Source organism: Nelumbo nucifera, chromosome 1 (assembly GCF_055504915.1).
Source record: "Nelumbo nucifera cultivar China Antique chromosome 1, China Antique-T2T, whole genome shotgun sequence".
In the NCBI taxonomy this organism is placed as follows: Eukaryota; Viridiplantae; Streptophyta; class Magnoliopsida; order Proteales; family Nelumbonaceae; genus Nelumbo; species Nelumbo nucifera.
In genome coordinates this window covers 106,392,472-106,464,560 of record NC_142649.1, presented here as the reverse complement: position 1 = coordinate 106,464,560, position 72,089 = coordinate 106,392,472, and the positions used below count along the sequence as shown (strand labels likewise).

The following is a 72,089-nucleotide window of genomic DNA, read 5'->3' as shown; positions in this document are numbered from 1 at the left end:
TAGGTCAGTACCACTACACATAAGGCATGCAACATAGACCTACCTAAGATCGCATTGTAGGGGGATGGAGTCGTGACCACCAAGAACATGTGCTCGAAGTGCACTAAGTTGGGCCATGTCCCTGTTACAACTGGTACTGTGACTCGACCAGAGGGTCTAACCACCTCGTCGTTGAACCCCACCAGGGGTGAATCTACTGGCTTTATGTTGCTCTGCTTCAACTGCAACTTGTCAAATTCTTCCTTGAACAGGATGTCGGCCGAACTCCCTGAATCCACCAGTATCCTTTTGACCTCAAAGTCGTTAATTACAAGCTTGACGACGAGGGCGTCATCGTGCAGATACTAGATCCCACACACATCATCCTCAATGAAGTAGATTGGCTTCTCCACCCGAGGTTGCTTCGATGGGTTCTTTGCTTCTTGCTCTAACTCTCAGACCGAGGTCTTCCCTGTTGCTGTGGTACACCCTGCAACAATGGACCCGTCGGTGATCATGTTGATCACCCCACGGATTGGTTTGCCTTCAGGTGGCTGTTGTTGCTAGGGTGGCTGATCATTTCGCTTACTCGACTCTAGAGCTTCTCTTCTCTGGTCGACTTGATGGTCTACTGATTCTCTTCCTTCATGAAAGATGTACGTTTTCAGATATTCGTAGCAGATGAGCTATTCAATCTCGTCACGGAGGTTCCAATAGTTCTCAGTGTTGTGCCCAGTGTCGGGATGAAAGTGACAATAGAAATTTGGGTTCCTGGTCGCCGGATCTCCCCGCAACTTGGGTGGACACTTGACAAAAGAAGAATCCTTGATTGCCATTAGGATTTCACCTCGCTTTGCATTGAGCGGGTGTAGGACGTTCTTTCAACAAGAGGGGTCCTGGATCACCGATCTGACCTAGAACCCCGAGATGGTGACTTACTTCTCTGACGGGGAGACTTGCTTTTCTTTCACCTGTACTTATTCCTGCTTGCTCATTCATCCTTTCTCTTCCTCTTCTTGCCTTGTTGGACCTCTGCCTTTGGGCTAAGAGCTTCTCTAGTGCTCATGAACCTCTCAGCATAGTTGAGGAACTCCGTAATCGTCCTTGGGCGATGTACTCCGAGGTACCATGCGAACTCCTTGTGCTTAACTCCCTTTCATGCCGTAGTGAGGCGCATAGCCGGATCAAGGTCGGGGATAAGCAAACACTCTTCGTTGAAGTGCTTGATGCAACTCCGAATTGATTCATTCTCCCTCTGGACCACGTTCAAAAGGCTCTCTTGTGATTTCAGACACTTCTTACAAGTGACAAAGTGGGCAGTGAACATATCGGCGAACTAAGCCCAACTTTTGATCGAGCCTGATGCAATGTTTCTGTACCACTGCCTAGATAATCCTCTGAAGGTGGTAAAAAAGGCCATGCACATACACGCCTCATCTACTTTGGCAAGGTGCATTTGAGAGTGAAATGCATCGACGTGTTCATTGGGGGTCAAACTTTCCACCATACGTCTCTAAGGTAGGTGTCTTGAAGTCCTTTGGCCTCGGGGCCGCTAGTATCTCAGGTGACTGGGGGAGGGCCGGCTGTGCAGCTACCGATCTCACTTCCTCTCTCACCTTGCTTTGTTCTAGTGGCTGACTACTTCTTGGTGGTGGATCGTTCCTGGAGGAATATTGGCGCGTCTTGCGGTGTCGTCGCTACTTCTTTGCTACTTCCACATTTGTGCTATTGACCTCGGTGTTATCAGGTACTTCGACCCTGGTTCGTTCTCGCTCCCAGACACTATCGTGAGGTGGGAGTGAGTTCCTACCTCTAGTATCTTCTTGATCGCGAACTTGCTGTTGACTATTATGGGGAGCCAAGGGGTCTCGTCATGAGTCCATGCCTCGTGCTCCGAGCTGGTGGTCATTTACCTACGACTTGTGATTCTCAGGCCGCGAGTGTTATTGTTGATTAGTCCTTGTATGCTAGCTGACTTCAGGCCTGTCTTTAGGATTTCCTCTCTGAGAAGGTTAGGGTGTACACTGATCGTCAACCTCTACCCCGAGGTGGGGTCCGGTCCCGGGGAGGAACCGGGACCTGTAAGTTTCCCACACTCCGAGGAGGAGATCGGCGTACACCTTGTTGTTCCTACTGATTATGGGCCCAATGCTGGTTCTGGTTTTGGTTCTGATTCTGGTTTTGAGGCTAATGTTGATTCAACTGTAGTGGTGAAAACCACTGCTAGTACTATTGGTAGAGGTAGAATTGTTGGAACTGGTGGATTTGTTGCATTTGCAGTTGCATGGTTCGGACACTTTGGACCAGCTCGTCGAACTGCTAGCTCCTCGACCCTAGGAGGGACCACAGAGGGCTCCGACATGGAGAAAGTAGTGCTTACCTAGGGCAGGGGAACGTTCACTGGCTGGGTTCGGTACTGTGTCTGTTGGGTTGATACGGTAGGGATCACCGAGACAGTGAGGGGAATAGTGAACTGACCGATGCAGATAGTGGGAAACTCTTGTCTAGTAGCATTCTGCTCCTGCCCCCAAAGATAGTGTTGTCGGCGCTCTTTCTAGTGTTGCTTGGAGAAGCCATCGAGTGAATGAAATAGTGAGGTAGAAAACTTGACCTTTCAATCGTTTCACATAGACAACACCAATTGATGGTGCACGATCTGGAAGCTCCTAGCTGGGAGGTTACTTGGATGTTGGTCGCTACGCGAGCTGGCTTAGACTGCAAAAAAGACAAATCAGAGAACCCGAGGAGGCTAACCTGGCGAGGTCACTCCGATGCTTAAGTTAGTATTGTTCTCTAGTGGTGAGCTGAATGCTTGAATACAAATAGCTAGTGTACAAGTAATCGTGCGTATCTTGTGCTATGGGGGCCAATGCCCTTATATAGTTGGGCTGTCATGAGCCTCATGAAACCTCTCCGAGATCCTCGAGTTGAACAATAGGAGTTCGTTCCGCTCTGAAAGGTGGATAACACGCCGACCAATAAACCTCACCGTGTCCACCCAAATCGGGCAGGATGAGGATAAGACCTATGAATGTGCGGCATGATCCCGAAAGGCTCAGAGGCAACTGGCGGGCTTCTAGAACTTGCTATGTGTTACCTTGGCAAATACGAGCATCCGGGATATCCTGTTGATAAGAATAAAAATTATCATATTTTTATCCCTAAATATTCAGTCTTTTATATTTAATTAGTACTTAATTGGACTCATTATTCTTGTATTTCGATTTAGGGCACGAAAGAAGGCATAAGGAAGAATAACAAGGCTAATCGGGTAATTTTGCATAGTTTCGGTGCCTCTTAGTAATATGGGCATAAATCTCCCATCCGGACTTTGATTGAGATGATTCAAGATGCATTAGAAAGATAAGGAAGAACTCTACAACTTTCCTATTTTGAGTTTTGATAGATTCACACTGAATTGAAGTCCAAATCGGGCCCAAAGTCTGAGCAAATTCATAGGAAAGCCCAGTTCGCAGCAGAAGCCCAACTCGCAGCAGAAGCCCAATTCGTAGCGGCCCAATTCGTTGAGGAAGCCTAATACGAATGCAAGAATAAGAAACTGCAAAGAGTCCTATCAGATTTAATTTTTTGATGTAATTCTAGAAATATAAAGGAGATTGAAATTACTAGATAAGATATAAGGATATGATTAGATTATGAGTTTCTATTTTTGAGGAAGAACTCCAAGGAGTTGGAAACAACCCCTCCTCCTAAAGCTATATAAAGGGGGGGGGGGGGACTAGCACCAGGGCATCAATCAATCAATCAATCCATTTTGGAAGCAAAGCAAGAAGGAGGAAAAGAGGAAGGCGGCGGCAAGGAGAAGACAAGCTCTTAGATCTCAGTTTCAAGGGCGACATCATGAGTTCTTTCTTACCCTTTGTTTGTTTTATTTCCTTTATCATGAATTAATTTATTTGTAGCTAGGGCTGTGGAAAGCCTAACCCTGACAATGGATTGATTTTTATTCTGATTTATCAAAGATTGTTATTTTCATATTGTCTATGTGTTATTATGCATAATGCGATTAGGAGCTTAATCACCTCTTAATTGATTTGGTTTATATAAATGAATCGAGAGATGAATTCATATAGTGGACTAAATAATTCATAGTGTGAATTGAATGGTATATATGAATATATATACAGGATTCATCTGATGACACAAGTTTTTCATAGAACTTACTGCATCTCTATCACAAGAACTCTAGTCGAGAGATCAAAGGGTTACTTGATAGAGGTAGATTTGATATATCCTGAGAGGGAATATTAAATAAATTTGGAAAAACTTCAGCTTATGAAAATAATAAATTACCTTGGTTAATCTAACAAATTGATATCCATTGGAAGGGTTAGGTGGACCAATAGTCCTAGTGCTTTCAATTAAATCGTTGCAAGTTCAGTCGTTGATTGCCTTTGTTTATTTATGTTCTTTCTTTTTCTGTCTTTAATTTTCACTAGTTAAATTTGTTAGATCCAAAATTCGGTTGTCCAAATAATCAAAGGGAAACTATAATTTTAGTACTTATTTTGTTAAATCCTCGTGGAAATGATATTTTTATACTACTTGATAACTAGTGGACTTGCTAGGGTTATATAATTATAGCTATCACCTATCCTTGGGGCGATCTGAGGTGACTAGGACACCCAAGGTGACCGATCTGTCAAGGTGGTCAGAAGCGCTGAGTCATCACCTGATTGGCAAATTTCGTCTACATGTCCTCTGTTCATCAGGTCGGGCCAAATCACCTCTCATCACGTATAGTGGTGCAACTTCAATTCCTGCAATGTCAGGCACCTATCGGATATACTCGCCAACCCAGTCTCAACTGAAGTCTGCGGGATGAGAAATAGAGGAGGAGAAGAAGAGAGGAAGAAAAGAAGTGGGCGAGGAGTTGCAGGAAGAAAAAAAGAGAATAGAATTGGTAGTTGGAGAAGAAGAAGAGGAAGAAAAATAAAGATTGCATAGAGAGAGAGAGGCAAAGAGATCACGTCTTCTCATCGATCCTCGTAGAGATCACTTCTTGATTGCTTTGCTTAAAGAGATGGGGGAGTTTCAAGGGCCAGAAACGACGTCAAGAGCTACGAAGCCAACCTCGGACACTGGAGTGGAGGTCGATGGAGTTCATCTCATGTTCAGGTTGAAAGCTGAACCCGAGAGCCTGGAAAATGAAGTAGGTGGGACAAATAAACTGATGGAAATAGAACAATTGCTACGAAGCATTGCTCCAACAAAGCGATTGTGTACACAACACAACTACTTGTCCAAGCGACATAAAAACTCCGCGTGAGAGGAAAATGCTAGAAAATGGTTTGTGGATTTTTGAATTGGGTCTGGATGTAGTAGGCACGTTAGGTAAGCACAATGAGTGAGTACGTAATAGCTACGTGACACATGTCCTAGTTAATGCGCCTTTCATTCAAACATTTTTGTTCCGTTAGATAGAAATTATCCATTATTTTATTATTTTTTTCAAAATAATTAAAAATAAAAATAATGAAAAGGAAAACCTAAACGTGTTGGGAGTTGGGACTCATTTACGTTTTCCTTTTTTATTGTTTTTTATTTTTAATTATTTTAACAAAAATAATAAAATAATGATAATTTCTATCTAACGGAGCAAAAATGTTTAAATGAAAGGTGCATTAGTTAGGACATGTGTCACACTATTACGTACTCACTCATTATGCTTACCTAACGTGCCTACTACATCCAGACATGTTGGTGAGTTGTCGTATTATATCACTTTATATTATGATGGATTGGAACTCTACCTCCGTTTTTGTTGTATACGATTAGTTTCCATAGGCAGTCTAGGGTTCGGAGGAATTTTGATGGATTTGATGTTTGGGGAAGTTTTCTGAAGAGTCGATGATGGATGGAGAAGTAGAAATTTATACAACTTTATTCAACCTATAAAGCAGAAAGTTATACAACTTCTATCCTTTTTTGCAATAGTATGTGTATCACATGTAAATAGAAAAATAAACAGAACTGCTCATGATCTAGCATATAATGCATGCAAATATAATATAATAATAGAAAAGGAGAGCAGCCAAACCACTACAAGAAATATGACCTTTAGCTACAGACAAAACCGTGGCTAAAGGTCAATAAAACCGTAGCTATAGACCTGTAGCTATGGTTTAACTACGGACAAAAAACAGTAGCCTATGTTCACGTGGATATAACCTACGACTACGGTTCAACTTATCCATGGCTATAACCCATCTATATCTACAGTATCTGTCCGTAGCTAAAGGGCAAACGCATACCATATGAACCTTTAGCCACGAGCTAAACCGTAGCTAAAAGATGCATATAGCTACGGTTTTTATATTGTCCGTAGTTATATATCCAAATCTATAACCACGGATTTTTATAAAACTGTAGCTACAATTCTTCTATTTATAGCTATGGTTTGCTACAAAACCATAGCTAAATGTACTAACCTATAACCACGGTTTTTTGCAAAAATCAAAGTTAAATATTCTAACCTATAACTATGGTTTTTTGACAAACCGTGGCTAAAAGATGCAATATATGCCCAGAATTATAGTTACGGTCTTACAAAACCATAGCTAATTGTTTCAATCTATAACCATGGTTTCTTACACAATTGTAGCTAATTATTTCAATTTATAACCATAATTTTTCAAATAATTGTGGCTATATTTAATTAAAATAATAAAATAGCAACAATTGAGACTGCCACCTTAAAGTAATATATGTTTTATTCATACATCACATGAAAATTGTATAATAATTTCTAGCAAATGATTAATATTATTATGACAATAAATTATATGCCATGAATAATTTGAATACATCCATTGTTTGACATGTATCACAAATGTTAAATTTCCCTTACCATATATTAACGTTTACATGACCCTAAAAAACAAAAATAAAAAAAAAAGAAACTATAAATGTAAAAAGTTATCCATTGCCTTCAGCCACACATTAAGGGTTTCACGTTACATGTTTAACCTACAAAAAAAACAAAAAAAGTTAGAACAAGGATTACTTAAAGGATAAGAGAAGATGAACCTCTTGAATCTAAGTCTAGCACAAGCACATTAAAGGGAAAAAGAAGATAAGAGAGAGAAAGAACAAAAGAAAGAATTAGACACTCTAGGATCTTTGGGAGGTGGCAATTATTCAACAAGCTGGTAAAAGGCAAAAACCATTCATAAAATTTTCAATCATTTATTTATAAGATGATATATATATATATATAGTCTAGGATTGCAATTTGGAAACTTCCACTTGAACATCTAGAAAAAACAAAATGTTACCGTTCTTCCACTAATTATCCTTGCCCATATATGAAGAATAAAGCACAAGAAATATAGATTATGAACCAATCATCCCATGCTAACCAAATTAAGTACCAAGCACATGTATTGAGACCCACCATTAAATATGTACCACCTAGATGTTATCCATAAAAAAAATTAGATGAAGCTCTAACATGATCTACAAATTAAATGGTTTATCTCTCTGTATGACCTGAACATGGTAATCTGGCAGCTGAGAATGTCACCTCACTGTTCAAAGAGGGGTGAAGCACCAACAGTTATCCATTTTATTACTCTTTAGATTCTCTTCTAATTGAATTTGAACCAAGTTTCCAGCATTGTCAATGCAATAATTTAGACATTTACATACTTATAAAGTATATTCCAAGGGTTGGAGCACTGTGCTCGGAAAGTCTTGGAAAGAATTAACACTCTTGAGACTAACTTCAAAGGAAGAAGCCTTTTTGGTACGTACTTGTCTCCTAACTGCTGTACTCTTTGTAAGAACAGTGGTGAGTTTTATTACCATTTATTAATCCCCTTCCCCTTTGTTCCTTCTATTTAGGTTTGGTTTCTCTGACTCAGAGCATGGAAGTGAGGCTGCAGTTGGTAAAAAGATATGCCAATTTCTTTGCAGATGCACTTGGTAAACAAGGGGTGGGAAGAAATCATTTGCTTTGGGCTACTTTGTAATTTTGTTTTGTTTTAGGGGGAGAGTTAAGAAAGTTTAACTCTTCCCACCTTTGTACTTGATTCATATCTTATAATGAAAATTTTCTGTTATTGTTCAGAAAAAAAAAGTAAGAGTAACTCATTGGATAATGAAGGGATGGGATATCCATCACATGGACGCCCAAATCTTGTGGAATGGATAGGGCGAATTTCAAAAATTTCTCCCATCTTTGCAGGGAATCGAATTCCCTATTTCAGAAAACATATTTTCAAAGATCAATCTTGAATCAAGAACCAAATCAGATATGAACCAAAAGAAGTAGGAGGAAGGATATACCTGATACAGAGAATTAATATCTCCCAATGGAGGTGTTCACGCCCAAAGAAGGATCCAAAATCTGCTCCCACTGAATATGGCGCAGTGCAAGATGGAGCAGAATCAGCAATGTTCTTCCAAAAGAACTTGACCCTTCGCAAGAATCAACTGGATGGCTTGTGAGTACAGCTCCAACCAATCTTTTCCCAAAAGATTGGAATCAAGATCAGATCTTGAATTCTCCCAAGAACTGGAGATCGAACTAAAGGCAATGGCGGTGGTAGGAAGGAGGCAACAGGAGAGAATTCGCAGGGTGCAGAAAATCTCTCTTTCTGTGACCTTTTTCAGCTCTAAAGAGAATCAGATCTGTGTATCTTTCTTAGGCTGCCGCCCCCTTCTTTTGTTAACCTAAAAAATTAGCTCCTAACCCAATTAGGAGCTGCTTATCCAAATCATATTTGGATAAGATCTCTCTTTAGGTGATAGGGATAAACCCTTATCTTATCTGTAGATTAGATTAACTTTCTCCTAATCTCATTAGGAGGTTTCTAAATCTGAATCACATTCAGATCTGGACTCTCTGAGTGGATAGGGTTAAGACCCAATCCTATCTGCTAATCTATCTCAGAATTCGCCCCATATAATTGACTGATCAAATCAGCCCAATTCGAAATGGGCTTAAGGCCCATTTAAGGTTATGTACTCAATTAGCCTTTCAAACTGCTGCCCAGTTGGGCTTCCTTGTATGGTGTGGGACCCAAACATTGATCTACACATCAGCCACATGGGTTCGGCCCAGCCTTTGTTACAAGGCCTGGCCGAATGCACTGTTATGGACAGTGCACCCCCTGAATCCCATCTTATGGGCTCTATGAGCCCAACACTTACCCTAAGTGGTCCCTGGGCCAAGCCACCTTGTAACACCCAGGGACTGTGGGCAGATGCAAAATTAGCCCATCAGGTATTATCTTCAATGGTCTTACACTTAACTTCTCAGCCCATAATGATCATACACTGCTCGACAAGAGAGGACCTCTCCCTCGGCTGCAAGGAACAGTGTTGCACTCTCTATTTATATGGATCCCGGGAATTAAAACCTTTTGCAAACATTTTAGAAACCATACTATATACTTTTATATCTCATATAAAATATACTTTGCAAAAACAAATCTCAACGGTTGAAATCGGCTGCCGACAGTCTTGGTTTCCATCAGAGAGAGTGCATCCCCGATCATTACCTTTGTCCGACAAAGGGGCTGATCCTTTCACTATGATCACCCACTCAGATGAATTCTCGGATTGTCCCAACATACCCAGGTTTTGACCCTCGCCAAGGATCTCACTGATTGGTACATCAAAGACAACCCAATCTGACATCTAGTGTAGTATCATAATTGAGTTTAGGGGGTAGGTGTAACTTTCCAGTTTTGCCCATCTATCTCCAAGGTCCAAGGCAATATTGGAGATCTGGTCCGGTTCAAAGGTTCTATTAATCCTACACTTTATGTGCCTAGGGTCTCACCCTGGTAGCTGAGATAGGCCACCCCAACCGACTTGGTGGCACTACAGTGTCAGCCTTGTTAGGATAGGTCTCCCCAGGCCGATCCACTGGCTATGAACATTGTAAACTAACACGAGTCTCATTAAGTGTCCAGTTTAAGGGTATTACACAGAAACATACCAAGGAAACATGAATCAAATATGTAGTTTTATTCATTTACAATAAATTCATAAAATACATCATTCTTGATTGAAGCTAAGGGCATACACAAACTGTCTAATAGCTCCCACTTGCACTTAGGTCCAATCAGGTACTAGCCGGAGTCCCATGCTTTTCACGTGTTTCTCAAACACTTTCTGTGATAGTGGCTTCGTCAATGGGTCTGCTACATTTTCCGCTGATGCTACCTTCTGAATCAGGATGTCCCCTCTACTAACAATCTCCCGCAGTACGTGGTACTTCCTCTCGATGTGCTTCGACTTCGAGTGGGCTCATGGCTCTTTAGCCTAAGCAATGGCTCCATTGTTGTCACACAACAATGGAATGGGTGATGTGCTGGACGGAACTACTCCCAACTCATGAACGAACTTCTTCATCCACACGGCTTCTTTGGCAGCCTCACTTGCGGCAATGTATTCGACCTCGGTTGTGGAGTCTGCTGTGGACCCCTGTTTGCTGCTTTTCCAGCAAACAGCACACGATCCTATCGTGAAAACATATCCAGATGTAGACTTTCTATCATCCGGATTCGACTGGAAATCCGCATCTGTAAACCCTTGGATTTGTAGTGAACTACCATCGAATACTAGACAAAACTCTTTTGTCCTTTGAAGGTATTTAAGTATGCATTTCACATCAGTCCAATGCTCCTGCCCTGGGTTGGCCTGGAATCTGCTTACTACACTCACTGCCTGGGCGATTTCAAGACGAGTGCATAGCATGGTATACATGATGCTCCCTACGGCTGAGGCATAGGGGACGTCTTTCATGCTCTCAATCTCCTCAGAAGTCTTTGGAGGCATCTTCTTGGAGAAATTGACTCCATGCCTGAAAGGAACATTTCCTTTCTTGGAGTTTTCCATGCTATATCTCTTGACTATTTTGTCAATGTAAGCTGATCGGGATAATCCTATTATCCGCTTCGATCTATCTCTATAGAGTCGAAGACCTAGTATATAGGAGGCTTCTCCAAGGTCTTTCATGGAGAATTGCTGTGATAGCCATACTTTTGTCGTAGTTAACATTCCTACATCATTCCCAATGAGTAGAATGTCATCTACATACAGAACCAGAAACGTAACCTTGTCACCACTGGTCTTTCTGTAAACACAGGGTTCATCCGGGTTTTGCTCAAAATCAAACCTTTTGACCGTAGAGTCAAATCGGATGTTCCAACTTCTAGAAGCTTGCTTCAATCCATATATAGTCTATTCAACTTACAGACCATGTGTTCCTGACCCGCAGCTACAAAACCTTGCGGCTGCTGCATATAGCTATCTTTAGTAAGATCTCCATTCAGGAACGCAGTTTTGACATCCATCTGCCAAATCTCATAGTCATAGTAAGCTGCTACAGCTAGCAGAATCCTAATGGATTTAAGCATAGCCACGGGCGAAAAGGTTTCCTCATAATCGATGCCTTCTTTCTGAGTGTATCCTTTTGCCACCAGACGAGCTTTGTAGGTCTCAACCCTGCCATCAGGGCCCTTCTTCCCCTTGTAGATCCATTTGCAACCAATTGCTTTTACCCCAGAGGGCGGATCCACTAGAGTCCAGACTCCATTGGTCTCCATTGAGTCCATCTCAGCTCTCATGGCATCTACCCATTTAAGGGAGTCTATGTCCAACATAGCTTCCGTATATGTTACGGGATCCTCTTCACTAGTCAAGGTTTCGACCAGGTAATTATCCTGATCGTAACCAAAACGGACCGGTGGTCTGGACACGCGGTAGATCTTCTAGGTTGGTCACTACCTGAAACTTGTGGGACACCTCCCACTGCATCTGAGCTCTCCTCATCAAGAACAATTTCCTGACGTAGATTGTCCAGGATGTAGTCATTTTCCAAGAATAGAGCATTTCGACTGCAGAACACCTTCTGCTCACTTGGATCATAGAATAGATAGCCCACTGAGCCCTTTGGGTAGCCTACGAATAGGCAACGGCTGGTCTTGGATTCCAATTTGTCCGGATTCGTTCTTTTAATGTGAGCCGGACAACCCCAAATCTTCAAGTGTCGTACACTTGGTTTCTTTCCGGTCCAAAACTCATAAGGAGTCTTAGGAACCGATTTGGTTGGAACCCGGTTCAGCACGTATAACGTAGTCTCTAATGCGTATCCCCAAAAGGATGTGGGTAACTCTGAATGGGTGAGAAGTGATCGGACCATATCCAATAAGGTCCTATTCCTCCTCTCTGAAACACCGTTAAGTTGTGGGGTAGCAGGAGGAGCCAACTGTGGTACTATCCCATTGTCCTTTAAGTAGTCCCTGAATTCATCAAAGAGATACTCGCCACCTCGATCTGATCGAAGGGTCTTAATTTCTCTCCCTAACTGTTTCTCGACCTCTTGCCTAAACTCTTTGAACTTTTCAAAAGATTCAGACTTGTGTCTCATTAGGTATACGTAACCATATCGTGAAAAATCATCAGTGAAAGTAATGAAATACACGTGTTGGTTACGGGTCCTAACACTCAGGGAACCACATACATCAGTATGTATAAGGTCAAACGTGCATGTACATCTTTTAGGCTTACCATTAAATGGACTCTTTGTCATCTTATCCTAAAGGCAAGGCTCACAAGTGGGAAGATCTTCTACAGTTAGAAAATCCAAAGGACCATCCTTTACCAGTCTTGTGATTCGGTCAATACCAATATGGCCAAGTCGGTAATGCCACAGGCATGTGGGATTACCTTTCTTGGATTCTAGGTACTGAGGACAGTTCCTCTTCCAGTGGCCAGTTTGTTTGCAGAAGTGACATGCATCTGCTGTCCTGTCCTTCTTCTGCTTCTTGGGCTTGGTAGTCTTCTTCTGAGGCTCCTTTGCCTTCCTCTTTTTCTTGCCCGTTTTGTTAGCTTCAACAAGCATATCACCACAGGCTCATCCTTCTTAAGTAGGTCCTCGGCTCTTTGCAACATATTACTCAGCTCTTGGACGCTGACATTCAGCTTGTTCATATTGTAGTTTAATATGAACCCATTGAAGGAAGAGGGCAAGGAGTTCAGAATGGCATCTACTTGAGTTCCAAGATATAATCCGGATCCAAGGGCTTCCAGCTCGTTAATGTAACCCATCATCCGAAGACAATGGTCGTGAACTTTCTGCCCCTTGGACATCTGAGCGGTCATGAACATTTTCAAAACCTTCTGCCGAGTAGAACGGTTCTGCTCTTCATACATTGTTTTCAAACTGTCCAATATGTCCTTAGCGAGTTCGATCTGATCGAACTGCCTCTGTATTGATTTGTCCAAAGAAGCAACAACATAGCAGCGGGCTAGGGAGTTTTTATCCTCCCATTCTTGGAATTCTCTCCTACGGGATTCAGAAGCCCTATCACCCAGACGTTCCGGGGCAGGAGACTTGACTACCTTGTCCAGTTTTTCAGATGTTAAAACCAGCATTAGGTTATGGTACCAGTCGGCATAGTTTGGGCCCTTAAGCTTGTTGTCGTCAAGAAGCTTTGCAAATTGTCCGTTTGCCATTTTCTGATAAAACAACAAACATCAGTCCACAACCTTATTTGATTCATGTTCAAGTCATAGATATGGATTTTAATCTATGTTCTATTCCCATTTTTTTCATCTCTGAGTTTTCCCTCCTGCTCAGGGACGGAGACAACGACTTGTCTCTAGAAATGTGGGAAACCACATAGGGTTCATGGAGCCAACTGTTTCAGCTGCAAAACCCCACCACCTTTCTGTGAAGGATCACATCCACTCATCATATAAGTTTTCCCTTTGGCCTCTGCCAGACAAGGTTCAGAGCCGTTTTCAGGTAAACCTTTCTGTCCCGTGAGTGCTTACCCATCATATTCGTGAACGCCAAGGTACCGTGAGAGAGTTCCCATTTTCTGGTGAAGCCCCTCCCACATTGGTCTATGACACCCCTATCATCTTATGAAACACTTAGACAAACCCAACAACAAATGGATAGCCGATTTTCTGGTGCATTTCCTCATTACTGAAGGACCCATCCTCATGCTAATGATGGAAGGCCTTTAGAGAGTTCATCATATGAATCTCCCTATCACATGCACTCATATTTACTGGAGGGAACAAGAATTACGCCTTAGTTTATTTTAGGTCAAACCAGAGTGGCTCCCACTGACTTTCATAAAGTCAGATTTCGGTGGGCCTAAATCGGCTAGGGTTCCGCATGTAACCTCTTCAGGAGGTGTGGGGCCCACCATTGAGGGAGGTCATCAAATGACCAATAGGGACACCATGGCAATGATGTGCATTTAGCCATGGTGTGCGCAAGAGCCACTATCGAATCTGCATGGGCCAAGCACTTATGGCCCATGGACGTAGCACATCACACACATCCATACATCACATGCAGGGAGGAATTGATCCAATCAATTAATTATCTGTAATAGCCTATTTGAAGCCCATTTTAATTCATAATATTAACAATTAATATCATCTAGGTATATGGGCTGAATCAGGGTTACCCAGTTCGGCCCATATAGCTTGTTCCCTTGAAGTGGGCTTTTGGTAGTTTTAACAGTTTAAAACTGGGCCTTACAGGTTGGGCCGAATTAATCATTTAATTAAATATCAATCCTTAGGCCCATTTGTGGGAAAATTAGGGCTGACTTTCTGCCTTGAATAAACCCTAGATTCGGTCCAAACAGTTTGAACCAATCTTGGTTCGAATGGGTCTAGGGTTTGATCTTTAATTAAATCTTTAATTCAAGAAAATAATCTGAAATTAAAGAAATGATAAAAGAAAACAAGAATCAGTTAATCCAGGGCTGTTCGTACAAATCATCCTGCAAAACAGAGGTTAGATCACAGAATGTAGTTTCATAAACTGCAAATCGCAGGTAGCGAATGTCCCATCTGCGAAATCTCCTTCCTTGCGCCGCCATCTTCGATCTAACATAAATTAAATAGAAAACCTAATTTCTATTAAAATTACATCAGATCGAATACCTAATACATTGAGTCTAGAAAAAAAAAATTATTTACAGACCAAATGTAATGAATAAATCAAGAAACTGCAAATCGCAGGTTCCCTGCGCAAACCAAGAATTCGATCTCCTCTTGTACGAATAGCCCATAAATCAAGAAAATCACAAAGAACTATTCTAAACAATAATCAGATTTATCTAAAATTAATTTCAGATTATTCGCCCAATAATTTTGGGAACAAATTTCCCAAAACCCATATCTACACAAATCGGGTAGAACGCCTTCTACCCATTTGCGCAGGTTCAGATCTGAATTAAATTGATTCAAGATTTGAACCACAACTCTGATACCACTGAAGGGATGGGATATCCATCACATGGACGCCCAAATCTTGCGGAATGGATAGGGCGAATTTCAAAAATTTCTCCCATCTTTGTAGGGAATCGAATTCCCTATTTCAGAAAACATATTTTCATGGATCAATCTTGAATCAAAAACCAAATCAGATCTGAACCAAAAGAAGTAGGAGGGAGGATATACCTGATACAGAGAATCAATATCTCCCAATGGAGGTGTTCACGCCCAAGGAAGGATCCAAAATCTGCTCCCACTGAAGATGGCGCAGTGCAAGATGGAGCAGAATCAGCAATGTTCTTCCAAAAGAACTTGACCCTTCGCAAGAATCAACTGGATGGCTTGTGAGTACAGCTCCAACCAATCTTTTCCCAAAAGATTGGAATCAAGATCAGATCTTGATTTCTCCCAAGAACTGAAGATCGAACTAAAGGCAATGGCGGCGGCAGGAAGGAGGCGACAAGAGAGAATTCATAAGGTGCAGAAAATCTCTCTTTCTGTGACCTTTTTCAGCTCTAAAGAGAATCAGATCTGTGTATCTTTCTTAGGCTGCCGCCCCCTTCTTTTGTTAACCTAAAAAATCAGCTCCTAATCCAATTAGGAGCTGCTTATCCAAATCATATTTGGATAAGGTCTCTCTTTAGGTGATAGGGATAAACCCTTATCTTATCTGTAGATTAGATTAACTTTCTCCTAATCTCATTAGGAGTTTTCTAAATCTGAATCACATTCAGATCTGGACTCTCTGAGTGGATAGGGTTAAGACCCTATCCTATCTGCTAATCTATCTCAGAATTCGCCCCATATAATTGACTGATCAAATCAGCCCAATTCGAAATGGGCTTAAGGCCCATTTAAGGTTATGTACTCAATTAGCCTTCCAAACTACTGCCCAATTGGGCTTCCTTGTATGGCGTGGGACCCAAACATTGATCTACACATCAGCCACATGGGTTCGGCTCAGCCTTTGTTACAAGGCCTGGCCGAATACACTGTAATGGACAGTGCACCCCCTGAATCCCATCTTATGGGCTCTATGAGCCCAACACTTACCCTAAGTGGTCCCTGGGCCAAGCCACCTTGTAACACCCAGGGACTGTGGGCAGATGCAAAATTAGCCCATCAAGTATTAACTTCAATGGTCTTACACTTAACCTCTCAGCCCATAATGATCATACACTGCCCGACAAGAGAGGACCTCTCCCTCGGCTACTGGGAACAATGTTGCACTCTCTATTTATATGGATCCCGGGAATTAAAACCTTTTGCAAACATTTTAGAAACTATACTATATACTTTTATATCTCATATAAAATATACTTTGCAAAAACAAATCTCAACGGTTGAAATCGGCTGCCGGCAGTCTTGGTTTCCGTCAGAGAGAGTGCATCCCCGATCATTACCTTTGTCCGACAAAGGGGCTGATCCTTTCACTATGATCACCCACTCAGATGAATTCTCGGATTGTCCCAACATACCCAGGTTTTGACCCTCGCCAAGGATCTCACTGATTGGTACATCAAAGACAGCCCAATCCGACATCTAGTGTAGTATCATAATCGAGTCTAGGGGTTAGGTCTATCTTTCGAGTTTTGCCCATCTATATCCAAGGTCTAGGGCAATACTGGAGATCTGGTCCGGTTCAAAGGTTATATTAATCTTACACTGTATGTGCCTAGGGTCTCACCCTGGTAGCTGAGATAGGCCACCCCAACCGACTTGGTGGCACTATAGTGTCAGTCTTGTCAGGATAGGTCTCCCCAGACCGATCCACTGGCTGTGAACATTCTAAACTAACACGAGTCTCATTAAGTGTCCAGTTTAAGGGTATTATACAGAAACATACCAAGGGAACATGAATCAAATATGTAGTTTTATTCATTTACAATAAATTCATAAAATACATCATTCTTGATTGAAGATAAGGGCATACAAAAACTGTCTAACAGATAAAGTCTTTGAAAGTGGTGGTGAAAAATCCATGGAAACCGCCTGATAGGGGAGCTTTCAAATTCAACTTTGATGACAGTAATTTGGGGAATCCAGGTCCATTTGGAATGGGTGATGTGTTCAGGGATGAACATGGTAGAGTTAATGCAATGTTCCAAGGTCGAATAGGGATTGAAGATTTTATTAGAGCAGATCTAACTGCTAGCAGCACTTCAGGGCATCAGTTTGGCAAAGCAAACGAGTGTCAGTACTAATCTGCTTATTGAAGGTGATTCAAAGACTATAGTAATCTGGTTATCCAATGAAGGGAATGCTTTGTGGACTTGAGAGGAACTTAGGGAAATTAAATGACCGACTTTGAATATGGGAGTTAACTTCAGTGGGTTCCAAGATTGAACAATAATATGCTTGATTTTTTTTTGGCTAAACAAGGGTTAATTATTTTTGGCTGTTTTGTAATTTGTTAATTATTTTTAGCTGAACAGTAATATGTCTGTTTTGTAATATGGGAGTTAACTTCAGCTGGCTATGGAGCTGCCATTTTGTGGGCAATGGTTTCTGGTGTCATCTGTTGGGCTTTGTGGAACAAAAGAAATTGGCATGCATTTGAAAAGAACAAAGGCTTTTCTGGGCTTTGCATGGATACCAGTAATCTCCTTATGGATTGGTTCTTTTAGTAGAAGGGATCTGTGTTTAACTAGACTGGTATTTTGAGTGCAGAGGGTAGTATAATGTAAAGCATTACAGAGTGTACTGTGATGCGTGTTTTTTTCTTTTATTGTCAAGCTGTACACTTGGTAATTTATTTAATTACTTATACAAGGGTGCTTCCTAGGATATCCAAGGTCTTCAGGGCTTGGTGGTGATCATGCCTACTCCGAACTGAGTGGCAAAGGTGGTTCTATCTAAGCAGGGACATTAGCTTGGTTCATGGCTTCTGGTTGATGTATTTTCTTTGTTACAAGGTTTGAGGAAGTGGGATACATAGGTTATTATATATATATATATTTTGATTGGTACCACATTAGCTTTTATCAAATCAAAAGAAGCTTATACAAATAGATGTATCTTAAGGGAAACAATGCACAAGCAACGTGGAAGTACAGATATATCTTAAGGGAATTAGAACACTATAGAGGAACTGAATGTTTGGGGTGGATTGTATGTATGGTCCACTATTTTCCTTAGTAAATTTGCATATTCTTTTTTTATATGAATAAAATTTTGATTTTTATTTATAAAAACGGTAGTGGACTGGCTTAGGAATAGATGTCAGGTTTCTTGGCATTTAGCATTTAGTTGGAGAAATAAGATACCTGGCTAGGGACTTAGTAACCGATTATTCATGGGTGCAACAATCTGCAAATGGATGGCTGATACAATGGGTGAAATGGGCTCAACTTTTCTGGGCACAATTGAATTGTAAGATAAGTTCTTTAGTAGAAAATAGAAGGGTTAGGTAGCTGAAGCTAGCCTATTTTTGGGAGTTCATGGCATTTGCTGTTTTATTTTATTTGTTAAAATTAATTGAGCCTAGCCATTACCAATAAAAACGAAAAAAAAAAAAACATCTCATATAGATGAATTCTAAGACCAGCCAATTTGATGGCAGATATCTTAATGAGGTTAAGGTTGTAAGTATTATGTATCTACCAGCCACCTTTTTCTTATATATTATCAGCCTTATATTTGTTTCAATTCTCTTGTTTTATAGATCTTTTGTTTTCCTTTTACTATAACTTCTTATTAATCTGTAAAAAGAAGAAATCTAATCGTTGCTTTAATTGTTTTGCCTAATTTATTGGTTAGTTTCTTTAGTCACTACAAAAAAAAACTTCCTCTTGCCACGTTTATTTTAAACGTCGTCGAAGTTCTTTTTTCATAGGATTGTCAATAGAATTGTTTGGGTTGGGCATTGTCTTTGTATTAATAGAATATACTCAGGCCCAGCCTGATCAATTGCCTAGGTCTTGAGTCCAGTTGAACCATCAACCCGCCGATCCGTTCAATCGTTTTGGGCGTTTTTTTTTATTTTTAATTATTTTTTAATTTTTGTTGTTAGAATGTACCATTCATTCAAATCGAATGGTTGAACCGTCACCTTAAAACCGGTGGTCAGAATGGTTCTATTTCTGGGTCAGTTTTTAAAACCCTAGTTGAACCAACCCAAAAACCAGTGGACAAAACGATTATGCTTCGGGTCAGTTTTTAAAACATTGATTAAAACTTCAACTTCATTTATAAAAAAATAAAACTTATTTTTTAATATAAAAAAGGAAAAACCTATACGGATAGCCCCATTGCAGAAACCTGAACCCCAGGCCAGCCCATACAGAATTTATAATGACTCTCAAATTCAACTTTTGAAATTATAAGACTGATTCCCACACCATGTAAGCATCACACTTTTACTTATGCTTTTCCTGTGAGGTGGCAATCCAGCTTGGATTCCATGTCACAATAACATTTATTTAGATTTTTAGTTTGAAATTTAACCTTAAATTGCAAAGACTCAAATGACCCTGCTAGGGCCCATGGTCATTGTTCTCTCCCGCCCTCCCTCTTCCCTCTTTTTCGTTGTCTCTCACACTCTCAACTCTCTTCTCTTACTATTTCTTCCTACGACTTTTCGACCTTCGACTGAACTTCGACTGTACAGATCCACAACTCTCTCCCTATGTCCCTCCCTCTCTCTCTCTCTCTCTCTCTCTCTCTCTCTCCAAGAACATCTTCACATAAAAGAACAAAGCCATAAAAAGAGAAGCTATACTTCTCGCTTTGTATCTACTATTGCATTTTCTGCCACCACCCCATCTCTCTCTGTTATCCATGGTCTCTCTTTCAGATTGGTCGATATGAATCGCATCTCGAAGGATTATTTGGCCGAAGGGAGGATTGTTCCGGCGGGATCGCAACTCCGGAGAGGTCGGAGCAACGCTGCCATGTCGAGAGATACAGATGAAAACTTGGACCTCTTCTCCAGGTTGTTCTTGCTATTTCAGCGAGACGATAGAAATTTCATTTTTTTTTTTCAATTTCAAAATTTGTCGACTTCCAGTAGGTTGTTCTTGCTATTTCAGCGAGACGATAGAAATTGTCAGAGGAACTGATCAATTTGATGATTATTTTGATTAGGTTGATGTTCCTATGTGCACTTGTGCAAATTTAGAGGGCATTCGTATTTCTTTGCTAGAACTTTATATTTACGATAGTATTATTTTCTAGCCTAAGAATGATGTTAAATATTTTTCTCATTTTTTCGTTTTTATTTGATTCTACAAGTTATTTATCATTATTATTTTCTACTTGTCATTTCGCCCTTTCTGACTCTAGTTGCTTAGTTAAATACTTAAGAAGGAACGCCAATGTTTGATTTCCTCCTGATAATAAATTTTTGAGAATTATTTTGATATTTTCTTAATAAAAAAATATCATATTTGTTAATAGTTCTGGTTATGAATGTCTTCAGTATCGATGAAATTGGGGAGAATTATCAGTTGGACCAGTAAAACTAGCGAGGAATGGAATCGACGATCTACTCTCTTCAGCGGATGGGGGCCGGAAAGCATGATTATGACTGGTATGCGTTCTGTCCATAATTTGCTCCCTGATGTAATTTGTATGGTTGTTAGTTTTTAGATCACTTTTTGTCATATACTTGCTTGCTAGCTTTAATAGTCTCCTTCCTATATTTAATAAAATTCTCTCCATCTCTCTGGCTAGCCATGGTGGTCTTCTATTCGCTAATTGCATTTTCTATTTAGCTAAGTGCTAACCAGTAAGAGACAATGGGAATTCAATTCCTCTTGAAGCCTAGATCCTTAACATGGTAAAATTTGTTAGTGTGAGGTCCGACGGTGCTAGGATCTTCTTGCTTGAGAATGTTGTTCAGTGTTTCTCATCATATTATTTGGTCTAGAGAGGCTACCCGGCAATTGTTGATAGCACTATGAGGTTGTCTTATTGCTGCTACCTGGGAATTCATTTGCTTTTATCATTCTAATGGCTTTTTCATTCAGTAAATGATTCTTCAGTAACAGGGAAATTAACTCATAAAGGAAGATTTGCTGGCCATTTCTGCAGCTAATGAAATTAAAATAGGAAAAGTGAACCAATTAGGATATAGTTTACTAAAGTAGGCCTATTGTGGTCAGAATATGAAACATATTTTGAACCATAAGAAAAAGCCTCTTGAAGTTCATAGACCAATATAACAAGTAGCATCTCCAAAAAAATTCAAGAAATCATGAAAGAGAGCTATAGGTTACTTTGACATTATTGCCATGATCTTAATGAAGTTATAAAATGTTTGACCGTAGTAAAGTTTACATGGTCTATTAAGTAAATGCAACGTGGAATGTGATAGGAAATAGCGTGGCTTAGGTAGCTTTTATTTTTCATTTACTTTTCAGTTCACAGTTGGCAAAAAGTTGATAGATATGATTTTAACATATGTATTAATTTAAAAAAAAAATCCTTAGATGGAAGAATTTAGTTTTTATTTTCGTGAAAAGGTGATTTATATGCCATCAGACTACTATAGACTACCATATATATAGTAGTCTATCCAGTTCTTAGCAGCTACCCGAATCATATGATTGTTACTTTTTCTTTAATGGCATGCTTGTAATTTTCTCATTATTCATTTTTTGAAATGCCTTGTATCTTTTCCTTTTCAACTCTATGAAGCCCCTTATTTCTACTCAAGTGAGCAAAATTGTTCCACGTAGTGCCTGTATAATTTTCCCTAGGACTATTAGAATTCAAATCATGGATCACAGATTATCCCTCCTAAGATTCAAAATACAGTACTGACTTGTAGGTGCCAAGTGCCAACCCACATAAAGTTGCACTGCTACAATGGTTAAATTTGTAATGTTAAAAGCATATATTCACCAACTTTTCAATCTTATGATCAAGTTATTGCTCCTAGCCCAACAGGCCTAAGTCAATTCTCAACCAAAATGAGTTTGTTTTGCAAGTTCCTTTTGTACTCATCTAGTTGTGGAATCACATTTCTATGAAAGAATCTTCTATTTTCACAATGGCATAGTATGGAAATGAAACAAACTTATTTTGTTTCTAATTCTTTGAGTTTGAGAATATAATCTTACCACTGACAAGTTTGGTTGTGTATATGTTTTTCTTTCCCTTAAAAAATAGGTGTAAGTATATTCTTAGATAGATGATGTATAATTAGAAAATTGAACTCAAACTAGCATTTGACGGCTAATGTTTGTTTCCTTCAATTTCCATGAATGGGCTTCTTACCCCTCTTGAGACACCTCTTTTGTCTTCATTAGATACAAGTGAGCCCCCTCCAACCTTATTGGCTCCAAGTAGTTCCTTGGTCAGATCAGTTTCCACAACTAAGACTTCAAGGGTATATGTTCCAATTTCTTCTTGTTCATCACTATTCACTTTGATCTAAGTTATAAATTTATTTATTCTAAAACTATAATGGTATACATCACCTTCATAACTGTTTCTCCTCCCTCTTGAATGTTTGTATTGCCTAGGGAAGAACATGAATGCAATTTGGTCATAATCTTTATGTCTGATGGTTATGCTCTGCCAATTTGATAAACTAGTGAAGCTTCTTATATGATTTATTGAGTGATGGAACCCCTTAGAGGTCTTCTATATATGGAGGGGAGTGTGACACGTCTGATTGGTTCTAACTGGAGTATTCCCCTCCTAAAATTTTCCACTTAAACTAAACTGTCTTTTGATTCCCTTGCTGATAAGCAAGGTTTTAAGCGGAGGTCTTCAATTAGGCAACTCAACTCAAAGATAGGCCTTCCATTGGATCAGATCCAGTTTAAGTTGTGCTGTTTGAAAATCCCATACTAATACCTATAGAACCAAATGGCAAAATCTTATAATTTTTTCTCCAAACAACATTTATCACAATCTAATAAAACAAATGAAGATATTCATTTATTATCAAATGATATTACTTGTTTGCAATGGCTTTTTCATGCCTTTATATTTAAATTGTCATTTTAAGTCCAATTTGATAAATTTTTACCAATTTAGTTGATGCTTGCTAGGTCGACACATTTGGCCATAATTGTCATATCTGCCAAAGGCCATTAAGATTTTTTTTTGAAGAATAAGATAAAAGTCATTGGGAAAAAGAATACATTCACTACTGAAAAATTCATCTATAGAGGCGGCCATATTTGCCTCTAAAAGAGTAAAAATGCCTCTAAAGGTTATAAGAGGCGACCAGGTAAATGCCTCTAAAAGCCCTGTCGCTAAATGTTTTAAAGGCACTTGGTTGAGCATTAGAAAATCCACCTCTAAATTGGACTTTTAAAGGCACATGCGACTGCCTCGATTACACTAATGTTAAAGTCATGTATAGAGGCAGTTAAAAGTGCCTCTAAAAGTTCAAACAACCTCTGTCATAGTCCCAAAAACAAACCAAGGTATTCCATTATTGTCAAATGATATTGATTTTTTTCTATGGCTTTTGCATGCCTTTATATTTAAATTTGTTATTTTAATTCCATCCTGGTAAAGTTTTACCAAATTAGATGATGCTTACCAGGTTGACACATTTGGCCCCGTCTCTGCCAATGGGCCGTTAAGATATGTTTTTTTTGAAAAATAAAACAAAATTCATTTGAAAAAAGAATACCCTAAGAAGGTGATAAAGCATCACCCAAAGAGGAAATAAACCCAAGAACCCCACAATCATCCCACTGGTCCCATACTAATATCCCTAGAACTGAATGACAAAATCTAATAATCTTTTCTCCAAACAACCTCCATCACAGTCCGATAATACAAACCAAGGTATTATTTTATTGTCAAAAGATATTGTTTGTCTTCAAAGGCTTTCGGATGTCTTTATATTAAAATTGTCATTTTAACACCATCTTGGTAAATTTTTACCAAGTTAGGTGATGGTTACCAGGTTGGTACATTTGGCACCTTATTTGCCAAGGAGCCATTAAGATTTGTTTTTTTTTTTTTTTTTTTTTTGCTGAAGAATAAGATAAAATTCATTAGGAAAAATAATACATTAGGATGGTGATAATCCATAAAGAATTCCAAAAGCCCAATTTTGATCTCATAGATCCCATACTAATACCCGTAGAACCGAATGACAAAATCTTATCATCTTTTCTCTAAACAACCTCTATCACAATCCAAAAAAAAAACCAAAATATTCCTTTATTGTCACAAAATATTACTTCTTTTCTATGGCTTTTGCATGACTTTATATTTCAAATTGTCATTTGAATTCTATCATGGTAAAGTTTTACCAAGTTAGATGATGCTTACCAGGTTGGCACATTTGGCCCCGTCTCTGCCAATGGGCCATTAACATTTGTTTTTTTTTTGAAAAATAAAACAAAATTCATTTAAAAAAAGAATACCTTAGGAAGGTGATAAAGCATCACCCAAAGAGGAAATAAACCCAAGAACCCCACAATCATCCCACTGGTTCCATACTAATACCTCTAGAATTGAATGGCAAAATCCGATAATCTTTTCCCCAAAAAACTTCCATCACAGTCCGATAATACAAACCAAGGTATTATTTTATTATCAAAATATATTGTTTGTTTCCAAAGGCTTTCGGATGTATTTATATTAAAAATTGTCATTTTAACTCCATCTTGGTAAATTTTTACCAAGTTAGGTGATGGTTACCAGGTTGGCACATTTGGCACCTTATTTGCCAAGGGGCCATTAAGATTTGTTTTTTTTTTGTTGAAAAATAAGATAAAATTCATTAGGATGGTGATAATCCATAAAGAATTCCAAAAGCCCAACTTTGATCTCACAGATCCCATACTAATACCCATAGAACCAAATGACAAAATCTTATCATCTTTTCTCTAAACAACCTCTATCACAGTCCAAAAAACAAACCAAAATAATCCTTTATTGTCACAAGATATTGCTCCTTATCTATGGCTTTTGCATGCCTTTATATTTGAAATTGTCATTTTAATTCTATCCTGGTAAAGTTTTACCTAGTTAGATGATACTTACCAGGTTGGCACATTTGGCCCCGTTTCTGCCAATGGGCCATTAAGATATCTTTTTTTTTTCAAATAAGATAAAATTCATTTTAAAAAATAATACCTTAGGAAGGTGATAAAGCATCACCTAAAGAGGAAATAAACCTAAGAACCCCACAATCATCCCACTGGTCCCATACTAATTCCCCTATAACCGAATGGCAAAATCTGATAATCTTTTCTCCAAACAACCTCTATCACAGTCCGATAACACAAACTAAGGTATTATTTTAATGTCAAATGATATTGGTTGTTTGCAATGGCTTTTGGATGTTTTTATATTAAAAATTGTCATTTTAACTACATCTTAGTAAATTTTTACCAAGTTAGGTGATGGTTACCAGGTTGGCATATTTGGCACTTTATTTGCCAAGGGGCCATTAAGATTTGTTTTTTTTTTTTGTTGAAGAATAAAATAAAATTCATTAGGAAAAAGAATACTTGTAGTGTATGAGTTACAACAATATGGTTTGGAACTTTTGCCATTTGTTTTTCTATCGACACCAATATGCAAGTATATCTTGGTTACATCTTATCAATATTGTTATCAAGGCATGCGGTGTTATTGAGGTATGAGTTAGAAAGATTGAGACCCTTTCTTGTTCGTAGTGTTTAATAGTGAACTTTATATTAGATGAGTTTGAATAGATAATGAACTTTATATTAAATTAGTCTGAATACTATATTAGACATCAAAACTAACTACATAAAAACCTTATTTTTAAACTTATAAGCATTATAAGCTAGTAGATGGGCATATGAGTTTGACAATCTAGATATATTATGTACATACTCAAAATATTTAATTAGGTTCAGAGTGGAATCATTAAAATTCTTCATAGACCAGCCCACCTCCATGTCTTCGATAGTTGCATCTGTAATACTAGTAGAGTTGCAAAAAACCATCATATGTTTTGCTCTCAATCTCTTGGCTTTCATTAAACCATCATGTCTTTATTCACACTAGCCCAAGTTGTTGATTTGCTAAGTTTGTTTAAATACCAAACAACTAACCTTTCATCTTATGGACTAGTTTCAGATGCAACCCATCTACAAACTATCTAGTATCATCTCAAGGATTTTTTTAACATAAGGGTACCATGGTATAGAAGGTGATGGTTAAGTATGAATATGAGTATGAGTTTGTAAGCATCTTAGGTGGGACTTGCATAGGTATATTATAGATATGTGATGGTTGAGTATGAATTTGTAACAACTGAGTATTAGGTTATGAAAGTTAACTTGATATGCTAATGGATATCATTCAATGCAATTCATATACATGTTTGTTGTACTTTATTTTGTGCCATGCCGAATTATGTACTAATTCATTTCTCTGTATTAGTTGTAAAAAAGATTGGGAACTAATTTCAGTTGCTCATATATTGATGCTAATCAATTTTTATTGGTCACAGGTGGTGGTGCTCTTTGGAATGTATCAAGTGATTTGGAAAGGGAGCTTCAATCTACCTATAAAACTTTGTTCTTTCCGATGGAGGTGGATGCAAAAGCAATATCATACTTTCAGATGTAGCATTTATTTTGATCTCTCTTAATGGCGAACAAAGATCATGTTCTTCCCGATGGAGGTGTTTTTTGGCGTGATTGTTAATTCCACATCAGACTATGATTCAATATTGGCTTGATGGGCTAAAATGCACAGCTCTTGGAATATATTTATATAGATGGATGTGAAGTGTTGAATGAAAAAGTAAGACATGAGACCATGCTCACCCCCTCCTAAATGAACATTTATCAAATAAGGAGGTTATGTAAGTGGATGTGAAGGCTTGATGGGCTGAAATGCCCAAATTCATTCACGTAATGGTCATACATGCCTTAACAACCACCACCTTTGTAAAGATTTATTAAGATGGAACTGGAGGTGTTGGTTAAGTTTATCTAAGAGAACATATTATCTGCAATTGGAACATCTGTTTTGTATGAATTAACTAATAACAAATGGTGAAATAATGTCTATTATTATGTATTTACCCTTTCCATAATGGCCATTTTCCAAGGATCCCATATTATTGAAATTTACCAGGTTGGCTCATATGACCACAAGTTGCCAAATAGCCATCTAGCAATAGATGTTGATCATTGCATCAGCTATCCCCACCTCCAGTGGCCACGAAGAAGAGTAACTAAATAATTTTGCTGGTAGTGCCCCATCCTGGGACTGTTATCCTAATCCCATTCAATGAAAAGAAAGCTTTGCTAGATGTTGGGGAGGAAGCGGTTGAATTCACCATAGTGGAAACAAAGGAAGGCACTATGGTGATCGAAAACTAGCTCTTAGGGTGCAACTGTTTGATTATATTCCACTTTACTGACCTCAACTACAATAAGATTTTGCCATTCGGTTGAACATCTTGGTTTGTTTTATTGGATTGTGATAGAGGTTTTCTGGAGAAAAGATGATAAGAGTTTGTCATTCAGTTCTAGGGGTATTAATATGAGACCAGTGGGATCATTACTGGGCTCTTGGGTTTATTTCCGCTTGGGTAATTTCTTATCACCTTCCTAATGAATTTTATCTTATTCTTCAACAAAAAAAAAATCTTAATGGCCCCTTAGCAAATAAGGTGCCAAATGTGCCAACCTGGTAACCATCAACTAACTTGGTAATAAATTACCAAGATGGAGTTAAAATGACAATTTTTAATATAAAGACATCTGAAAGCCATTGGAAACAAACAATATCAGTTGACAATAAAATAATACCTTGGTTTGTATTACCGGACTGTGGTGGAGGTTGTTTGGAAAAAAGATTATCATATTTTGTCATTCGGTTCTAGGAGTATTAGTATGAGACCAGTGGGATGATTGTGGGGCTCTTGGGTTTATTTCCTCTTTGGGTGAGTAATAACTCCATCGTACAAAAATATTTAACCAACACCATAATAGTCCTTATGACAATTTTTTTGGTATTTAAAGTAATTACTTTACATATGAATTTAGCAAAATAAATTCAACAAATCATCCCTAATAAATATGATATGCCTGTCCAAAAAACACCAAACATGATCTTTATTCGCCATTAAGAAAGATCAAAATAAATGCTACATCTGAAAATATGATGTTGCTTTTGCATCCACCTCCAACGAGAAGAACAAAGTTTTGTAGGTAGATTGAAGCTCCCTTTCCAAATCACTTGATACATTCCAAAGAGCACCACCACCTGTGACCAATAAAAATTGATTAGCATCAATATATGAGCAACTGAATGGCCCCTTGGCAAATAAGGTGCCAAATGTGCCAACCTAATTTATTCTTTTTCCTAATGATTTTATCTTATTCTTCAACAAAAAAAATTAGATCTTAATGGCCCCTTGGCAAATAAGATGCCAAATGTGCCAACCTGTTAACCATCACCTAACTTGGTAAAAAATTACCAAGATGGAGTTAAAATGACAATTTTTAATATAAAGACATCCAAAAGCCATTGAAAACAACCAATATCATTTGACATTAAAATAATACCTTGGTTTGTGTTATCAGACTATGGTTGAGGTTGTTTGGAGAAAAGATTATCAGATTTTGCCATTCGATTCTAGGGGTATTAGTATGGGACAAGTGAGATGATTGTGGGCCTCATGGGTTTATTTTATCTTTGGGTGATGCTTTATCACCTTCCTAAGGTATTATTTTTTTAAATGAATTTTATCTTATTTTTTTTTAAAAAAAATATATATCTTAATGGCCCATTGCAGAGACGGGGCCAAATGTGCCAAACTGATAAGCATCATCTAACTTGGTAAAACTTTACCAGGATAGAATTAAAATGACAATTTAAAATATAAAAGCATGCAAAAGCCATAGATAAGAAGCAATATCTTGTGACAATAAAGGATTTTTTTGGTTTGTTTTTTGGACTGTGATAGTTGTTTAGAGAAAAGATGATAAGATTTTGCCATTCGGTTTTATGGGTATTAGTATGGGATCTGTGAGATCAAAGTTGGGTTTTTGAAATTCTTTATGGATTATCACAATCCTAATGAATTTTAATCTTATGCTTCAGCAAAAAGAAAAAAAACACATCTTAATGGCCCCTTGGCAAATAAGATGCCAAATGTGCCAACCTGTTAACCATCACCTAACTTGGTAAAAATTTACCAAGATGGAGTTAAAATGACAATTTTTAATATAAAGACATCCGAAAGCCTTTGGAAACAAACAATATATTTTGATAATAAAATAATACCTTTGTTTGTATTATCGGACTATGATGGAGATTGTTTGGAGAAAAGATTATCAGATTTTTCCATTTGGTTCTAGGGGTATTAGTATAGGACCAGTAGGGTGATTGTGGGGTTCTTCGCTTTATTTCCTCTTTGGGTGATGGTTTATCACCTTCCTAAGGTATTCTTTTTTCAAATGAATTTTGTTTTATTTTTCAAAAAAAACATATGTTAATGACCCATTGGCAGAGACGGGGCCAAATGTGCCAACCTGGTAAGCATCATTTAACTTGGTAAAACTTTATTAGGATAGAATTAAAATGACAATTTGAAATACAAAGGCATGCAAAAGCCATAGAAAAGTAGTGATATCTTGTGACAATAAAGGAATATTTCGGTTTGTTTTTTGGACTGTGATAGAGGTTGTTTAGAGAAAATATGATAAGATTTTGTCATTCGGTTCTATAAGTATTAGTATGGGATCTATGAGATCAAAGTTGGGCTTTTGGAATTCTTTATGGATTATCACCATCCTAATGTATTATTTTTCCTAATGATTTTTATCTTATTTTCAACAAAAAAAAAATCTTAATGGCCCCTTGGCAAATAAGGTGCCAAATGTGCCAACCTGGTAACCATCACCTAACTTGGTAAAAATTTACCAAGATAGAGTTAAAATGACAATTTTTAATATAAAGACATCCGAAAGCCTTTGGAAACAAACAATATCTTTTGATAATAAAATAATACTTTTGTTTGTATTATCGGTCTATGATGGAGGTTGTTTGGAAAAAAGATTATCAGATTTTTCCATTTGGTTGTAGGGGTATTAGTATATGACCAGTAGGGTGATTGTGGGGCTCTTGGGTTTATTTCCTCTTTGGGTGATGCTTTATCACCTTCCTAAGGTATTCTTTTTTTAAATGAATTTTGTTTTATTAAAAAAAAAAAACATATCTTAATGGCCCATTGGCAGAGACGGGGCCAAATGTGCCAACTTGGTAAGCATCATCTAACTTGATAAACTCACCAGGATAGAATTAAAATGACAATTTGAAATACAAAGGCATGCAAAAGCCATAGAAAAAAAGCAATATCATTTGACAATAAAGGAATATCTTGGTTTGTTTTTTGGGCTGTGACTGAGGTTGTTTGGAGAAGAGATACAAATTTATTAACTCCAAAATTTGTATTAGCTATAGACAATCATTGTTATGCATGGTCCTATTTATCTGATCCCATATGAGTCTAAGCACAATGAGGAATTTTTGCAAGCATATATTTGCTGCTTACTAGATTTTGGTGGATGTTTCAATTTTTTTGACCATCAATTTGAGATGATTTTGTGTAATTCTAGGTCTGTTGTGTCCTCCAGGTTGATGGTTTTAAAAGTAGCTTGACTTTTAAGGGATCAACCTCCAATTTTAGCATGAACCCTTAAAATTCTTTGTGTCTTCCAGGTTTGTTGTGTCCTCTAGGTTGGGGGAAAAACAGTTTTGGAGGAAAACGGAACCGGTCAAGTTACCAGTTCTTGGTTTTTCCAGTCCGACGATTCGATTTTGGTATAGTTTTGAAAACAGTTGTTCAAAATGAATCATTCTTGTAGTTGGTTAATTCTATCAATTGGATTGATTTTTTGTGTAAATTAAAATTCTTCAATGTATAGAATTATAGATTATAAACTGAACACTTTTGGATCAATGTAAATAGAACCATGGATGATGCTTTACCATCTAAAGGTTTCAAAAATAGTTGAAATAGGGCAAAATACAAGGAATATAGTTCAATAAGTAAATAGAAAGAATTATCCTAAACTTCTTATGGAACAAATTAACATCACAACCACTGTAAATGGAGCTCAATTCTACATTTGCAGATATGATTTCTGCTCTAACCTCAAGTGGGTGAATTCATGAATATAAATAAATTTCTACAAATTAAATTTCTCAACGATCTCTTTACCAATGATTCAGTTCTCAACTAAACAAATAATCAAGTTAAAAGCTATCTGTGGTTATAAATATTGAGGAACCAAATACCTCAGCTTCGAGAGACATAGTGGTTTTGTCTTGGGCGTAATCGATGATTGCCAAAGACCCTTTTTTCATTCCCTGACCATCCAAAAGATTGGCATGCTGTGGAGGTGGAACCTGCTGCAACAGTGAGGGTGGAAGTGACGTTTGGGGCTGCTGCGGCGTCCATGCTGCAGCCCTATCGCTTTGAGGGGTCAAATTATTGTTGGGAAGGGAAGCTTCATACTGAGGAGTAGCAGCGGCTTCAGGGGCAGATGCAGAAACAACCGCGTCTTCTTTGTTTTCTACATCTTCTCCTTCTTCTTCTTCGTCGAGATCCTCCATGTCCTCATCTTCGTCATTGTACATGGACAATAGAGTGATACCTTTGGACGCCTTCTTCTTGGAAGACATGGAAACTAGGGTTTTGTTCCTCAAAAACTTAATTTCACGGAGAAAGAAGGAAACTTTGGAGTTGTCCTCTGCTAATGCTTGTCTGAGAAGACGAAGGTTAAAGATGGAAAGGAGCGCCGCTGGGGAGACCGAGGGGGAGCGAGGGAGGAGAAAATGAGAGTGAGAAAGAGGAGTGACACTGGGGAGGAGAACTTGCAATTGCAGTTGTAGAAGTAGTTGAAGAGAAGAGAGTTGAAAGTGTGAGAGAACAAAAGTTGCAGTTGGAGAAACAGTTGAAGAGAATAGAGTTGAGAGTGTGAGAGAACGAAAGAGAGAATAGGGAGGGCGGGAGAGAACAATGGTCGTGGGCCCTAATACAGGATCATTTTAATCTTTGTAATTTAAGGGTAAATTTCAAAATAAATTTTTAAATAAATGTTATGGTTACATATAATCCGAATTGGATTGCCACATAGGTAGAAGTGTGATGCTTACATATATCGTGGGAATTGGTCTTATAATTTCAAAGGTTGAATTTGAGAGTCATTGTAAGGCTGGTCTGCTCGTACTTTTCCCAAACTCTAAACCCGCGCAAACCCATTCACTGAGATTTCATTCTACTTCCCGCGTTGTGCTTTCTGCTTCTCCCTCTCTCGGTCACTCTTCTTCTCTCTTTCCCTCCTACTTCACCCGCGTCGTTTTTTCATCTTTTCTCTTTCCCTCCACTCCTCATATGCTGTAAATCATTTTGGGGCTGCTTCAACCCCATTTTCTAATTACGATTTGAGTTCAGGTAATTTTTATTTTTTTATTTTTCCTCTTTGTTTTTCATGGAAAATCTTCTATTGGAAATATTCATCAAACGTAGAAATTTCTACTGATTATTTACTGAAAAATCTTCTAGTGGAAAATCTTTTATTTTTTAAAAAATTTTTCCTCTGTTTTATTTCTGCTGATTCATCAAACCTAGAAATTAGTGGTGTGCATATGTACATTTATTTTTCTGCGATCTTTTTTTGGGAGCTTCTCTTTTTGCTTAATTGATGTTGGAGCTTCTCTTTTTGCTTGTGGAAGAATATTGCTTTAGGATGCATTGCTCTTGGTAAGGGAACTTCTCTTTTTGCTTAATTGATGTTGCAGTCGATCATGGAGTAGAAGACTGTTTACCTTGTGGGAGTGGAATGCAAAATGAATTCTGTTTCTCCTCCATTCCCAGAGATTAGAAAATAGAAACATTAACTCTATATAGCGGCCCTTCACAGATAGGTCTCCTGCCCAAACCCACAAGTCCATAACCCCATGAAGGAAACTCGAAGATAGAAAAGTAAAAACAAAAATTATAATAGATTATCAGATCTGAAGGAAACTAAAAGTTCTATAGATTTTATTGATAGGTCAGTTCCTTTTATCTAAGAGGGTTTTTTAACTGTTCATTTTAACTAATTCCTTTGCATCTCTCTAATCCAATCATTCATTTAAAATTTCAATGTTTTCTTCCATCCACTGCCTTTTTTTTTGGTTGTTTTCTATTTTTCTTTATTGGGGTTCGTGGAAATGGATTAGTTTGGTAACTGCTCCAAGTGTTGTCACTTAATTACTTTGTATTTCTGAACTATGAGAAATAAATTACAGTATGCATGAGAGTAGACATATTCCAGGAAGAGTTTGAGTGGTTATAATATATGCATTTGCCAAATTTCTTTTTGTAATACCCAAAAGAAAATTGTACTAAACTACTAATACATTCTGGAGGTTTTTGCTGGTATCTGTTTTTGTGTTTTTTTTTTTTTTCTAGCCCAAGGATGTTCACCGATGCAGGACAATTCCATATTTTTTGACACCATCATCAACAACAGCTGGAGGCAGGGCTAATTAAATTCAACGTCTCCTGCAACACCAACGGTTGTTTCCTCTATGTAGGAACTTTACGAGTTTGCATGCTCAGGTCCTCTTGTAGAGAAACTGGGTTTGACCCCAAAAATAATTGCAGACTTTTCAGAAGTGGTTAAAATGTGGGCTTTACCTCTGCAAATTATTTTAATTCAATGAACTTAACCTATCAATCCCTCAAAAAGCCAGATTTTATCACTTGTATATACCGGTGTTCTTCTGGTGTGAAGATCAAATTTTCCATCATAGGTCAATGTTCAAGGTTGCAGAAGATATCACTCCTTTAGTGGTATAGATATCCTTTTGGACATATCGTTTTCCTTATTCCCTGATCACTGTCCATAAGTGTGTTTGCATAAGCAGCTCATATAGATAATTTCTGTTTGTGGTACAGATTGGTTTCGCTGCTCCACAAGGAAGTGGGAAGACTACACTTATTTTTGCTCTAGATTATCTTTTACGATGCACTGGAAGGTTGGTTGCAAACTAGTGCAATATTTTATATAAAATTTCCTTTTTAGAGTGAAGACTATATGAAAAATATGGAGTTTCTGAAGCTATAATTAATCTTAGGAATTCTGCAACAATATCAATGGATGATTTCTATTTGATAGCTGAGGATCAAGTAATGATCATTTGTAGTTCATTTAAGTATTTTCCCCTTCTTCAACTCAAAATTTTGTTTATGGTTTGATTTTATTGTAGGCTGAACTGCGATAAGAAAATCCTAGAAATGCACTTTTAGAGGTAGCAATTGAAATTAATGCCTTCCGTTTGATATTTTAATATTCTTCTCCTTAACTTGTTAAAAGTAGATATAAGGGATTTGTTCTTTCAATTTTTGTCAATTTCTGCCTTCATCAGCTTCGGAGGAATGCTAGAAGCCATTGTTAGACAGTCTTTGTATGCCCTTAGCTTCAATCAGAATGATGTACTTTTGACATTTATTGTAAATGAATAAAGTGCATATTTGATTCATGTTCTTGTGGTTTGTTTCTGTGTTATACCCTTAAACTGAACACTTAATGACACTCGTGTTAGTTTAGAATGTTCATAGCCGGTGGGTCGGTCTGGGGAGACTTATCCTGACAAGACTGACACTGATGTGCCACCAAGTCGGTTGGGGTGACCCGTCTCAACTGCCAAGGTGAGACCCAAGGCACATGCAGTGTAGGATTAATTAATTTTTTGAACCGGACCAGATTTCCAATGTTGCCCTGGACCTTGGAGATTGATGGGTAAAACTGGAAAGTTACACTTGACCCCTAGACTCGATTATGATACTGCACTATGTGTCGGATTAGACTGTCTTTGATATGCCAATCAGTGAGATCCTTAGCGAGGGTCAAAACCTGGGTATGTTGGGACAGCTTGAGAATTCATCTGAGTGGGTGATCATAGTGACAGGATCAGCCCCTTTGTCGGACAAAGGTAATGATCGGGGATGCACTCTCTCTGATGGAAACCAAGACTGTCGGCAACCGATTTCAATCGTTGAGATTTGTTTTGTAAAATATATTTTATATGAGATATAAAAGTATATATATATATATATATATATATATATATTACGGTTTCTAAAATGTTTGCAAAAGGTTTTAATTTCCGGAATCCACATAAGTAGAGAGTGCAACACTGTTCCTTGCAGTCGAGGGAGAGGTCCTCTCTTGTCGGGCAGTGTTTGATCATTATGGCTGAGAGGTTAAGTGTAAGGCCACTAGGGGTAATACCTGATGGACTAATCTTGCATCTGCCCACAGTCCTTGGGTTTTTATAAGGTGGTTTGGCCCAGGGACCACTTAATGTAAGTGTTGGGCCCAATAGAGGCCCATGTGATGGGTTTCAGGGGGTGCATTGTCCACAACAATATATTCGGCCAGGCCTTGTAACAAAGGCTGGGCCGAACCTATGTGGCTGATGTGTAGATCAATGCTTGGGTCCCACGCCATACAAGGAAGCCCAACTGGGCAGCAGTTTGGAAGCAGTTTGAGCACACAGACTTATTGGGCTTAAAGCCCATTTCGAACTGGCCTGTTTTAATTAGTTAAATAGAGGGGGCGGATTTGGGATTAAATTAGCTGATAGGATAGAGTCCCACTCTATCCACTCAAAGAGACCAGATCTGAATTCAGATCTGGAAACCTCCTGATAAGATCAGGAGAAGGCTGATATAATCTACAAATAAGATAAGGGTCTTATCCTTATCACTTAAAGAGAGTCCAAATTCAGATAATGATCTGAATTAGGAAACTCCTGATAGGATCAGGAGCTGATCTCTTTAAGCTTGTAAAGACTGGAGGGGGCGAACAATCCACATCATCTAAGCATCTAGAGATCAAATCTCAGACAACCAAGAGAGAAGATATCTACGCCATCTCCTGCTCTTGCGTTCTCCTCCAGTTGCCGCCTCACTGCTAGTTCGATCTCCTTGGTGGGAGAAGATCAAGAAGTGTTCTTGATATCAGTCTTTGGAGAAAGGCTGATTGGAAGTTGTGTTCACTGGCTCCATTGGATTCTTCCTGAAGAGTTTGGTTCGTGGGACGGACCCTGCTGATTCTGCTCCTCCATCCACTATGTCATCTTCAGTGGGAGCAGTCTTTGGTGATATTCTTTGGGCATGAACACCTCCATTGAGAGATACTATTTCTCTATATCAGGAATATCCCTCTCCTACTATTTCGTTTCAAATCTGGTTCGATTTATGGTTCAAGATTGATCCTTGAAAAATATGATTTTTCTAAAATAGGGAATACGATTCCTAATTGAAGGGAGAAAATTTTTGAAATTCGCCCTCCCTATTCTGCAAGTTTTGGGCATCCATCTGATGGATCTCTCACTCCTTCGGCCATGATCTTCATCTCTCTATTGAAAGACTGATGGACCTGTGCAGATTGACAAAAGAAAGTATGTATGTCTCAACAGTCTGCATTACTGCCTTTGATGATTTCTATGGCTCAGTTTGGAAAGAGTGCAAATACAAATAGATACTGTACAATGCAAAATTGACACTATACATATTTGTATTTGCACCCTTCCCGAACTAAGAAAGCATTGATTTATTCATGTTCCAAATAATGGAGTTTTCCTTTCTTTATAAAAACATGGTATCCTGTCTGTAACAATGGGTTGTAAACCATTCAGGCATGAGGATGAAGCTTCCACGTTACAACAAAGCAAGCAGAAAATTATCATTAGCCCTTTTCTTTATTTTTGAAGATTCTTTATGAGTTTAAGATTATATATTGATAGGGTATACATCTCTCTATACAGTCTGCGTTTGGTGGAAGAGGTGACAGATCTGATCCTTCAACATGGCCAGAGGTTGAAGGGCCACTAGCAGTAAGATAGTGATCTTCAGTTTTTTGATTATTAATGGTTATGTTTGGATAAGCTTCACATTTGAGTTTTGGGCTGTGGGAAACCAAAATGTGACAAAAAGTGTTTTTAGTGTTCGGTAAGTATGCCTTTAAAAAAAAACATAATCTAAACTAAAGTCCCAAAACACTTTTAAGCCCCAAAACACAAACCTTAGAATTGGGGCTTTAAAAAACACAACTCCTGAAGCTTATCCAATAGAAAGCTTACTGAATCAATAATTTTCCATTCTGTCTCATTATTGTTTTGCCCTTTGGATGGTTCAGGCTATTTTGTTTGAAGGTTGGATGCTTAATTTTAAACCCCTTGAAATGGAAGTAGTCAAGGCCATCGATCCACATGTTTGGACTGGTCAATTTGTTTGTTTCAATTATGGCTGAGTTTGGAGGAGTACAAATACAAATATATAGAGTGCAAAACCTTGTATTTTGTATGTATTTGCACTGCATATATTTTCATTTGTATTCCTTCCAAACTCAGCCTAATGTTTTATTTCTAAGGCTCTCATTTTGTATATAGGTTTGAAGATTTTAGATCTAAGATGGTTTTAGTTGTGTGCAGCTAGTGGTTGTTAACGAAAACCTTGAGGCTTATTATGATGCATGGGACAAGTTTGTTGAGTCATGGATGGTAATCAAGGTCAAGGACCCAAGTTGTGTCTGAGTGGCGATTGCAGGTATATGTGTTATCCATGAACATTAATACTGCAAGGTCCGAAAGCACCTCTCAAAGTACAACTGCCACCACATACACGACACAGTTGGAGCAAGAGAACCAACAACTTTGGGCAAAGGTGGACAATCTTCAATCGGACATGGTGAACCTGAATTCACACGTGCTACATTTGCAATCCTTCATGGAGCGGATGGCACAATAATATGGCATGCCTATGCCTGATCCATTCCCCACACTCAACACAGTTCAGGTATGGCTATCACAAAAACTATAGACATTTCCCAGATATTTATCTTGTTTCTTGTGGACCTAAGAAAACATTGAATTGCACAAACTACCAATTACATGTTAGAGAAGAGATTACTACTACTACTACTACTTAGAGGAGCATGAATGAAGCCTTTTAATGGGTCCTGATGAGCTCATGGGAAGAATTTTTTTTCTTTTGATTTCTGTGAATGACTGCTTATAACCATATTATACTGCAAAATGAATAGATTATTATAAGGTAGAAGTTGAATCAAACATAAATCAGAATTTGCACTTAAATTGATTAGTGCACTTCCATGCTTTTGTACCAATGCAAATGGAACTTGCATCGCAGGTCTTGAGACAAACCAAGCGAACATTATTTATCCAGTTGGGGTGAGGAGAAAAACCAATAGAAATCCAACATGAGATAACTAGGAAATTTTCCTAGGATTATCTATGTAAATAATTACAATATGTTTTTCTATGTGCCATTATAATTTCGGAAAAGTACGGACAGGCCCAATGCAGATTTCTGATTTCCACTGCAGAGCTATAAACATTCAAAATGTCAAAAACCCTGGGCTGAACCGTCATTCTCCCTCATAATTTTCTTTGCTACTCTCTTTCATTTGTTTGGTTTACAAATTGTCTCCTGAATTTCGGTTTTCTTCCTTTCTGTATTCATCATTTTGTGGCTGGATTCAAATAGTTTGGTAGGATTATCATATTTGTTTTTATTTTTCCAAAGTTCTATCACAGCTTTAGATTCAAATCTTATTTGCTATGAAGGTTTCTTCTATCTAGCAAACCTCAAGTGAGCTAAGTAGTTATATAATAGTTATAGGCTTGTATCTAGCTCATTTCATAGTAAGAAGGTTGTTTTTCTTTTATATTTTTTATTCTTTTCCTCTATTAAGAGAAAACTATTTCCTTGATATTCCCTTTTCTAATTAATTTTATTACTGTTGTTTTAGAGGCTTCAACTGCATGCTAGATACTGCCATGCATAAACAGTCAAACATCCCATCATATATTTCCCTTACTCATGCTAGCTAGCAGGCGTATCCCTGCAGCCAAACACACCCTCACATTGACAATCTTGCTTAACTGTTTATATCTGTATACCGTGTCAAGTCAAGCCTTTCATGTGGGTGGGGGACCAAGGTAGTCCTAGCCCACGCATGTCTCAATCTCTGCCCTCTAATGGGGTCGTCCACCCAACAAAGATATCTAAGAGAGAGAGAAAGAGAGAAAAGTCCACGCCACATTTCTACAAAAATCCCATAGTGTTTGCTAGCTGCTTCTCATAATCTCATCTCACCTGTCCAATCAAGAAAATACTATAAAAGAGACAAATTTGGGGAGGAATTTGAATTTCTTCCGCAATTAACTGTCCCACTCAACGAATTTGAATTTCCTTTTGTATTAAACAGTTTACATCAAACCAGTCTCCCTCACAAAGCACCCTCGTTCAATAAACCATTTACATCAAACCAGTCTCCCTCACAAAGCACCCTCGTTCAATAAACCAGTCCTAGGACCCACCCTTCCCTTTCTTTTTCCAACCTTCTTGGCCCACTTCTCCTTCCAAAATCTGTTCCAGATTCAGTTGGGGACTTGGGATGGATGGAAATGGGTCGGGTCAGGTCAAGCTTCACAACCCCACAAAGCATCAGTACCATAAGACATGTTTCTGTACGAGAATTTTATGGTACCCAATATCATGAATTAAGTTGGATTGAGCTGTAAATTTTGCATTTCATGTTTTAGTGGAAGTGAGAACCACATTGATCCAGCAATTCAGAAAACCACTAGTTTCAGTGTTGGGATACAACATCACTTCCAGCTTTGTATAGAATCTCACAGTTTTATGGTAGTTCACCAATCTGGGACCTAAAATCACTGTTTTGTCAATTATAGAAATGCTCACACGACTATTCTTGCTTTTTATATGTGAATTATTATTTGGAGCAAAAAACCAGCATGATTTAATTGATGATCTCAACTATCTATTCTTACCCTCTTTATTTGAACCCTATGTTCATAATATTTAATTGATAAGAATGTTTGAATACACTGTTTTTTTGTGCAGAGCCATGGGTCGGAAAACATTTATGTTCCACTTAGAGATTTTGATTCCCATCATGCTGTTCTATCATCAAACCTAGTAAGATAAGCCAAATTTAATTTTATATCAACCAAGAAAAATTATGTTTATACTTTCAAATCTTTTAGCGAAAATTGTTGTCTTTTGTAGGACATTGAACCAGCATTTGGTAGAGGGTCCTCTTGTGCATATGTAACAAGTAGGGAGGAGAATACGAATGCAAACGGGAAATCCCTTCATTTTGGATGTTATTATATCTTCTTTTTTGTTTAAACATAAATGTTTAATTGCAAGTATTAAAGTTTTTTATAATATTTTAATATATGTTTATATTGTCAAATAGGTTATATGGATAAACATGATTAATTAGGTGTAAAGCAGGTGATTTAAATTAATTTGGATAGCTACAAAAACGAGGAAAATAGGAAAAAAAACAATGAACTTTTGGTGACGTTTGTAGGCAGCCCAGGGAAAAAATATTGACGGCTTTTGACGACGTTTACAACCGTTGTCAAAAGTTATCAATATGTGGTGACATTTATAAACGTTGCTAAATGTGTGGCCTTTGACGACGTTTATAAATGTTGTCAAAAGTGTGATCTTTCGTGACGTTTGCAAACGTCACTGAAAATTGCTACAAATGTCGTGAAAACTTTTTCAGACTTTCATAAGCACGATGATTGCGTAAACGTCGCGAGAGTTTCCGTGACGTTTATTGCGGTTTTGGCAACATTTGTCTAATGTCACCAAAATCCATATTTTTTGTAGCGAGTAATGTGCATAATTTTTTTTTTTTTTTTTTGAAATGAGTAAGGTAATAATGTGCACATAATTTTTGAAACAATTATAGTTGCACTCCTGCTGTGAACTTCATATTTTCATGGTTAGATACCATTATATAAATGTTTCTGCTTGTTTTTTTCTCGTTTCTTCCTCACTTTATTGTTTATTATTTATTAATCTTTTTAAAATTTTGTGCAGCTTCTTCAAAATTATAAAGTCCATTATGTGCCCGGATGGGATTGTCATGGTTTACCAATTGAGTTAAAGGCAAGTGTTGCCTATTTTGTTGGTTTCATTGGTATTTTGGTTCTTGCTTTGTTGTAACTTTGACATTTGGTTCTTGCTTGTCTTTACAATAATAATCATCAATTGCAAATGTGGGAAAGAAATTGGTAACTAGGAATTGGAAAATATGTCCCTAAAGCATATACTTTCTTTTCATCAATGTTTTTTCTTTTGTATAATCAATTGGGTAGATGTATATATGCTATAGTAGAAAATAGGTGTGAAAAGAATGGAAGAGATTTTTCAACATAAAAGCTTTACCAATCTTGACACCCATATTGGTAATTTTTGGATAGCTACTGTTATACACCTATTTTTGTTCCTATTTTGTTGTATGGCTTACATGCCTTGTTACCGAAAGGTTTATTGTTGGTCAGAGAGAAAACAGTTCAACTGTTTCTCATTCTTGATTGAAGTTTGAGGTCATTGCTGAAGCTCATGTTTTGATTGCTAATCAATAGGGTTGAGTTTCTAGATCTGCTCCTTCTGTAAGTAATGATAGATCCTCTTTTCATGGAAGACCACCACAAACCATAGAAGAAAGGGAAGGGAGCAGTAAGATCCCAATAGAAAAATATAAGATTAAATCTAAAGCAAAAAAGTAGAAAAGTAAAAAATTAAACTTATTAAAGTGATAACAGTTGTAAGATCCCAATAGAAAGTAAATTATAGAACTTACAATTTTTTAAGTAAGATTAAACAACTAATATAAAGTACCAAAAAAAATTGAAGTATAGAAGCTAGGCAAGAAAATATGAGGAAATAATGTGATACCTTGACAGTAAGAATAGGATCTGAAGAACCACAATTGCTTGAAAACGACACATAATCTCTCAACATCAGGAGTTTTCACTTCAGAGATAGCTTCTTGTGGCATCATCCCAAGCTTTATACCAAGGACAACTTGCAGATGTTTCTTAGAATCTTAGTATCTTAACCAAGGTTCAAAGTATTGATACATAGTGTAGTGCATCATACAATATGTATTGGATTTTAGGGTCACTGACATGTGAAATACTAATACTAAGGTGATGGAGCATGATCTGGATGCTCCTAGCTAGAGGATGATCTGGAACTTGGTTGCATAGCGAGATGGTTCGGTTTGCAAAACAACGAAGCTCAGAGAACCCAGGGTGGCTAACCCAACGAGGTTGCTCCGATGCTTAAGTTAGTATTGTGAGCTAAAAGTTGAATGATAAGCGTATTAGTGAGCAAATAATCGCGCATACTTGGTCCTTGGAGGGGTTGTTGCCCTTATATATCTGAGCTGCCGTGGGTCTCACAAAACGGTTCCGGGATCTTTGTCCTAAGTGAATGAGATCCATTTCCGCTTTAGTTGAGGAGTAACGTATCAGTTAATGGAGTCTATCGTGTCCGCCCGATCCGGACGGGAGAGGATAAGGTTTGCCGTTACGTAGCGTGATCCCGTAAAATTCGGAGTCCGTTGAGAAGCTTCTGGAATCAATTACGTGTCATTTCGGTTCTTGGGCCCTGAACTGGATTAGGTGCCGAGATGACTTTACTTGCTACGTCGTGCCAAATCACCTCTCATCGTATGGTTTTATTAATAGGTTTAAATAATAATAAATATAAGAGTATCTAGATAAAAATGTCCTTAACTAAGCATTCCTTCCAAGTAGCCAATCCCTCAGTTCAGAAGATCTTTGAAAACTGTAAGTGGGAGTACAAAAAGTAATGAAAAGCCCCATATTTCACAACTTGTCCATACATAACCTCAACCAGACCAAAAGGTATCCTGATAAAAAAAATGGCAGAACAAAAAACCTCCTATCATTGATTGTCTCATTTTCACTTTGAATCCTACATCCTTCAGGTTGCTGCTCAAATTTTTTTATTGAATTGGGGTCAGATAAAAGAACTGTTTAAATTAAGGTCTCTTCAAACTACAATAAGGATCAGGTTGAGTACTGTCCATTATGAAAGAAATGCCATTAAGAAAAAAGAATGAGACAGAAAGAGTAAAGAAAAGGACACTTACAGTGGACTCTCTCTTAAGCAAGAAATTTCCCTCCAGCAATTTCTTAAACCAATTCCTACACCAGCAAGAATTTTCTATTGCTTTAGCTAGTAGGCCTACGTTTATTTCCTGACATGAGTGCCATTTATTACCCCCCTCCCCCCAAGGTGGTAGGGGGGACCAATCACACGGCTGAAAAACTTGCCTTTTTTGCAACGCCTCCTTTGATTATGCCATCTTTTATCTTGTTAATTTCTCCACAGAACTCACATGCCTCTGTTTCAAGAACACCAGTGCCTTTACATATTAAATGTTGTAATTGTTATCTTTTGTTGGTATAAATTTGGTCCAGGTCTGATGTCTATTAAACCCAGAAAAAAATACATAAGTTAACAGTGACTCATTATTAAATAGTAAAGATAAGTATGGCACCTACCAGTAAAATAACAAGAATTCAAAGATGAACCAAAAGAAAGTCTCATCATATTTTAAAAAAGAGATTGGAACCCAACTATAAACCAAGAATGTTACCACTGATAAAAGTAAAATTCACCTATCATCTACCAAAAAAGGAGAAAGGAGATGAAAAAAGACTTTGGTAAAGATTCACATCAATATTGCTCAGCCATTAGGCAATAGCATTTATCTTATTTGTTCCTTTAATCATACAGATCAAGCCTCCAAGTGAAGGAGACCCTTTAACCATACCACGCACGTCCCTTGGAGCCAGTAGTTCGCACATCTCCACCAACTTCTCCCGAGCCTCCGCCATCAAACCTTTCTCCCCGGCTGTGGGACTCCTCCCGCCTCTCATCTTCCCCAAATCCTCTCTTCTTTTTCCACAACTTCTCCCGACGCTGACAGAACCAGAACAATCTCCGCAACCCTCTTCATGTTACGGATATATTATAACCGTGGTTATAAATATCTTTCAGCCACAGACAAAATAACTTTTAACCATGGACAAATTGTCCCTAGCTAAAGCTCAACTTCTACTTTTGTAACTTATACCCATAGATACATTATAACCGTGGTTATAAATTTCTTTTAGCCACGGACAGAATAATTTTTAACTACGGACAAAAATTGTCCGTAATTAAAACTCATCTTTTGCTTTTGTAACTTATAACCACAAATACATTATAACCGTGGCTATAAATATTTTTAGCCACGGATAAAATAATTTTTAACCACAGACAAATTGTCCGTAGCTAAAGCTCACCTTTTAATCACGGACAATTTGTCCGTAGCTAAAGTTCATCTTTTGCCTTTGTAATTTATAGCCATGGATACATTATAACTGTGGCTATAAATACCTTTTAGCCACGGACAGAATAACTTTTAACCACAGACAAATTGTCCATAATTAAAGCTCAACTTTTTGCCACTGACATCAAATTGTCCTGTAATTATATTCCATGTTTTAGCTACGGTTTTTTGGACCTTAGCTAAAGTGCCATAACTATAGCCCCATTTTCCTGTAGCGAACTATCTTCTGTAATGAGTTTATTTGATGAATGTTAGCTTTCTGAGTGTGTCTTTTGGAGAATAAAGAAAGGATGGATGCAGAAGGGAATTTGGGCCAATAACTCTTGCGAGCAAAATAGAGATTCGAAGACTAGTTCAAATGAGAACAAAGAGAATTCGAAAGAGATTAGTGATTCCATTTACCAAGTTCCATATTTGTTCGGTGGAAAATGGAGATGGAGGCAGAGATGGATAGGGAAAACAGAAATGGTGACGGAGCAACGATTTGCTTTCAATCTTTCTGAAAATTTTTATTAATTAAGTTTTATTTTAAAAATTTGAAGAATAATAAAAAATAAAATTAGTTTTTTTTATTAGCATTTCTTAATTTTATAATAATAAACCTATTTTTTCTATTTATATATGATATATATCTTTTTATATTCAATATTATGGAAAAAATCAATGATGTGAAAAAGATATGGTATATAATATGGGAAGAGTTTTGATCAATCAAAACCCACCCCTGGAATTTTCATAAATAACATCTGATTTGGCTCGACCATTTCTAATAATTTATCTTTTTATTAAAAGAGTATAATACAAAAAAAAAAACAAATGCTGAGCAGCTGATGAGGAGATCTTGACGTATCCTCAATTAAGTTCAAATGGGTTCAATCCGGCACAGGTGTGTTTTTGTCTCTGTTTAGAGTTTAGACAAAAGGATGGCGGATGGGGGTCTCAGTCTGAGAGGGAGAGGGAGAAAAGTGAATGTGACGCTAGCTGCAGAAAACAACACCCACCTGTGTTTCTGTCATCTGTGCTATAAATCAAAGCTTGAATTCAACGGCCCAAGTGAATCTTCACAAGCAAATAAGTGTCCCGGCCCCGTCCGGCCACTTCCATTTACAAGTGCCTAATGAAGCCGGTAAAGGTCAAGCCCCATGCTGTTTGTGTTCCGTTGCCGGCTCAAGGCCACATAAACCCTATGCTCAAACTGGCAAAACTCCTCCATTTTAGAGGCTTCCATATCACCTTTGTCCACACGGAGTTCAACTATCAGCGCCTGGTGAGTTCGAGAGGCCCAGAATCTGTCAAAGGATTGAACGACTTCAGATTCGAGAGCATCCCTGACGGATTGCCACCGGACAACAAGCGAGGCATACTAGATCTTCCGGCACTATGTAGATCGATGCCAAGGAATTGTGTAGTTCCATTCCACAATCTAGTAAGGATGCTCAATAGCTCACCAGATATGCCTCCTGTCACCTGTATCATATCAGATGGGGTCATGAGCTTCACTTTACAGGTTGCTCAAGACTTGGGCATTCCTGAGTTAGTCTTCTTTACACCAAGCGCATGTGGTTTCTTGTGTTACTTATATTATGAACAGCTCATGGAAAGAGGCTACTTCCCACTGAAAGGTATATATACAGCATACTTTTTTTCTAGTCCTTGATCCTTTTCATTTCAATCATGGATATGAATTAAAAAAGTTTCACCTTTCACGGAGTTAATTATATTTATGCTCTTATTGTAGATGAGAGTTGCTTAAGTAATGGGTACCTGGACACTCCCATCGATTTTATACCTGCTATGAGTGGAATTCGACTAAGGGATCTACCTACGTTCCTTAGGACAACGGATCGCTATGACACCATGTTCAACTACAATTTCGAACAAGTGACTAATGCTAGGAAAGCTAGAGGGCTTATTCTCAACACATTTGATGATCTAGAGCAAGAGGTCATAGACGTCATTAGATCCAAGTTTCCCCAGCTTTACATCATTGGTCCATTATCAATGCTCTGCCGGCAGCAAATATCCGATGCAAAATTGAAGTCGATTGAATCAAATCTGTGGAAAGAGGAGATGGGATGCCTGGAATGGTTAGAGAAATGGAAGCCCAAATCAGTTGTGTACGTGAACTTTGGGAGCCTAGTCACTATGACACCTCAACAGCTGAGGGAGTTTGCTTGGGGGCTTGCTAATACCGGGTATCCTTTCTTATGGGTGATTCGACCTGATCTTGTGGATGGTGGATCAGAAATCAAGTCAAATGACTTCGTTGAGGTAATCAGAGGGAGAGGTTTGCTTGTGGATTGGTGCCCACAAGAGCAAGTCTTGGGTCATCCTTCGGTTGGTGGCTTTTTAACGCACTGTGGATGGAATTCCACACTGGAAAGTATATGTGAGGGAGTTCCCATGATCTGTTGGCCTTTCTTCGCCGACCAGCAGACTAACTGCCTGTATGCACGCACCAAATGGGGGATCGGTATGGAGATCAGCACCGACGTCAAGAGAGAGCAAGTGGAGGAGTTTGTGAGGGAATTGATGGAAGGGGAGAGGGGGAAAATGTTGAGGAGCAAGACCATGGAGTGGAAGAAGAGAGCAGAAGCTGCTGCAAAGCCAGGGGGGTCATCTTTTTTCCAATTGGATAGATTAATTGAGGAAATTAATACTTGATGTTACAGCTGCAAATTAAACTTCAATCATCTTTGGCTTCTTGGAATTTTCATCTGGTATTGAGTTTGTTTGTCCAAAGTCTCCAAACCTGATAGTTTGATGTAGCTTCGTATGTATAAATAGAATTCGAATTAATACTGATGTGACTTTAAAGGCCTGTTGTTTTTTTATCTCTTATTTCTTAAAGTGCAATCATACAACTTTTTATTTTTCAATAATATCCCCAAAGACAGAAAAACTCTTGGTTAAAATGTATATTTGATAATTTTCTAAATTTAGAATTGAGAACAACATTCTCTCCATTCAGAGTTGAGTTTAGTGGAAAGAAAAGTTCACCAATACCAATATATACCTCTTAATGTAATTATTGCACTTTCAGATGTCAGACTTCAGATCAAACAAACAGGCCCTCAGTTTAATATTGATGTGAAACCTTATCATTGGTTCCACAGCCTACCGAACTACTAAAGCATTCAGCTAAACCTTGCTCGTTAGAGAACGATCGGCAGAGCCTTTTCTAACCAGCCTAAATCAGCATGCTCTTGAGACCCTTATGATTGATTGCCTTTGTTGTAAGCACGCGGCAGCACACTACCACCGTCCAGTTCCATTCTTCATTCTTTTTTTGACAAGAGGACCTCATTTTGAGCTCAGAGCCAATGCGAATGCAAGGTCTTAGGTACTCATCCTCACAAAATTGGAAGAACCAGGTTGAAAACCCTCTGAAAAAGCTAAGCAACTCCCTTGTGCCTAAGGGCACGTGTCATGGATGTATAGAAATTTAAAATATTTGTTTTGTAGTAGGTTTAGGGATGGCAATGGGATGGATTTGGGGATGATTTTATAATTCTAGATTCTACCCATCTCCCTAAGCCTCTCAATTCAGAGATCGGATCTGCTCCTCACACATGGTGCCTCAAACCGACCTCACACGCACATCCTACCATGCATTGGGAACATCTTCTGTACTTATAAGTTATTATTCAAGGGAGATGTTCCCAATGCATGGTGGATGTGCCTGTGAGGTGCCCATGTGTGAGGAGCAGATCCCGTTCCCTCAATTCATATTTGCCCCAAAACCAGTAGCGGGTTGGATTTTGAGAATACAAACCATATCCGCACATGAAAATGCAAAGCCCTTCCCGACCCTATCCTCCTTGCATTCAAGGGTAGGAGTGGATTTGATTTACAACCCATATCTAATTTCCTATTATTTATTGTCATATATAAGCAATAAATAAGTAAAATAACACAAATAAAAAACAAAATTTCCAATTATTTGATTTAGACATGTAGAAAACACATATTTTAATTAATCAATTATCTTTTACATAAAATTCAAAATATTATTAATTTCAATACTTGGTACATAAAGTTTATATGCTTTCCAACAATATACGGGTCCGGGAGTGTTGGGTTTAGCCTAATACCGTACTATACCCGTACCTATACAGGTTGTAGAATCCTAAAACCCATCCTACCCCAAAACCCATCCTTCAAGCAAAAATATCCACCCCGTCAGGGAGGATAGGGGGGGGGGGGGTACCCACAGGGTATGGTAGAAATTGCCATCCCCAAGTAAGTTCGTTGTCCGTGTTCTCATTTGTTTCCTTGTAGTTTGTTATTTATTTTGTTTTTTAGTGAATATTTTTTTATGAAAAGAAAATATTATTAGGGGTGGGTTCAAGCCGAGCCGAGCCAAATAGTACAAGGCTTGAGCTTGGCTTGCTAAGGTAGTACAAGGCTTGAGCTTGATTTGAGTCAAAACTCGTAAACTCGAGCTCAGCTCGGCTCGGCTCGAGCTCAATTTGAGAAAAAATGTGTTATAAAAATAAAACTTATATATAAAAATATTTTTTATTTGATATTTAAAAAAACTAAGAATTATAATATTTTTATTATATATTATTTTCTATAACTATAACTATATATATACAATATATATATATATATATATATATATATATATATATTCGAACTTAACTTGCAAGCTGCGCTCTATTAGGCTTGAGCTCGGTTTGTTTATTAATCGAGCTTGTAAATTGGGCTTGAACTTGGCTCGAAGCTCAGTTGAAACCAAGCCGCGAGCTTGAATAGCTTGTGAAGAGCTCAGCTCGTATCCACCACTAAATGTTATGATCTTATCAAAATATTTTAATATATAGTATTGAGCAGAGATTGAATTACCCACAACACAAGAATGTTTAAAACTTTGTTAATGAGCCCCCAAGCAAAGTCCACAAGTTGTTGAGGCGTCATGACGGTGATGTTGCCAAAATTTACATGCACAACTGAGTTTCCCCGTGAAAATCCCCATCCCCATCTTTGTCCCTGTCCCCGTTAACGGGGACAAGGTTATCCCCATCCCCATCCCCACAGGGATTCTCATCCTCACGGGGATCTCCATTCCCTGTGATTTTTTATAATGTTAATCATTTGTTTTTGTTTTTTATTTTATTCAAAAAAATATAATTAAAATTTACAATCCTATTAGAAAAGATTCAACCATATTTTTTAAAATATTAATATATAGATGTATATGTACATATATACATATATAATGTATGCATACATATATTAGTAGGGATCCTACGGGACGGGGAGTGCTCTTCCCATCTCCGCCCCATCAGCGGGGATGAAAATTTTCCCATCCCCATCCCCGCGGAGGAAAATCATCCCTATCCCTACGGGGATTGGGGAAATGAGAAAAATTGCCATCCCTAAAATCGAACCACTCTAGACATCCTGATTGCTATTCTTATTGCCATTCATTGGACCTAATAAACTTTTAACCCATCCCTCGAGATGTAAAAGTTCATCCATATGTAGGTCCACTTCCATTGCTTCACAATCAGATCTCGGATGGGTTAAAGTCTATTGGGCCCAATTTATTGTAGGAACAACCAAGATCGGTGTTTGGAGTTGTTGGATTCCAAGAACCCCAGTTTGGTTGCGTACGTGAATTTTGGCAGCATACCATTACGATGACTCAACAGCTTGTGGAGGGATGAGAGGTCTTTGAGTCGTCGATATTAGAATTCAGAGGGTAGAAAGACCGTCATGGATATGGTTTCGAACCTGAAGCCGGGTAACCCCTTTACAGAATCAGGGCCCTTAGACTTGACCAAGTGGCGTGGACCTACATATGGATGAGTCAGGGCCCTCATACAAACCGCATGAGTCTTCTCAACTAAGGCTGCAATCTGGATTGGGTTGCCCCGAATTCAATCCAAAAAGTTGGATTGGGTTGGATCGGATTGATGTTCGGATTAGGGTTAGGGTTGAAATTCATGAACTCGATTTTACTTCGGGTTGGGTTAGGATTGACCCCTTAGGAAATCGGACTTAATCCAAACCCGAGTCTATAATATATGTCATTTATAAATATATGTTGTATGTAATATATAACATACATTGATTTGTTTAGATGTATGATATTTGTATAACCCCCACCACATAGTATCATGTATTTCTTTTAAGATAATCATTTCACTTAATCCTAATTAAAAAGACTAAAATCTTAGGCTCAGTTTGGAAAGAGTACAAATGCAAATATGTACAATGCAAATACATACAAAATAATACAAAACATAAGGTTTTGCACTCTACATATTTGCATTTGTACTCCTTCCAAACAGAGCCTTAACAACATTATTTTATGTTTTTTGAAAATTTTATTCTTCATCTCCTCTTTGCTATTTGCCGCCCATAAAAGATCTATCATGAGTCATAATTCATAATAAACTATAGTCATTTCTAACACTTGTTTTTCTGACTTTTGTATCAAAAGAATAAAAAAATGTCAACAAATAAATACTAATGAAACATAGCATTAATATATATAATGAAAGTTGACTTAAGATTTAAAGTTGAAAAATTCTATAAAGGTTTTAAGGGATGGGAAGGTCGGATTGGGCCCAATCTAACCCGAAATTAACTTTGAATTGGGTTGAATTGGATTAGAATTAAAAGAATTTAATTAGAGTTAATGGTAGGATTGAGTTGATATGGTTGAAGGTTGAGTTGGGGGTTTAAAACTTAGGGTTGAGTTAGGAATGGCCTCAACCTGATCTAATCCAGCCCGCCTTGCAGTGGGGTAGGTGGTTGCTTATGGCTGTGGTTTAACTTGATTCCTGCAACACCCATTTATCGGGAGATAATAGGATATCACTTTTTGTTTTTGTTGAAAGAATTAAGTTAATTTGCACGTAGAATCTCTCCGTTTCATGTAACAACTAACAAGACAATATATATGTTAGCTCCTAGCATGCTGTATGTTACTACGCTACACAATCCAAAGTATGGTTTTTTATTGACAGCTATCCAGGTGGTTATTTATTCTCCTAATTTCTAGACGTTTGTGTAGTTGAAACCAATGGATCTATACCTAATTGAGCTCACAGAGTGGCACGAGTTTATGATTCGTGTGGTATCCTCTGATGCATAACTTATGTAAAGCCCCTTTCCTGTTGACAATGAACTGAACAAAAACATTTTGTCAGCCCAAGCCACCGAAGAAATTGCAATTGCTCAGAAAGTCAACACAAAAACTTCTACCAATTAAGATCTAGCAAATCACACTCATTCAAGTAAGGTTGCCAATTTCCCAATTCAGGCTGAGTAGAATAGCTCTTGAATAATTCTACCTTCTTTTTCATTTTTTAAGTTTCTTTTCATATTTTAAACAAGAAACAGCGTTAGCTTGGAATGTCCACTTTTTTTTTGGGTTAATAGCATATAAGGGCAATTTTTGGGGTTTAATATCAATAAAAGTAATATATTTAAAAAAATTTAAAAAACAGGTTAACTTTTTAAAAACAATATCAATGAAGGGCAAAAGCACTGTCCATCATCTTCTTCTTGCCATTTGTTCACCAGAGCTGCCACCCGCCACCACCCACCGCCGCCTTCACTTCCGGCAACGTTGCCGGAGGTGGAGGCAAAAGTGGCGGTGGCAGTGTTGGTGGTTTCTCTGTCCAATGCCACCACCTCCGCCTCCAGCAATGTTGCCGGAGATGGGTAGAGGCAGAAGTGGTGGCGGCGACGGGCAGAGGAATGACCACCAATGCCATCGTTGCCACCTCTACCTCTGGCCACCTCTGGCAATGTTACCGGAGGCGGAGAAGGAGGTGGGTGGAGGCGGTGGCGGGTGGCAGTGGACGGCGGAGGACGGCAGCTCTGGTGAACAAATGACAAGAATAAGAAGATGAATAGTGTTTTTGTCCTTTATTGATATTATTTTTAAAAAGTTAATCTAGTTTTGAATTTTTTTTTAAATATATTATTTTATTGATATTAAACCTCAAAAGTTGCCCTTATATGCTAGAAACCTTTTTTTTTTTTTGCTTTTATTTATTGGAAAAAAGTACACTGATTGAAGTGTAGAAGAAACAGAAATGGCTGAAATTCTTATTGGCAGAGCAGCACCTCGTTGATCATTTTATCCAAATTCAACTGAGACGATCCACCTAGATTGGTGGCTTCTTCTGCTCTCTTTTTCCACTCCATGGCTTTATTTTTAATCTCTTTACCCTTCTCCCCTTCCATTAACTGTTTGATAATATCCGTAACGTGCTCTCTCCTGACGTTGCTATCAACTTCAAAGCCCATTCCCCATTCAGTACATACATAACGACAATTGGTTTGTTGTTCTGCGAAGAATGGCCAGCAGATCATAGGCGCTCCACCACAGATGCTTTCGATTGTCGAATTCCAGCCACAGTAAAAAGGTTCCAATAGAAGGGTGATTTAGGACTTGTTCTTGTGGGCACCAGCTCACTATGAGTCCCCTTTCCTCGGTATCTGTTACGAATTCGGGAGGCAGAAGCACGGAGTCACCGGCCACGAGATCAACTCGAATTACCCACAAGAAGGTGTGATTGCTGTTAGCGAGTCCCCAAGCAAACTCCACAAGTTGTTGAGACGTCATAACTGTGATACTGCCAAAATTCACGTACACAACTGAGTTGGGTTTCTTGGAATCAAGCCACTCCAGACAGTCCAGTCGTTCTTTCCATAGATTGGACCCAACAGACTTTAACCCATCCTCCATGATCTGATTGTGGAGCAAATGGAGTGGGCCTATGGTGTAAATACGAGGAAACATGGATGACAGTGCATCTAAGGCATCAAGCTCAAGGACATCAAAGGTGTTAAGAATGATAACCTGAGCTTTATTAGCTCTCTCTGCTTCTTCCTTTAAAAAGTTGAGCAAGATATCGTCGGGATCAGTGGTCCTAACGAAGCTTGGAAGATCCCTCAAACGAATATCCTTGATCAATCCAGGAATCCAATCGATGATGGTGTCCAAATACCCATTTATTAAGTAGTTGGTGTCTGCAAATTATTATAGATGCAATTAGCTCAATATAGATATATCAAGTTTAAATAAAGGGAGGTGGTCCAGAACAGAACTTCAGGGATATCGAGTTCTTGAGCAGCAGCGAGAGTGAAACTCATGACCCCATCAGAGATGATGCAAGTAACCGGAGGAATGTTGGACGACGAAGAATCATTGAGTTTGGAAAGGAGATTGCGAAATGGCACTAAGCAGGTTTTACTAGTTGAGATACAGAGAGATGGGATGTCTTGGGTGGCATCAATATCATCAGAGGGTGGAAGACCGTCAGGGATGGTTTCGAACCTGAAACCAGGTCGTCCCTTTACAGAATCAAGGCCCCTTGACTTGACCAAGCGACGGTAATTGTATTCCGTGTGAACGAAGGTTATGTGGAAACCTCTGTAATGGAGGATGTTTGCAAGCTTGAACATAGGGTTGATGTGGCCCTGTGCTGGGTATGGGATACAAACTGCGTGAAGCTTCTGCTTCTCGACCACTCCAAGAGAACCCATCACTCATCAGTCTGTATGTGTGTGTGGAAGAACAATCTTGGAAATGCTAAGTTACAACTTACGAGGCGTTGGGCCTTGGCTTTTTATGATACGTAGTCGTCACCGATTTCTCTAAACTGACTTCTTTTATCGGTTTACAGAACGGACTTTCAACACCGCTTAACAATTGAATTAAAAGGGCCCACGTAGATTATTCATTCAAACATCATAAATTTTGTTTAAACCAAAATCTTCGTTATGTATTGTGTGTGAGTGTGTAGTAGTGTAGTTTGAAGTTATGTGTGTATGTTTGTGACTTTGTATGTAGTCTTGCATTAAATAATTTGTATAGTTTTTTTTTTTTAATATAGTGAATCTGTTTCTTTTTATTTGAATATTTGTTATTTTGCTTTTCTCCCGTGAGGGTTCGTTTGTTTGTTGTGTTTTGAGTGAATTATCATTGAAATATTCCCTATGTTTTCTAAAAATAAAATTTTCGTGTACTTTTGTCCAAGGGGTGTCAATTGGATTGGATTTGGTCCAATTAATCCGGTCCAGTCCAATGTGAGTCCATTACAAATGGACCTTATCCAATCTAGTCCAATGAATATTTTAGACCATTTTGCACCGGTTCAGAGACTTTAATCTGTTCAAATATCTGTTAATTTAGATTAGTTTCAACTCAAACCTGATCCATTGACACCTATGTTTTTTATCTTCTATCAATAGATCAGATATTGGCTCAATTCAATATAAATTCATTATGTATGGACCAGGTCCTATCCAATATGTCATATTGGTCTGTCCAGTCCATCCAAATTCAATATGTTTTATTGGTCCGTCCAATCCATCCAAATAGATTTTGATTTGGACAGAATCCAACCCAAAAACGTTCTGTTGACACCCCTACTTCTGTTCTCTGTGCAAATCTCCCTTTATGCTTTAAGTAAATATGCAAATACATTTTATTCGATTAGTTCTCGTCCTATGAAGTATTGTTACTTCACAAGCTATAGTATGACAAAAAAACAAAAGATCTCAGTAAAAATCTCGATCCATTTACATTTTATACTTTTGGTTCACTGAGCTAAAATGAAACCCAACGACAACAATGAAACCCACTTAAATAAAGAATCAATTTTTTTAGAAGTCATCGCCATCATTCAAACCTTGTGTTGTCCTAAGTCCTAACTATATTTATGGGTCGGCAAAGAAAATGGAACTAAAAAAATATATATCTCACTAGAACTAGGTGTCGGGAATCACTTCATGAGTTCACATCTGCGCCCTATAAGGGGGAGCCCCACCATGCCCCACAGCATATCCCTACCTTGTATTGGAAATATCTACTGATAATAAGTATGGGAGATAATAAGATATTATCGGGAGATGTTCCCAATACAAGGTGGAGATGTTCTGTGGGGTGCAGATGTGAACTTGCATTTCCATATGTTAAAAGGGTTCAACTATGATATGGAAAAGATATGATATTGAAAAAACAACTGGCCAATAGATTAAAATCATAAACATAATAGCGAATCGGGTGCCATTTATCAAAACTCTTTCCATATCATATCTTTTCCTTATTATAGATTTTCCCTAAAAAGATGAAGTCTAGTGTATTAAACAATTGATGTATATATGATACTAAGAATTATTGAAGATTAAATAAATTGCTAAATTTACTTTCGTTTTTGAAAAAGACAACCAATACATCAGCAAAACTATATTGTTATCAGTTGTTTTTCTTTTCAAAAAAGAAAAAAAACCAACCATATTTTCGAACATTTCCTTAGATGATAGAATTTTTTATTTTTTGTTTGGGTATGAAAAGTCATCTGATAAAACTAATTTCTAATGTGCAAGAGGACATTTTGCATTTCTTTTCTCATTTAGGCAATGCTTGGTTTGTAGGTGATTAGACCTGTCATGGGCCGGGCCAGATTTGGATTAGGCTTTGCCTCTTTATAAACAGAAAATGACCAAGCCCAAGCCCAAGCTCAACTGGACCATTGGGCCTATATGTTGAGCTTGAACCCAACCTTATATATATAAAACCCAAAGTCCGATCTGGACAGATATTTTATATTTTATTAATTTATATTATTTATAATATATTATTATATAATATTCTATATATTATAATAAGTATAATTCTTTTTTCACTACTAATTTTAAAATTATATAATATATTATATATTATTAAGTTTGTTGATTTTTAATATTATTTATTATATATTATAAATATAAAAACTAGTTGGTGCATGCACAAAGACTATAAGTTTGTTGATTTTTTTATTATTTTTAATGATGGATAAGTTTGTAGAATTGAGAAATTCAAATTTCACATGTACTAATAAATGTAGGTAGGTAGGCAGAACTTACCAAAATCATGAATGTTAAATCTCTTATGTTTTTATTAGGAAAGCCTTCCTGATAAATCTTTTAATTAACTGTTTTCCTAGCACGCTTGAACAACGTAACAATCAATCTCGCTAATTATACATGATAACCTAAAGATCCATACATATACATAGTGCTGGTTTTGTACTCGTGAAGACTCAGAGAACACAGAAAGAAAGAGAAAAAACTCAACTAATAATAAAAAAAAGTGGGATACGAATGAATGGTACGTGCGGGAGAGTAGTAGCTGATGGATTAAATGAAATGGCGGTGATGATGCAATTGTGATATTGGTCTGCCTGACCTATAATAATGGATTGGCGTCCCATTATCATATATATACCAGATATTTGTGTTAGTCAATGCGCTTCCATGGATCAATTAATGGGTCCCTCCCCTTCTTAGAGACCAATTAAATTGCATATTATTCATTTTTTGGTATTCGGTTTTATGCATCATTAATAACTTGTTCTCAAAGTACTGCTTCTGGGATTTGATTCTGCATAAATATTAAAACAAACCAATTGATATACAAACGAGTCAGGTGATAATGGTTGGGGTGACGTAGGAATTTCCACAATTCAAAATTTTACAACTACCGGACGGTGGAATTATTATAGCTGGCGGTCCTTGGCCTGGCATTTTAATGAGGGTCCAGATGTAGTAGGCACATTAGGTAAGCATAACGAGTGAGTATGTAATAGCTGTGTGGCACATGTCTCAGTTAATGCGTCTTTCATTCAAACGTTTTTGTTCGACAAAAATTATCCATTATTTTATTATTTTTGTCAAAATAATTAAAAATAAAAACAATAAAAAATCTAAACATGTTGGGAGTTGGAATTCATTTACATTTTTTTTTATTTTTAATTATTTTGACAAAAATAATAAAATAATGGATAATTTCTGTCTAACAGAACAAAAACATTTAAATAAAACACACATTAACAAGGACATGTATCACACAGCTATTATGCGCTCACATATTGTACTTACCTAATGTGCCTACTACATCCGGACCCTCTTAATGAAGGTATGGCATGTTAACATCTTGACATGTTAACATTGTGTGGGCTCAACTTTGGGGAATATCCATCCCACGTCAGGTTCCAAATAACATTACCCAATTCACAATAATATTGCTAGCTTTCATTATTGGATCCTTATATATAGTTTTCATCAATTGCTCACCCTCTTCCAACTTGGTTCTAATCACTACTGTCTCACTGCCAGGCTAACAATTTGCTTTTGCCCCTTGTTAATTTCTGTTTCTTCACAAATTGGAAGAGGCGAATTGGTCTGTTTTTGATGAGTGTGGATGGTAGCTGGCGGCCGGCTAGCTCCCTCTTCTTTTTCATGCTGTGTGTGGCGTTAATTAGCGGTGCCTGCTTTTTAGGCAGTTTGGTAAATGTGTGAATTTTGTTTTAGAGGAGTGATTGTTTACTGTACTGTGTGTTCTCTATTGTAGCGTACGTCCAAAAGACTTTATTTTTGCTACAAAATATAAGATGTATTAATGAAGACTTATTTATTCAGTTTTGTTATAAGTAGGGGTGAGCAAAAAATCAAAAAATCAAATCATCCGAAAAAATTAATCTAAATCAAATAAAAAAATTGGTTAACCGAATCGGTCGATTTGGTTTTGGTTCGATGTTTTTAAAAAACTGAAGATATCGGCTTGGTTTTGGTTAACTAATATAATATTTTATATATATTTATAATTTTTTATTATATATTTTTATAATTTATATTGCTATAACTAAAAAACTGAAAAATCGACGAACCGAACCAACAGTTAACCAAACCAGTCAACCAGTTTTCCAAAAACCGATTAACTGACTGGCTTCGGTTCAGTTCCGATTACCAGTTTTCCAAAAACTGATACTACCAATTTGATTCCAAAAAGTGCACCACAGAGCACCCTTAGTTACAATTGGGTAGGTCTTGTAATGAAATGGACCATTATTTGGCCGCGAAAAGTCTCTAAGATTAGTGTTGCTTAGAGTCCCTTCTAATTGGTTGTAGGGGTGTCAATGGTATTTGAAAATCCGATTTCGAATTCGAGATTCAACATAATTGAATCGAATTCGGACAATTTGAATATCTAATCGGCTGAATTCGAATATGACCTGATTCGATTTGATAAATATCTGAATTCAATCGATTATTTAATTCTTATATATAATATATAAAATTTTTAAATATTTTATATAATTTATATATATAATAATTAAATTATATAAATAATTTATATATTTATATACTTTATATAAATAAAATATTTATTGTATATATTTATTAATTACCTAAAATAATTAATTAGTCAAATTCAAATCGAATTGAATATTCAAATATTTAATTGAGTTTGAATTCAAATATCAAATTTCAATATCCGTCGGATATCGAATTTCTTAATCACATTCGAATTCGGATATTGCCTAATAAATTCGATCTTTTACACCCTTAATTGGTTGTGTGAAATTCTTTAAGGTCTGAGTCTAGTATTGGGTGTCCAATTGGTTACTCTTGTTGTTCTTGATGGCTTAATGAATGAGGGTCAGATTATTAATTCCTTCACCTTCCAAATTTATTACAATTAGGAGAATCTGACACAATAAAAAGGGTATATATATATATGATGAATAGGATCTTAAGAAAATAAATTAAAAAACAAATAAGTAGAAATTTGTAACGTAGTCGGGTAGATCATAATTTTCACAATTAATGAATATATTTCCTTACTAAGAAATAAAAAAGAGTCTGGATATTTATTATAATCCAACCAATTATAATGCCAGGGGTGGGTGTGAGATGGTGATTGTATTGATTTCTCAGCCAATTGAAAAAGCATTTTAGTGTCGGAGTCATACCTTGTCAATAACGGCTGGGGTCATTAACTCATAAAGTTGCATGCCAATAACGGCTTTTGTTTTTCTCTTTTTATTTGTCAATAAGGGGGTAGTATTGCCACTCCTCCGATAGGTTGCAAAAGTTACTCCACACTTTTTAATTTGTCTTTTTTTTTTTTTATATTTTTGGTCTTGCACATGAAAAGAAAAGGTAAAAAATCTACTTTATGTCTTTTACTTGCTATATAATATCAAACATTATATAAGAAAAATTTTAGAATAAATTTCTTAAACTACCTTTTGATTTAACTAATTGACTAATTATATCTCTACTGTTTAATATTGTCTTATCTTATCCCAACTGTTTCAGACAATTATCATCATTAAATCGTAATGGAAGGGATGAAAATGTCTGTTTTGCATTTATGTCATTCTCTCTCCTTCTCTCTCTTCCTCACTGCATCTAGTTGAAATGATACTGTTCATCTTCTTTAACCCTTCGACACAGTATCTCCTCCGTAAATTCTTACCCATGTTCTCAAATTTGACCACTCTTGAAGCAAGTGGCATTACTATCCAGACCTTGAATTTGTAGTCCAAACATGCCCAAATCTTCATAAACACGATGGAGAGAAGCCACATCGGCTTCGTAGGTGACGATTGTCGAAGTTTGTTCACAAACCTCACACATCCATATTCTATTCTTGGAGTCAACAGAGATATGAATCAAGGCCTGCGGCAGAAGATCACCAAAGTTTCCCCAAAACCTTCGATGAAGAGACGAGAAAGCGTTCTTTCTTCATCTTCATCCTGTCGAGAAACCACGCCAGAAAACCACCAGGCCAAGAGCGTTGGATGCATGTGAGGCATTTTTCAGCTGATCTGCAAATACCAACAACGTCGGAAGTTCCTTACTTCCGGTATTCCAGCTAGTCTGAAAACCCTACTCCTCCAACCACTGGCATCTCTCTGAGATCGTCCAACAAGCTTCGAACTCAGAAATGATTTTCTGATCACAAAAATTATGGATTGGATATTCCAAAACCCATATAAAGGAAATAATAGATCTACCACGAATTTAGCAGAGCAATATGAAAGTAGTAGCTTGAACCAACTCTTCTCCAAGAATCAGAGAGAATGAAAACCGCCTTGATTATATGTGAGATAAAGAAAAGCGGACTTATAGATGGCGAGGGCCAGAGATTTGGGTTTGAAATTAATAATGGCTTTGCTGGAAATGAGTGAGAAAATATAAACAGATACCGAAACGTACAAAATCATCAATCAAAGAAGAAAGCCCCTGAACGTTGTCCTTAAGGTATTTTTAGGCAAGCAAAGATCAATATGTTTTTAGTTTTTTGTCTATTTATTTGTGTATTCATTTCAAAATCATTCAATTGAAATTTCTCGTTAATGTCTTAGAATGTGTTCTCTCATCTCTGAAAGTACCGGAGGAGAACTGATGTTCGATGAAGAAGACAGGACACGCCTAACGGCCGTAGAAAACGAAGAAGACGTTAAACTATGCCGAGTAAATGTATTCTAACTATTTCTCACTAGAAAGTTCTCTTCACTACTTAGTGGAGGCCATCAAAGTTCTCTTCACCTTATTCACCGAAGGTGGAAGAAGAATGAGGAGGAAGAGAGAAAAATATAGATGGAAGAGATAGAGGTCAAAGGACGAATGGGTTTTGGTGTTTTGCCGTTGTGTCAAGACAAAAGGGACGAGGGTAATATTGAGTTTTAAAAAAAAGTAAACAATCACGTGGTGTCACATTTGTACAAATTTTGACAAAATATTAAAGATGCTAATAACAGGCGTAGACTAATCAATTGTCAGAAACAATAGAGGTGGATATACTTCATCAATTAGCTAAACAGTAGGAATGATTTAAATAAATTAGCCTAAAATTTTATATAAGAGAGTTAGGCTTGGAATCAGTCCCCGCCTGGCCCGACCAATGATCATCCTTAATTTTAACATATCAGAACCCTGTGAGTTTTGATAAAGATTCATTGGCACCACTTTTATGATATTGGTTGATTGGCTATTGGTTTTTCCACTATCATGGTTTTTCTTGTCTTAACATCATAGTCAAACACCCTTTTTTGCTGGCCATCAAAAAATAAAAATTATATAAATAAAATCTTTCACTCCTTTTATAAATTAGGTACTACTTTTTCATTGTGAATGATAAGGCCACATCTCTTTGAAAAGAAAGAAAAGCTGAATGTGGGATGAACTTGTACTAAATGTCCAAAGGAAATTGTAAAAGATATTTATTTGAATAGTAGACAACACTTTATTTGATTGAAGGTGTCAACTGGTGAATGAGTTGATAAGGTATGGTTGTGGTGAAGATTTGGGATCCATCCACCTAGATTGGAAAAAGGGGATTATGACTTATAGGGGGATGGGTTATCCCATTGTATAGTCCTCGAAAGGCACATAAAAATAAAAAGAAAAAAAAAGGATTATATCTCATAATGACAACTTTTTAAAAGTAATATCAATTAAGGATAAAAATACTGTTCATCTTCTTCCTCTTGCAATAGGAAGATATCAATGCACGAACTTATATAACATTATTTTCAGAGATGGATTCATCACCTGGTAATAAACCTGTTCAACAAGTTCATCATAGTGATTCTCATCAGTTCACCGTTAGAAGGAAATCCCCAACCTAGTGGAGCTCGTTGTAGTCCTCCTGGCCAATTTACAGGACAAATCAAGCCTTCCATGGTTCTAAGAGTACGACCACCACCACTTTTCTCTCCGAGGTTCTCAAAGAAACCAATGTTAGACGACCAGAAGTCGAGCTCTTTGTAACTCTTTCCAAACACATTTACTATTTGAAAAATTGGCAAGATTGATAATTCTCCATCTGTGAATCGAATTTCTCCACTTAAACCATTGAAATCGGTTGATAGGATTTTCTCTAATAACACTCTTGAAGTACAACTATTACAAGTTGATTTCTCCATCATTGCCTGTGTTACTGTAGAGATGGTATCGTGTGCTCGGAGAGTTAACGGAAATTTTTTTTTGAATTCACTGTAAAATTCTTTGAACGACGGGCTACTGTCTGAGAAATGGGTCTTGATTCCCAAAACTCCTTACCTGGAGAAGATGACAGAAGAGTTAACGGAATCAAGGACACTGGTAACGTGGGAGAGCCATTCGATATTCAATCTCCGAGCCTACTGCTTGGAGGGCATTGGAGAGAAGAACGACCATTCCTGAATCGCTGCCATAGGTGTCATCTTCATAGATTGTTATGACCATCTTCCACTAGTAAACCCGGACAATATCCACCACGCATCTCATCTATGTGGACCCATTGTTAGTCATCCTTACCAAGAAAGGCCATTGCATGGACGTTAGTGATGCATGGATTAAAGGATGCTATACAATATAAGCTTTGGTTTGGGCATGGAGAGGCAGCAATACTTTGGCCAATATAGTAAAATTAAAGAAAGGACATGGACGACTTGAGATGGTTTAAAATTTGGGAGGACTAGTCATTAATTTTTTTTTTTTTTTTTGAAAAAGAGAAATAGTTTTATCGCACAAGAAGATATTACGTTGTTAACCTTTTTAAAGAGAAAGTCCCCAAGCCCTTATTTTTTATTTTTTGAGCAAATTGCTTTAATCTCCACTATCTTTTCTAACATTTGCTTTAACTTCCCCAGTTTATGTTGAAAATTTAATCGAAAATGATGATGTCATGCTTTCAAAAATTTAATAATATTTGATTTGCCGTTGGATGACACCCTGATCCTTTGATCCAAACAGGCTTTTTTAGTTCAAAGCAAAAGGGAAGAGAGAGAAAACTTTGGAATTCCTTCGGATCTTCTAGGTTTGATTACTGTCCAAATGCCATTTTTTAAATTGTTTATTAAAATTTTGCAATGTATCAGGCCATATCATCCAATATATATTATATTGATGACCCACCAATATATCAAGGGAAAAGTACGAGCAGGCCCATTGCAGAAATCTGAACACCAGGCCAGCTCATACAGAATTTACAATGGCTCTCAAATTCAATTTTTGAAATTATAAGACCGATTCCCACGCCATGTAAGCATCACACTTCTACCTATGCTTTTCTTGTGAGGTGGCAATCCAATTCGGATTACATGTTACAATAACATTTATTTAAAATTTTATTTTGAAATTTACCCTTAAATTGCAAAGACTAAAATGACCCTGTTAGGGCCCACGACCATTGTTTTCTCCCGCCCTCCCTATTCTCTCTTTCGTTCTCTCACACTCTCAACTCTCTTCTCTTCAACTGCTTCTCCAACTGCAACTTTCGTTCTCTCACACTTTCAACTCTCTTCTCTTCGACTGCTTCTGCAACTACAACTACAAGTTCTCCTCCCCAACGTCGCACCTCTTTCTCACCCTCATTTTCTCCTCCCCCTCTCCCCCTCAATCTCCCTAGTGGCACTCCTTTCCATCTTTAATCTCAGACAAGCATTAGCAGAGGACAACTCCAAAGTTTCCTTCTTTCTCCATTAAATTAAGTTTTTGAGGAACAAAACCCTAGTTTCCATGGCTTCCAAGAAGAAGGCGTCCAAAGGTATCGCTCTATTGTCCATGTACAATGACGGAGATGAGGACATGGAGGATCTCAACGAAGAAGAAGAAGGAGAAGATGTAGAAAACAAAGAAGACACGGTTGTTTCTGCATTTGCCCCTGAAGCCGCTGCTACTCCTCAGTATGAAGCTTCCCTTCCCAACGATAATTCGACCCCCCAAAGCGATAGGGCTGCAACATGGACGCCGCAGCAGCCCCAAACATCACTTCCACCCTCACCGTTGCAGCAGGTTCCACCTCCACAACATGCCAATCTTTCGGATGGTCAGGGAATGAAAAAAGGGTCTTTGGCAATCGTCGATTACGCCCAAGACAAAACTACTATGTCTCCTGAAGCTGAGGTATTTGGTTCCTCAATATTTATAACCACAGATAGCTTTTAACTTGATTATTTGTTTAATTGAGAACTGAATCATCGGTAAAGAGATCGTTGAGAAATTTATTTATATTCATGAATTCACCCAGTTGAGGTTAGAGCAGAAATCATATCTGCAATTGTAGAATTGAGCTCCATTTACAGTGGTTGTGATGTTAATTTGTTCCATAAGAAGTTTAGGATAATTCCTTCTATTTACTTATTGAACTATGTTCCTTGTATTTTGTCCTAGTTCAACTATTTTTGAAACCTTTAGATGGTAAAGCATCATCCATGGTTCTATTTACACTGATCCAAAAGTGTTCAGTTTATAATATATAATTCTATACATTGAAGAATTTTAATTTACACAAAAAATCAATCCAATTGATCAAATTAACCAACTACAAGAATGATTCATTTTGAACAACTGTTTTCAAAACCAAACCGAATCGGATAGTCGGACTGGAAGAACCGGGAACTGGTCACTTGATCGGTTTTGTTTTCCTCCAAAACTGTTTTTTCCCCCAATCTGGAGGACACAACAAACCTGGAAGACACAAAGAATTTTAAGGGTTCATGCTAGTAAATGGAGGTTGATCCCTTAAAAGTCAATCAACTTTTAGAACCATCAACCTGGAGGACACAACAAACCTAGAATTACACAAAATCTTCTCAAATTGGTGGTCAACCAAAATGAATCATCCACCAAAATCTGGTAAGCATCAATTATATGCTTCCAAAAATTCCTCGTTGTGCTTAGACTCATGTGGGATCAGATAAATAGGACCATGCAAAACAATGATTATCTATAGCTAATACAAATTTTGGAGTTAATAAAGTCGTATCTTTTCTCCAAACAACATCTATCACAGTCCAAAAAACAAACCAAGATATTCCTTTATTGTCAAATGATATTGCTTTTTTTCTATGGCTTTTACATGCCTTTGTATTTCAAATTGTCATTTTAATTCTATCATGGTAAAGTTTTACCAAGTTAGATGATGCTTACCAAGTTGGCACATTTGGCCCCGTCTTTGCCAATGGGCCATTAAGATATGTTTTTTTTTTGAAAAATAAAACAAAATTCATTTGAAAAAAGAATACCTTAGGAAGGTGATAAAGCATCACCCAAAGAGGAAATAAACCCAAGAGCCCCACAATCATTCCACTGGTCCCATACTAATACCCCTAGAACCAAATGGAAAAATCTGATAATCTTTTCTCCAAACAACCTCCATCACAGTCCGATAATACAAACAAAGGTATTATTTTATTATCAAAAGATATTGTTTGTTTCCAAAGGTTTTCAGATGTCTTTATATTAAAATTTGTCATTTTAACTCCATCTTGGTAAATTTTTACCAAGTTAGGTGATGGTTACCAGGTTGGCACATTTGGCACCTTATTTTCCAAGGGACCATTAAGATTTATTTTTTTTTGTTGAAGAATAAGATAAAATTCATTAAGAAAAATAATACATTAGGATGGTGATAATCCATAAAGAATTCCAAAAGCCCAACTTTGATCTCACAGATCCAATACTAATACCTGTACAATCGAATGACAAAATCTTATCATCTTTTCTCTAAACAACCTCTATCACAATCCAAAAAACAAACCGAAATATTTCTTTATTGTCACAAGATATTGCTTCTTTTCTATGGCTTTTGCATGCCTTTGTATTTCAAATTGTCATTTTAATTCTATCCTGGTAAAGTTTTATCAAGTTAGATGATGCTTACCAGGTTGGCACATTTGGCCCCATCTCTGCCAATGGGCCATTAACATATGTTTTTTTTGAAAAATAAAACAAAATTATTTGAAAAAAGAATACCGTAGGAAAGTGATAAAGCATCACCCAAAGAGGAAATAAACCTAAGAGCCCCACAATCATCCCATTGGTCCCATACTAATACCCTTAGAACCGAATGGCAAAATCTGCTTATCTTTTCTCCAAACAACCTCCATCACAGTCCGATAATACAAACCAATGTATTATTTTATTGTCAAAAGATATTGTATGTTTCCAAAAGCTTTCGGATGTCTTTATATTAAAAATTATCATTTTAACTCCATCTTCGTAAATTTTTACCAAGTTAGGTGAATGTTAACAGGTTGGCACATTTGGCACCTTATTTGCCAAAGGGCCATTAAGATTTGTTTTTCTGTTTTGTTGAAGCATAAGATAAAATTCATTAGGATTGTGATAATCCATAAAGAATTCTAAAAGCCCAACTTTGATCTCACAGATCCCATACTAATACCCGTAAAACCGAATGACAAAATCTTATCATCTTTTCTCTAAACAACCTCTATCACAGTCCAAAAAACAAACCAAAATATTTATTTATTGTCACAAGATATTGCTTCTTTTCTATGACTTTTGCAAGCCTTTATATTTCAAATTGTCATTTTAATTCTATCCTAGTAAAGTTTACCAAGTTTGATGATGCTTACCAGTTTGGCACATTTGGCCCCGTCTCTGCCAATGGGCCATTAAGATATCTTTTTTTTTTTTTTGAAAAATAAGATAAAATTCATTTAAAAAAATAATACCTTAGGAAGGTGATAAAGCATCACCCAAAGAGAAAATAAACCCAAGAGGCCCACAATCATCCCACTAGTCCCATACTAATATCCCTAGAACCGAATGGCAAAATCTGATAATCTTTTATCCAAACAACCTCGATCACAGTCCGATAACACAAACCAAGGTATTATTTTAATGTCAAATGATATTGGTTATTTTCAATGGCTTTCGGATGTCTTTATATTAAAAATTGTCATTTTAACTCCATCTTGGTAAATTTTTACCAAGTTAGGTGATGGTTAACAGGTTGGCACATTTGTTACCTTATTTGCCAAGGGGCCATTAGGATCTGATTTTTTTTTGTTGAAGAATAAGATAAAATTCATTAGGAAAAAGAATACATTAGGATGGTGATAATCCATAGAAAATTCCAAAAGTCCAACATTGATCTCACAGATCCCATACTAATACCCGTAGAACCGAAAGGCAAAATCTTATCATCTTTTCTCTAAACAACCTCTATCACAGTCCAGAAAACAAACCAAAATATTCTTTTATTATCACATGATATTGTTTCTTTTCTATGGCTTTTGCATGCCTATATTTTTCAAATTGTCATTTTAATTCTATCCTGGTAAAGTTTTACCAAGTTAGATGATGCTTATAGGTAATTAATTAATTTACTATTAGTGGTTTTCATATTTACTTTATCATTTTATATTAATTATTAATTTACTTAAATAATTAAATTAATTTTTGATGATTAGTTTTAATTAATCAAATAATAATTAATACTTATTTATTTATATTTTAGAAATTATTTTCTTTTTATTAATGTACTTGTGAAATTATTAATAATTTATTTTCTAGTTTAATTATTATTAAATAGAAATCATTAATTATGATTGTTATGCAATAGTAATGAGCTAATAATTTGTTAATTATTTTCATTTACTTTAATAAATTCTTAATTATTGATTTACTATAAAAAAGTAATTAATAAATAATAAATATTTTAAATGAATATTATATGATTATTATTTATGAGCTAGGAATAAAACGATTGTAGCCAAAGATGATTAACTTCATAATTATAGCCATGGAATTATAGTTATCCGTGGCGATAGTGATAAATAGCTCTTTAGCCAATGACAGAATAACTTTTAACCACGCACAAGTGTCCGTGGCTAAAGATCAACTTTTGCTTTTATAACTTATAGCCACGGATATATTATAACCGTGGCTATAAATATCTTTTAGCCATGGGCAGAATAACTTTTAACCATGGACAAATTGTCCCTAGCTAGCTCAACTTCTACCTTTGTAACTTATACCCGCAGATACATTATAGCCGTGGTTATATATATCTTTTTGCCACGGACAGAAATCAAAGCTTGAATTCAACGGCCCAAGTGAATCTTCACAAGCAAATAAGTGTCCCGGCCCCGTCCGGCCACTTCCATTTACAAGTGCCTAATGAAGCCGGTAAAGGTCAAGCCCCATGCTGTTTGTGTTCCGTTGCCGGCTCAAGGCCACATAAACCCTATGCTCAAACTGGCAAAACTCCTCCATTTTAGAGGCTTCCATATCACCTTTGTCCACACGGAGTTCAACTATCAGCGCCTGGTGAGTTCGAGAGGCCCAGAATCTGTCAAAGGATTGAACGACTTCAGATTCGAGAGCATCCCTGACGGATTGCCACCGGACAACAAGCGAGGCATACTAGATCTTCCGGCACTATGTAGATCGATGCCAAGGAATTGTGTAGTTCCATTCCACAATCTAGTAAGGATGCTCAATAGCTCACCAGATATGCCTCCTGTCACCTGTATCATATCAGATGGGGTCATGAGCTTCACTTTACAGGTTGCTCAAGACTTGGGCATTCCTGAGTTAGTCTTCTTTACACCAAGCGCATGTGGTTTCTTGTGTTACTTATATTATGAACAGCTCATGGAAAGAGGCTACTTCCCACTGAAAGGTATATATACAGCATACTTTTTTTCTAGTCCTTGATCCTTTTCATTTCAATCATGGATATGAATTAAAAAAGTTTCACCTTTCACGGAGTTAATTATATTTATGCTCTTATTGTAGATGAGAGTTGCTTAAGTAATGGGTACCTGGACACTCCCATCGATTTTATACCTGCTATGAGTGGAATTCGACTAAGGGATCTACCTACGTTCCTTAGGACAACGGATCGCTATGACACCATGTTCAACTACAATTTCGAACAAGTGACTAATGCTAGGAAAGATAGAGGGCTTATTCTCAACACATTTGATGATCTAGAGCAAGAGGTCATAGACGTCATTAGATCCAAGTTTCCCCAGCTTTACACCATTGGTCCATTATCAATGCTCTGCCGGCAGCAAATATCCGATGCAAAATTGAAGTCGATTGAATCAAATCTGTGGAAAGAGGAGATGGGATGCCTGGAATGATTAGAGAAATGGAAGCCCAAATCAGTTGTGTACGTGAACTTTGGGAGCCTAGTCACTATGACACCTCAACAGCTGAGGGAGTTTGCTTGGGGGCTTGCTAATACCGGGTATCCTTTCTTATGGGTGATTCGACCTGATCTTGTGGATGGTGGATCAGAAATCAAGTCAAATGACTTCGTTGAGGTAATCAGAGGGAGAGGTTTGCTTGTGGATTGGTGCCCACAAGAGCAAGTCTTGGGTCATCCTTCGGTTGGTGGCTTTTTAACGCACTGTGGATGGAATTCCACACTGGAAAGTATATGTGAGGGAGTTCCCATGATCTGTTGGCCTTTCTTCGCCGACCAGCAGACTAACTGCCTGTATGCACGCACCAAATGGGGGATCGGTATGGAGATCAGCACCGACGTCAAGAGAGAGCAAGTGGAGGAGTTTGTGAGGGAGTTGATGGAAGGGGAGAGGGGGAAAATGTTGAGGAGCAAGACCATGGAGTGGAAGAAGAGAGCAGAAGCTGCTGCAAAGCCAGGGGATCATCTTTTCTCCAATTGGATAGATTAATTGACGAAATTTATACTTGATGGTACAGCTGCAAATTAAACTTCAATGATCCTAAAGGCCTGTTGTTTTTTTATTTCTTATTTCTTAAAGTGCAATCATACAACTTTTTGTTTTTCAATGATACCCCCAAAGATAAATAAAAACTTTCATATATGATCAAAATGGATATTTGATAATTTTCTAAATTTAGAATTGAGAACAACATTCTCTCCATTCAGAGTTTAATGCCAGATTTCAGAGCAAACATACAAACCCCTTATCATTGGTTCCACAGCCTGCCGAACAGCTAAAGCATTCAGCTAAACCTTTCTCGTTAGAGAACGATCGGCATAGCCTTTTGTAGCCAGCCTATATCAGCATGCTCTTGAGACCCCTATGATTGATTGCCTTTGTTATAAACATGCGCCGACACACTACCACCGTCCGGTCCCATTCTTCATTCTTCTTTCTTTGACAAACCCTCCTTTGCCAAGGTAGGAGGACCTCATATTGAGCTCAGAGCCAGTGCCGATGCAAGGTCTTAGGTACTCATTAGGGCTGTTCACAGGTTGGGTTGGGTCGTTTTACTACAGTTTTTCCAACCAACCTCACACATGGTGCCTCAAACCGGCCTCACATGCACATCCTACAATGCATTGGGAACATCTTCTATACTTGTAAGTTATTATTCAAGGGAAATGTTCCCAATGCAAGGTGGATGTGCTTGTGAGGCGCCCATGTGTGAGGAGCAGATCCCGTTCCCTCAATTCGTATCTGCCCCAAAACCAGTAGCGGATTGGATTTTGAGAATGCAAACCTTATCCGTACAAGAAAATGCAAAACCCTTTCCGACCCTATCCTCCTTGCATTCAAGGGTAGGGGTGGGTTTGATTTAGAACCCATATCTAATTTCCTATTATTTCTTGTCATATATAAGCAATAAATAAGTAAAATAACACAAATAAATAACAAAATTTCCAATTATTTGATTTAGACCTGTAGAAAACACATATTTTAATTAATCAATTATCTTTCATATAAAATTCAAAATATTATTAATTTCAATACTTGTACATAAAGTTTATATGCTTTCCAACAATATGCGGGTCGGGGAGGGTTGGGTTTAGCCTAATACCGTACCGTACACGTACCTGTATAGGTTGTAGAATCCTAAAACCCATCCCACCCCAAAACCCATCCTTCAAGCAAAAATATCCACCCTGTCAGGGAGGATAAGGGTGGGTACCCACAGGGTATGGTAGAAATTGCCATCCCCAAGTAAGTTCGTTGTCCGTGTCCTCATTTGTTTCCTTGTAGTTTGTTATTTATTTTGTTTTTAAGTGATTTTTTTTTTATGAAAAGAAAATGTTATTAGGGGTGGGTTCAAGCCGAGTTGAGCTGAATAGTAGGGTTGTTCATGGGTCGGGTTGGGTCAGTTTACTGTAATTTTTCCAACCGACCCGACTTGGTCGGGTTACCTGACATAGAAACCGAAACCGACCCAGTATTAAGAAAAACCGACCTGGTCGGTTTGAGTCAGGTTGGGTCGGTTTGGGTCAGTTTCGGTTCTAAGTTCATCCCTGTGATAAAATCTTGCTAATTTTAAAAACAATCATAAATTGAACATCATTTCAGCCATCTCCTATGATAAAAATTAAATGAAAAGATAATCACAAAAGTTGTTCATTAATCACTATTCACTAATCCAAAGTTTCTTGCAACCATTCAAAAACTAGGTGGCCTAATGGGCTTTGGAACTTCATGTTTGAACTAAGTCGGTTTGGTTCGGGTCGGTTTCGGTTTTCTTGTGTGAAAATCAAAACCGACCCGAATCATCGGTTTAGGAATTTGCACAACCCAAAACCGACCCGTGCTGATCAAAACCCAGCCGACTCGGGTTGGGTCGGTTTGGGTTGGTTGGTTTGGTTGGGTTGACCCTTCTTATGAACAACCCTACTGAATAGTACGAGGCTTGAGCTTGGCTTGCCAAGGTAGTACAAGGCTCGAGCTCGATTTGAGTTAAAACTCGTAAACTCGAGCTCAGCTCGAGCTCGATTTGAGAAAAAATGTGTTATAAAAATAAATCATATATAAAAGTATTTTTATTTGATATTTAAAAAAATTAAGAATTATAATATTTTTATTATATATTATTTTCTATAATTATATATGTATATTCGAACTTAACTTGCAAGCCGAGCTCTATTAGGCTTGAGCTCGGTTTGTTTATTAATCGAGCTTATAAATTGGGCTTGAACTTGGCTCGAAGCTCAGTTGAAACCGAACTAAGGAGAGCTTGAATAACTTGTGAAGAGCTCGTCTCGTAGCCACTGCTAAATGTTTTGATCTTATCAAATTATTTTAATTTTACATAAAGATTTATTTATTTATTGATTTAAAAAGAAGAAAA

General features: G+C 37.4%; 2 protein-coding genes and 2 pseudogenes across 13 annotated transcripts; 3 read left to right on the top strand and 1 right to left on the bottom strand.

Moving 5' to 3' along the window:
- Positions 1–32,345: 32,345 nt before the first annotated feature.
- LOC148803674 (D-glycerate 3-kinase, chloroplastic-like) lies at positions 32,346–40,498 on the top strand. Of its 11 annotated transcripts, none has more exons than XM_088891298.1 (8): positions 32,346–32,635; positions 33,638–34,021; positions 34,127–34,206; positions 37,003–37,071; positions 37,374–37,448; positions 37,669–38,032; positions 40,127–40,201; positions 40,292–40,498. In XM_088891298.1, exons 3-6 carry the CDS (start codon positions 34,195–34,197, stop codon positions 37,768–37,770), a joined length of 258 nt encoding a protein of 85 aa, XP_088747424.1. In that variant the 5' UTR covers positions 32,346–32,635; positions 33,638–34,021; positions 34,127–34,194; the 3' UTR covers positions 37,771–38,032; positions 40,127–40,201; positions 40,292–40,498. The 11 variants fall into 11 exon arrangements, 2 of the variants coding, with proteins under 2 accessions (XP_088747424.1, XP_088747421.1); XR_016078504.1 differs by lacking the exon at positions 37,374–37,448 and adding exons at positions 34,306–34,357; positions 34,438–34,479 and having other exon boundaries at positions 32,350–34,021; XR_016078512.1 differs by lacking the exons at positions 33,638–34,021; positions 37,374–37,448 and adding an exon at positions 34,438–34,479 and having other exon boundaries at positions 32,351–32,635.
- A 4,874-nt stretch (positions 40,499–45,372) lies between these two features.
- On the top strand, positions 45,373–47,290 carry LOC148803673 (7-deoxyloganetin glucosyltransferase-like). The gene is made up of 2 exons (XM_088891290.1): positions 45,373–46,078; positions 46,195–47,290. Exons 1-2 carry the CDS (start codon positions 45,574–45,576, stop codon positions 47,118–47,120), a joined length of 1,431 nt encoding a protein of 476 aa, XP_088747416.1. The 5' UTR covers positions 45,373–45,573; the 3' UTR covers positions 47,121–47,290.
- Positions 47,291–52,479: 5,189 nt separating this feature from the next.
- LOC148803672 (7-deoxyloganetin glucosyltransferase pseudogene) lies at positions 52,480–54,395 on the bottom strand (annotated as a pseudogene).
- A 13,693-nt stretch (positions 54,396–68,088) lies between these two features.
- LOC104591002 (7-deoxyloganetin glucosyltransferase-like) lies at positions 68,089–69,885 on the top strand (annotated as a pseudogene). Its single transcript, XR_016081309.1, has 2 exons — positions 68,089–68,679; positions 68,796–69,885. The product of XR_016081309.1 is annotated as a 7-deoxyloganetin glucosyltransferase-like (transcript).
- Positions 69,886–72,089: the final 2,204 nt, after the last annotated feature.

Excerpts from the sequence above, each read along its gene's own strand:
- LOC148803673 (XM_088891290.1), top strand. The coding sequence starts at position 45,574 with ATGAAGCCGGTAAAGGTCAAGCCCCATGCTGTTTGTGTTCCGTTGCCG. Across the intron at positions 46,079-46,194 it reads AGGCTACTTCCCACTGAAAG|ATGAGAGTTGCTTAAGTAAT; the intron begins GTATATATACAG and ends CTCTTATTGTAG.
- LOC148803674 (XM_088891295.1), top strand. The coding sequence starts at position 36,876 with ATGAGGATGAAGCTTCCACGTTACAACAAA. Across the intron at positions 36,906-37,002 it reads AGCTTCCACGTTACAACAAA|TCTGCGTTTGGTGGAAGAGG; the intron begins GCAAGCAGAAAA and ends CTCTCTATACAG. Across the intron at positions 37,449-37,668 it reads TCAAGGCCATCGATCCACAT|CTAGTGGTTGTTAACGAAAA; the intron begins GTTTGGACTGGT and ends AGTTGTGTGCAG.